We start from the raw sequence: 72,089 nt of genomic DNA, 5'->3' as shown, positions 1-72,089 counted from the left end.
TTTCTAGTTGGTGGGCTATACCGGGGACATCCAAGGATTTTGCAAATGGAGAAAATGAAAGAAACGTGGTCATGAATAAATAATGGACACAACTCCTCACGGTTTCCTCTAGTGCTTATCACTGTCCCCAATGTTGTAAGGTCAGTCTAACAAGCCACGTGTAACCACAGGGGGATCACAATTCAGAGAGGGGAATCACTTTTTATTGAGATGTGTAATTTCCCCCTTAATTCATTAAAAGTTTCTGAAACAAATAAATAAAACATAATCAATACAGATCCAGGCTCTTTCCCTTCCACAGATCTTTAAGAAGTTGTAATTGCTTCCCAGCCCCCAGGAAGCTCTTGTCTCTAAGAATAAAATGTTAGTGTGCGACTCCCTGGCAATTGTTATTATTCTGAGGAATTAATTTACTCTAATTAGTTTTAAGCCCATTAACAGAAATAGAAAGCTGAGCAAGGAACGGGAGTTCTGAGAACAACATTCTCCTCAGCCGGTTGTAAGAACTTTTCCTGTGCTTAACAATTTGGCCACTGAAAATCAAACCTTGTTAAAAACCAAACCAAAACACATATAAATCAGGATATAACTAGTATGATTCCTAAAAGGCACATTAGCTCTTATTCTGTTTTCTGAAAGTAAGAAATCCACTGTAATTATTATTTGCCAGTAGAAGTCTCCAAACTGAGTCCTAAGGGACCCCCCGAAAGCAGAGAAATAACTGAAATTAAGGTCCACACAAGGTGGTTTTGCTCAGGCAAAATCAGTACCTCCCTGGGATGGTTCAAGAGGTCTGGGGAAAGTTCTGTTCTCCCAGGAAGCAGAATGTCCACCCCGAGTCACTGTGGCTAGAAGCCCGCCATGATGGAAAGGAAGTGACTTCTGTCTCCATTCGCCCAGGAGGGGCAATACATCATTGCAGTCCCCCTGGGGGGCATGCACACCTCCTAGCTCGGCCTGGGGGTGGACTATAGGGGTGATTTGGAAGGTTGGAGGCTAGTCTGCTGGGATGGAGAGGTCTCTGGAAGACACTGAGGCAGTCCGGCCCTCAAGGTACACTGGGGGCAGATGGTGGAGGCCGTGGGGTCCAGGCTTGGTTTTGTGGGCAGTGGGGAGACTTTGGAGATTTTGAAGGGAGGAGTGGCCGAATCAGAGCCGTGCCACTTGGTGAACAATGAAGGATGAACTTGAAGAGGAGACACCAATGAATGAAAGGCAGGTTAGGACACTCAGGTAAGAAGTACAGAAGGCCAGAAAGCAGGGCGGTAGAAGGGACGGATTTTGGAAATGTTTCTTAGGTGGGACGGACAGGACAGGATTTAATGAGGGATGGGGTGTAGCTACAGAGACCCTGAGGCTTTGGTCTTAGGCAACTGGGAGCGAGGCCAGCAACTGGGGTTGGGAGGGAGAGAAATTGGCATGTTTCCAGAATCTGAGACAGCAAATTTGGTTTTAGGCAAAACAGCTAACACTGAGTTCAAAAGAGATAGACTTCTGGGGAGGGTCATCTCAATTTCCTCTAAAGCAGACAGTGGTCAAACCCATACACCGTTTGAACCAGGCAGGAAATCCACAAATGAAGCCGACTGAAACCTTGTGTCTTTGTGTTCGGCGAACGTATAAAGGGGCAGCTCCCACTGAACCCCAGTAAGCGGTGGCCGTGCAAGAGTGGGACCAGGGCCGCCAAGGCGTCCAGCGCCTTAAGGAAGGCCAGGGACTGGAAATGTTACATACAGGCTCCTGATTTTTAAATGCCCGCGACTGGTTCAATCTTTTTTTTTTTCTTGGAACCCTAAGTGAGCCATAACCCCAGGCATGTTCGCAGAGCAGCCCGGAGACCGCAAGTCTGGGGTTTGATGAACTCACCTGAATTTTTATGGAGTGGTGAAGAAAGGGAAGAGGCAGCGAAGGGTGGATTGTTGGAGAAATATTTTTCGAGCAGTTGTAATTTTGCTAGCACAGGGTCAGATACTGTGGGGGGTATATCTGTGGCTGCTGCCCTCAGGGAGCTGACGGCTTAGCCGGGATTGCCAGGCCAATGAAACCACCAGGGAAGAATTCAGTGTGCCATATGAGTAGGCTACACATAAGAGTTCAAGAAAGGGAGATACCAGCATCCAACAGATGAATCAAGGGAGGCAGTGTGAAAGCTCTGGGTCTCAAATAGATGAAGGAGGGCTTTCAAGAGGAGGCAGAGGCCACCCAAAGAACTAGAGAATTCTCTTGGAAGGCTGTTTCTAAGTCAGTAACTGTAATTCATAAGGTTTTGTGGTTTCTCCAGGGAGGCAGGCATGAGAGTTGGTAAAAAAAAAAAAAATTATAAGTGTCACCTGGTTCTACACTAAAAGTCACTAACAGACCAGTTTGGGCTATTTATATTATATTATTTTCAAAAGGTTTTCCCGGTTCCAATTGCTGGGCCCTTGCCATCTAGCTTAAGAATTAAAAATAAGTAAATAAATAAAATCCTGCTGGTTTACATTAAGAGATGACCCATTTCTCTAAAATGGGGAGTTAATCCCTGAAGCTGGTGTACCTCATCCAGGGTCGGCTTATGTAGGATGGTCCATGGAGTGTGAAAAGAGGTTAACCGAACAGTGAGATTCTTAGGGCAGGGGAGGTTGGTACAAAAGGGGAGATTTTTCCTGTTTTTTTATAACTGGGCTTTGGGGATGCACCGAATGTCAAATAGTTTTCTCTGACAATACACTCTGTATTTGCTTCTGATGTTTTCTGGTCTTTCTTTTTCTATTCTTCACCGTTTTTTTTTTTTCCAAATCTCTGACATTAACAATGAGGACAGATTTATTTGTTGGGGGATAAAGAAAAGAGTGTCTTTGTCCTCCGTTGGTATCAATCATTTTATTTAAATGAGCTTTTTACTGATAGGCAGAATCAATTTGGAACCACATTTGATTACCTTGTTTCAATAACTGTGGAAGCTACTTCTAGTCTCAGGTGAAGAGAAGTGAGAATATGTGTGTGCATTTCCCCTTCGCCAGGGAGGACATGAGAGCGAAACAGCCTCAGAGAAAACAGCATGTGTTTGTGTGCCTGTTCAGCTTGGGGATGAATGGCATTTCCTGGGGAGGATGCATTTTCAGAGCTGAGATGCACCGTTTTCCACAAACAGGTAGAGATTTGCATCTCCTGCCTTCCCAACCTATTTCCATTATGTTTGGGTGAAAAAAAATCAGAAGATATTTCTCTCACAACAGTATGGGTTCTTTCTCACACTTAGATTTGAGATTACTAGGCTCTTACCTCCGAAAACAGGGGGTGATGGAATAGACCAAGGGCAGGAAGGTCACAGGGCTAGACTCCAGAGGGCACCCTTCCTCCTGGATTGTCACCCTTCCTTCCTGACTGTCAACTGCCTGTCAAATCGTGTGGCACATTGAACCCAAGGTTCTCCTATGAGTCCTTAGAACTAAAATAATATCCCTCCCAAGAGAGGCTGTCTTCTCCATTGTAGTGGGGACTATTTTGGTTGCGCACAGTCAACAGATGCTTGAGAGAGTAGTCCCAAGTCTCATGTCAGAGAAGGCTACAATTCTAATGACATTTAATTTAAGCTTTCTGGCTGACTTTGAAAAGCCAGATTTCAAACATTCTTTGGGGATTAAGTGAACTTTTTCTTTTCAATTTCCTCTTTTAAAGGATTCTGTTTCTTCCTTCAATGATGAAGTAACAAAGCATTAGAGCAATCACAGGATTATTCCTTTGGGTTAACACAAACAGTTAATGTCATACAATTCAGAAAACAGTGCAATTATGTGCATGCCTTGAGTTACAAACAACAGATTAAAGCCATTCTTTAATCTTACCTGGGATTGTAAAGTTTTCTTTCTTCTTTTCTCCAAGACCCAGCAAGGGCTGCTTCCATTACTGAGATGTCCAAATCAGAGAGCATACTCAGTGGCTGGTGTCAGGTGAGGAAGAATCATGGTTGAATTTAACAAGCACACTGGGAATTTATTATATACAAGATACTGTGCTGCCTACTTGGGGTGTAAAGATGCACAAAGTTTATTACCTGTCATCAAGAAGCTAATAGAATAGAGGGATAGACACCTAAACAGGACATTTCATGAGGTGGCAAGTATTAAGCCATAAAATATTATGGGCTCTTAACTCATATTGGAAATTCTGGGGTGGCTTCCTTCAGAAGATGACATCTGATCTAAGTCTTGACAGACCAGGGAGAAGCCCTCAGAAGAGGGGACTTCAGCGTGCACAGGACCACCCGGGAGCAGTATTTGCTGAGTGCTGTCTCATCACCAAACTGTATCCTACAACATGTATTCATTCGCAGAGTTCTTACAACAATCCTTTAAGATGTGTGTCCTTAAGGCTATTTTGTAGATGGAAAACCTAAGGCTTAGAGAAACGAATTTATTTGTCCAGGCTAATATTGCTATTATCTGGGAGAGAGACGATTCAAACTCAAGACCTAGCTGCAAATCTTAGCTGCTTACCCATTGTATTACACTGCCTCTCTGGCTCACAAGATGTAAATTGTGATCATTTCCAAAAAACAGAAAAAATCCCATGAAATCCCTTAATAGGACCCTTGTGTGCACTAATTTGGCTGCGCCAGGAAAGACACTGGTAATATAAAGTGGAAGTATTAGGAAGTTATTGACCATTGCAAATTAATAAGACATTAGGCAGTAAAAGGGTGAAATGATAAGCTATTATAAGAACAGAACTATTGATTTCATACAGTGTTTAAAGTCTGTCCACATAGATGATGAATTGTGAATCATTTTGTTTTCGTAGGGTCAACCTGACCCCACGCTCGCCAGGTCTAGTTGCACTGGTCTTCTTTCCTGTTACTCAAAACACGAAACCTGCTCACACCTGCAGGCACTCGCCGGCACTCGCTCTTCCTGTCTAGACTCTTCTTCCTCTAGATGTTCATCACCGAAGATCTTCATCCAGGCAAGAAGCCTTCCCTGACCCATGACCGAATGTGCCCAATCGCAGTTTACCCACTTACCATATTTTGTTTTCCTCTAGCATTTTTGTTCTCGGAGTCATATTTATTATACGTTTTTGTGTGTCCTGTCAGCCTTCCTCTACTAAGATTTAAGGTCTAAGAGGGTGAGGACTTTTTCACTCCCTGCTGTGGTCCCAGCTCCTAAAAGAGTACCTAGCCCGCATATTTGTTGAATGAGTGCATTTGATGGCTAAGATAACTTTGTGAAGTAGAATAGGCATTTGGTCTTCAATCTTTATGTTATAGAAAATAAAATGGGGCTCTTTGTAGTAATATAACATGTTCAAAGTCAAATAATGAAAATAAATGGGTCAGGAATTGAACCCAAGCTCCTTTCCCAGTCAGCTACTCAGGAAAAATGTTTGAAAACTATTTCTATAATCCTTAGGGTTGTAATTCTTTCATGCCCTACTCAGTGTAACTCACCTAATCACCTGCTTTTAACTCTCAGGGAAATTTCCCTTTTTAAGATACGATGCCAGATGGACTGGGTGGAAACGGGATGGAGTCTGGACTGACCACTGGAGGCCTGGGGCACGGCCGTGATTCTCGCTGTGTGACCTTGGGTTCAGCCCATCTTCTCTCTGGACCTGTAAAGTGAGGGGAGCAAATTCAACGATTGATGGGCAAATGACTCCTAGAAGAATGTTTCAATATTAGTGGTGGGTGTGGTTGGGGCGTGTATATCTGTGTGTGCGTGTGATGTTATTAGGAAGCTACCAGGAACTAACGATACAGTTTTCTGGCTTTTTAAGGCTTGGGCATGAAGTACTCAGGGTACCTCCAGTTGGGTTCATTTGTTCCAAGTGCATTGCTCAGTGAATCCTCATGGGTGGAAAGATGGAGTGAATGATGAAGTTTGCTCAAAGTTCCCTGCTTTAGTGTCTTAGTATCATTTGATTTACTTACAAGCAACGGAAAGTAATTTTAACTCAGCAAAAATAATTTTTTGGAAGGTTTTCAGGGGATGTATAGAATCCAAAGGAGGCTGGGGCGTCCGGCATGAGGATGATGGAACCCGAGAGAAGGGGGGAGCTTGGAGCGAAGGAAGCGCTGGTGCCGGCTCTGTCACTGGGGAACCCTGAGGGTCATCTCACAGCCACATCCGCTTTGCAATGGAACCTGCAACCTGTGCCTTCCTCCTCTCTAGCTTATGCGGGAGTCAGCATCCTGCCTGCGCACGGCAGCCAGTGGCTAGGAAGGAAAACCAAACCACGCCAGCTAGTTTAGTAGAGAGACTTTAATGCAGGGAGCTGGTCAAACCGAAATGGGATGGTTGTGATAGTGGAAGTGAAGACTGAGATGGCATGGATTCAGCACCTGCAGAGGGAAGCTACCGAGCCAGGACCGGGAAACAGGAGGAAAAGTTGGTGTTATCACGGTCTGGAAGCTCGGAGGAGCAGCATGGAGGCACGAGTCCCAGACCTTTGAGGGGAGGGCACCGACCAGCTTCTGCTGGTATCCAGGGGTCAGAACAGGATCCCCACAGGGCTGGGGCTTGACCGCAGGGGAGCGGGTACTGCCTGGCTGGTACCTCTGAGGGGGAGACCAGGGTGCTTCTAGGACTGTGGAAAGAAGCCGGAAAGGAATCATTTGCCGTTGGAATGAACTGCATCTGCCAGAATGAAGAGCAGCGGCTGGCAAAGCAAACGGGGAGGAGAAAGCTGCCGTCCTGCACCCCCTGCCCCCGTTTCCCTACAGGCAGAGCCAGGTAGGAAGCCAGCTGACCCAGGGAGAAATACGGTCCACAGAGCGCCGGGTCCAGTGTTACAAAGCTGGGGAGGGCAGGGCGGCTGGAGCCGAGCCAGTGGCCTACTGCCCTGCAGAGCGCCCCATCGGCAGGCCCTGGGTCAGGGGCTCCCTTCAGGCTTTCTGGGGCGGGGCTAGTGAGCACCCGGCCCTTTCCTGTGTCCCTGAAAGTGGCCTACTGGAATTGTTTCCTAGCACGGCACACGGGGAAGAGAAATACCCCAAGAGGGAATAACAGGCAATATTCAAAGGAATGGATGGTGGGGACATGGGGAAGGGAGATGCCAAATATCCCCTGTGGCCTCTTCCAAAGAGATGTCTTGGTGGAATGCAGATGGATGTTGGTATCATTTTTCCCTTCTGTATAAATATATGGAGTTGACCCTTCTTGTCCTTTTACAGCGCTAAAATTGGTTATTTATGTCAGACCGCAAACTGCAGATGCCCTGTTTACATGGGGATTACAAATCCCCCACATTGAACTTTAATTGGAGCCAAATAAAGAAAACATTTGGGGTTATTTTCTTCCATAGTTTGGAGATTTATATAGGAACTTAGAACCTGTTTGTCTCGGTGGGCAGATAGCTGCTTAAGGGATTTTCATGCTTGTGGCTTCAAAACACAAGGCCCTATGCAGCTCGGTGTTAGTTTTGCAAATCCTTATCACACCGAAATTATTGTTTGTGGAAGGAGGGAGAAAAACAGTTTATAGCAGCGGCCCCCAACTTCCCCCTGTTTCTCTACGTGTAAAGAGATACACACAAACATGTAATAGATCTGTATTTGGAGGAATTCAATGCATGTAATTAGTGCACTGGCAGTTTTGAATTTCTTGAAATTAAGAACATTGATTCTTTGCTGAAATGTTAGTCACTTGCAGATACTTTATTTCTTTTATTCAGGGTTTCCGAAAACAACTTGAGCTTATTTTCTAAGTCAGGCCTTTTCATTATGTTTTATGCTGCTTGACTCAGAAGACTTAGATGGGCAGTTCCTTAAAATTAAAAGCTCTCATGGATTTCTTCAAGGGTGGTTATGAAGAATCACTGACTGGCTAAACTACGGTGGCCAGAAGGAAGGCCAGTTGTCCATCTTGCCCACAAATCTATTACTTGAAAAATACTGAAGAAAAGTTAATTTCAACAGTCCACTTGAAAATACATACACATATCATTAAGATGTGCCATTCCTTTCTCCTCAGCAGTAAACTTGTTAATATATAAGATTTTTTAGACATAGGTGTACACATATGTACATGTATTAAAAATAGAACCATGACATCCATATTAGTCTGAAATATATATTTTCAGATGTCACATACTTCCCAGATCATCACATGCAGGCTGCCTCCCGGTTCACACAGCAGGACTTCTCCGGCTTCATTCAGCTCCGTCCTATTGTTGGAAATTGAGATTGTATTCTTTGTTTTGTGACCAAAAATACTGCCGCAGTGAGGACCTGTGTACACCCACCTTTACACGTATGCGCTCTGCTTCCTGTAAGGTACATACGGGATCACCGGCCTTTGGCAGAAGGACCCAGTTCCGAATCCTATCTCGCATTTCGTTGTCTTGTTCCTCTGGTCTCCTTCAGTCTGGAATAGTTCTTCAGACTTTATTTTCATGGTGATGACACTTTTGAAACAACAGAATACCGGTTATTTTGATGCTTTTTAAATCATATTTTTATTTTTTTCCACAATTTTATTTTGAGAAAGAATCAAAAGAGGTTGTCTGGGCCATGACGTTAGGGAGTAGTGCTCAGATGTGGCCACATATTAGAATCACCTGGAGGTACTTTAAAAAATAAAGCTTTACCAGGATCCCATTCCCAGAGTGTAATTCAGTTGTTCTCAGGTGGGGATTGGGTACCTGCACTTTTTTAATGTTCTTCTGGTAATTTCAATGATACCCTGAGCTGAGAACTACTCCACTAGGTACAGATAAACTCAGTGGGGCCAGGACAGAATGAAAATGCAAAGTCCGAGTTACTAGGGATTTCAAGACAGGGATGGCAGATCATTTTACCAGTTGTGGGGTCCCCAGCATGGGGCCCTGTGTGACTCCATGACATGCATGCCCATGTCCTTTGGATACCGTATTTGGTAAAAGAAAGAAAACCGTGGAAATCAAAGGTATGAAGGAATGGTGCCATAAGAAAGGATGGCAGAGACATGCATAAGGTACCCAGATGCCCCCTTACATTCCCAGCTCTGCTGCCCTTGGATGAGCCACATCGTCAGCCCTGGACGATGGGCGTGGGTAGGAGTGGAGAAGAGCAAGTGTGAGCTCTTCATGCGCCTCTGAAGCCTCACTCTGGGAGGCCTCTGAGCCAGCTGTGTGGGTGTGCACCTCTGTGCTGGACTCGGCTAAGGCACACGGAGCCCTCTTAGGGAGATGTGCAGACAGCTTGCTGGGCTGGCTGGGGCTGGCTGGGTTAGGTTGGCCCCGTCCACACGTCTGGAGGCTGGCTGGCTCCTGGGTGTTCAGCCTTAGTTCTCCTTCACACGGTCCTTCATCCTCTAGCAGGCTGGCCTAGGCTCACCACATGGTGGCAGGATGCCCAGAGACAGTGGGCGCACACACAGCCTCTCTGGGCCTGGGCTCACGACTGGCACACGGTCACTTGCACCCCAGAAGTCACAAAACGAGCCTAGATCGAGAAGGTGCGGACATAGTGTCCACTTCTTGACCTCCTATCTTGGCCTGTGGGAGGTGTTCAATATTTGTGGAATACCCACATGAACAGTGGACTGGTTGCCTAAAAACAGGTTTTGGGAGGTCAGTCCTTGGACTTCTTCTCTGTCTCCCCTCTCTCCCCAGGTAATGTCCTCCCGTACCCCCATTTGTATATACCTCCAGTCCAGGCCTCTTCCCCAAAGTTTCTCCCATAAAACCAACCACCTGCTTGATGTCTCACCAACTCCGTGACGGGCAGCTGGTGCTTGACCCGGGCAAGCTCCTTACGCCCCTCTCCCCGGCGTGTTCTCCTCCCCCGGGTTTTCCTGTTTCAGTCGATGGAAGCTCTGCTGTCCCAGTCGCTCGGCCCATAAAGCTTGGTCTCCGTTCTTTCTCAGCACGTCTGTCAGCCCTACTGTTGTTAATGTCCTGAACACAATTACTTCTCTCCGTCTCTGCCGCTATCACTGGGTCCGTGTCATAATTTGCTTGGTTATTGCAACAGCCCTTCCTCTTGTCTCCTGGCCTCTGCTCTGACCTCTGCAGTCAATCTTTTCAGACAGGCGCGGAGGGCTCTTTTAAATATGGAAGCCATTTTATGTGACTCACCTGATTAAGGCCCTCCAAGACTTTCCACCTTCCTGAAAGTAAAAGCCTGTCTTTAAGAGGGTTTGCAAAGCCCTAGAGGAGCGGTTCTCCTGTTACCACTCGGCCCTCATTTCCTACTTCCCTCCTGCTTGTGTTCTCTTGGCTCCAAGTGCCAGGGCCTCCACGTGGCCTCTAGAACACACCAGTGCCCCCTGCCTTGGGCCTGCCCTTGCATCTGCTCAGACCCCTCTTTCTCCTGGTACCTGCACGCCTCCCTTTCATTTCCTTCCTCTCTATCTGATGTCACCTTCTTATCAGCGAAGGCATCCTAGACTTCTGTGTTTAAATAGCATACCTCACCCTGTTTTGTTTTTTAAATTTCTTCATAGCTCTTTCAACCTTTGATATGTTTTATATTAACCAGCTCATTTGGCTATTTTCTGATTCGTTTCACCAGAATATAAATTCCAGGCAGAGAATTTATTGTTGTTACTTGCTGTCTCTCCAGAGCCTAGAAAAGCTTAGATATGTTGTCTAAATGGAATCGCGATTCTTACCATGGATGGGAGATTGGACAAGATCATCTGCAAGGTTGTTGCAACTCAGTCTAGGAGACCACTGCAAGTAGCAGCCGAGCTGTCTGAGAAGTTCTGTTTGAGATCCACCGGCTTCCAGCAACACAACTGCATTTTGCAGTCTGTTCTCTTCAGGAGGGCCTACGTCTGATGATTTTCCATCTCCCCTCTCCTCCTAATTAACACTTTATCTTCCTTTAGATTTAAGTTTAATGGTCACCGTCTTAAAGTTTCTGCCCAAATTCTCTTTACACAGTTCATAGTACCGTTGGCTACTTTATTACAGCATTTATCACAAATAGTAGCATATTTGCTGGTGTGATTGTTTTTATAGATTTCTTCCCCGCTGGACTGCGTAAGCTCTCTGAGGGCAGGGAATCTGGCTGGTTCTGTTCGTCAGCACAGCCCCAGTCTAGCATGGGGCCTGGTCCGTGTCAGGCACTGAATACCTACCGGGGACTGAGTGCGAGATGGAATGAGTGGGTTTATCTTACCCAGAGTATACTGTCCTCTGATTCTGTACCTTCTACAACCCACTAATTCTAAGGGGGATACTTAAAAATGAATACCGTCTTTGAAACCCTTTTTAGATTTGGTCTCAAAACAAAATGTGAAGGCTGAGATAAAGGGCTGAGGGGAAAGGAGAATCCTAAATCTGATTAATAAAAAGACTGTGTTGCAGAGGCCTTTTGGTAACACATTACACTAGAGGGTTAAAGCTCAGTCAGATATGCGGGATGCAGTTGGCATCCATCCCCGGAGACTGTTCGTAAGGTTGTCAAAAACCAGGACTTCGAGATTTAGTGCCAGAGAGTGTTGCACAGAAGCTCCTATCTTCGCAAACTCTTCCTGGGAGGCAATGTCATCTGTTAGCACCCCAGGAGCAATTAGATTTATTTAAGAAAAACACAATGGTGTTTGTCAAGTAGCTGGAAAGAGTCCATGGGGTACATCGAAATTGATTTGAAAGTAGGTCAGAGCTGTTCTGCCCAATTATGATGTGTAGGCGAGTGAATTCAGTTTCCCAGTGATTCTGCTTAGGAAAATAAGCCTCAGCAGTAGGTAGACAGCTTGTCTCTGGAAGCCTGTGGCTGTGAGACCCCAGAGCGCCATCTCAGCTGGAATCCTGGAGCCCAAGGTGGGAAGGGAGGCTCATCTACCTTCTTCCCCCCAGGTCTTCTCTTTCTCCCGACCTCAGTGTCCCAGGCAGTACAGTGAACCTGAGCACTGGACTCACCTGACCTGAGCTCACCTTCTGACCTTGCCACTTACTAGCTGTGTGATCTTGGGCGGGTGACTTCACCTCTCTGAGCCTGGTTGCCTCACCCATAAAAGAGCAATCCCAATACTAGTAAAGGCCATTTGGGATTTAGTGACACTTAAATAATGGATACACGTGGTTTAGCTGTGTACCTGACACACTGTGGAGAACAGGCATCGTAAATGCTGAGTACTGTCCTCATGTGGAATGTCTCCTCTGAATTACACACGGGCAAGAAGTGGCTGACGTGGATCCTTCCTCACAGTCAGGCCTTCCTGGGGGGGCTTCTCCCAGAAGTCGCATCTAGACTCTGCAGCTGCTCGGGCATTTGATTCATGGTGGAGCGTTTGCCGTTTTATCTGTGGCTGAAAGTTGGTGTTGCTCTGAGAACTCCCCGCTCGTCCCCGCTCCCTGTCTTTTTCTCACCAAAATGAAAATTTAATGTCTGCAGGAAATGTCAGTTATTTCTATATTGATCTTGAGGGACAACTTATATCTGTTTTGGAGACACAGATGTTTGGGCTGGACGTCCCCAGGCAGCAGAAGCAGAGCGGCACGGGCCCCGCGGGCAAAGCCCAGGACGGCTTTAAAGATGGACTTCATCTCCCGCCTCTCTTCTGCCGACACACGTGGTTCGGACCAAGACCCCTTCTTTTCCCAGTGGGATGTTGGGGGAAAACAATCAGCACATTTGATTTAGCGAGGGAAGGGACGAGGGGCGGGTGGGACTCGCACGAGCGCCAGGTGAAATGATGATGGTGATGAAGGGGGGCCCCGGGTGCCTCGCGTCGCACCCCTTCCCCAGGAGAAGGCCGCGCGGGAGCCGGAAGGCAGAGGTGCTTTTTAAAGCCTTTGCTGAATTAATGCTGCAAACATCTCAGGCAAAAGGGGAGAATTAACCCCTGACGTGCGAGTCTGACATATTGGAGATTTGGGCGCACCATGTATTCATGCTTTCATTCATCAGTTCAACAAATATGTGTTGAAGACCTACTAGGTGCCAGCCCCTCTACTAGATGCCTGAAACTACTGTGGGTAACCAGACAAATTTCCTACTTTCTCGGATCGGGAAATAGTACTAATACTACTAATAGTAAGAGGGCGGCTGCCGATTCCGAGGGGTTCTACTGCAGAGACACCCTGCACAACGGGGCAGATTTCCAAAAGGCCGAAGGGCTACTTTCCGCAGGGTGGTAATGGAAGGCGTCACCTTTGGCTGCATCAAGTGAGCCGATTGAACGTAAACCGAGGTTCCGTAGGAAAATTGGCCTCGTGAGTAATTCAGTTTTATGTGACCAGAGATTTTGAATTGTAGAAAATTCTTCCTCTATTTAAGAGCCAAGCCTTCTGGCTGGTCTCTTGCCCTCCTGGAGAGGAGGGAATGTGAATATAACTGCTAATGCTCGACAGCCCTCCTGTCCTAAAAAGGGCCAGATAGTATGAAGGGAAATAAAAATTAAAAATAAGACAGTCAATTCTCCTGGTTAAAGATAAGGGAAGACATGCTGCTCCTCTCTTTTTTTAGAGCATTTACTTCAGGAAAGTTGTAATTGCGAATTCTTTCTCTGCCCTTTGGCATGTAAATCTTTTAAAAAGCCTCTTGCCAGCTTTATACCCCAGGCCGACCTTTCTCAGGGGCCTGAGAGCCAACCCTTAGCAGTGTCAGCATCAAGGGAGAGGGCACCCCTATCTCCCAGTTTCTGCGGGAACCTAGCTTCAGTGGGAACCTTGCTCCAAATTGTGAAACAACCTCCTGTCATAAAGACCGGAGACATTTATTTTTCTTTTGTAGAAGGCCAATGAACTAACATAGCTGGTCACGCCAATTACCAGGTGAGTTTAGGATGAACTGTGTGTGACAGGTGGGGCTGTCCTCTGACTTGAATGTAATGGCTTGTGTCTGCTTGGCAGTACGCAAAGGGGAGATTCCTTTCTGTTTCTCAAACCTCTTAGTGGATCGCCTGTGTTACTCATCGTATTCTGGTTTATTGTTCATTCAATTACAAAATTGTTTTCTTTCTCTTCTACATTTGTGGAAAGGATTTCTAGGTTGGGAGAAGATTTTGTTAATTTTATTTCCCGTCAATAGCAAAGATACTCCCTTTCTAGGCATTTCCCAATTAGATTACAATTCCACCTTTTACTAGAGAGCTTTTCTGAATTCACGGAAGTTTGACATATAGAGGCTCTTAAGCTTTGTTAAAAATTGAGGTATTTACAATAAAATCCACAAATCTTAGAGTGCAGCTTGAAGAATGTTGACACGTGTTGCTGAACCCTTTCTTAAGTGAAATCCTATGTGAGCCCTGATGTGTAAAACCCTGAAAAGTGGACCAATCCCAGCTGAACTTGGGCCATGGATTCTCCAGCCCAGAGTCCTGACTGCACACTCCCTCCCTCTGCACCCACAGTGGGCCAGCAGGGAAGCCTGAGAAGCCCTGCAGACACAGTGCGTGACACCACCGTGTAGATGATCTCTCTGCCCCTCCTGCCTTCAGCACCCCCTGCCACATATCCACCTTGCTCTACGTTCATTAGTTTCCCACTTCAACTGGAACACATTCAGCCAAAACTTCCCCCTGTGTGCCCCTTGCCACGTTATAAAGGCCTTTTGTCCCAATCACAGTTACACCCCACACCAATCTTGTGAAATGGATTTTTGTTATCATTCCCATTTGACAGATGAAGAAGAAACAGAGGTTCAGAGAGGCAGCATGATATGCAGACTATCTGTGCATGTCTTTCTCCCTATAGTCCCCACACTGTACCATGACTGTTGGTCCATTTTTCTCTCTCTCCCAGTGCATCATGCGCGGTCAGGACAGGGGTATATTTCCTCCAGTTTGGTGGCCACCTATGGTAGTGGACATGCCCTAAATATTTCTGGGATGAATAAATGCAGGGAAAAGGCAAAGCAGATATGGGAATCCCGGTCTGTTTGGTCCCAGGGTCTCTGTTCCTTGTGCTGTCCTTTTAAAGGACAACTCTGTAGCTAGTGTCTGAGCTAATGGAGATGCACGGAGTGTGGGAAGGGGAAAATAAGCCATCTTTCTTGCATAAACTAAAGCTTGTGATGTATCATGCATTCTCACTGTCCCGTGTTTGCTATTACTCAGAGGGAATGGGTCCACAGCTCAGTAGAGGTAAAGGATGGTGCAGAGGACATGGCATTGAATTTACCCTGTCAGCCTTTGGAAATCAGGAAGTCACAGGTGCCTTTGCTGGTGTTTAATGCCTTCAAATTGGGGAGGCTGCCATCTACACATAAGGGAGCTTGGTGCACGAGTCGCTCTAGGTGTTAGTGCTGTGAAAGCTTAAAGGGCCAGCCTTGTTCCCAGAAAAGATTCACTGTCCCAATAAAATGGATCTAGATCAATTTGGCTTTCCTGGGAGCTAACATAATAATAGGAAGATTCCGTCTCTCACGGAGTTTCTCCTTGGGGTGAATTATATCAAGTACAGGTTTTGGGCCTGCAGTATAATCCGGGATCCCCCCTCGTCCTTCGAATGACATGGAGAGTGCCCCCAGTCTTGTAGGGCTTCAGCTTCCCTGTCTGTAAAACAGGAGTAACGACACCCGTGTCAGAGGACTGACATGAGGATCAGAGGAGACGGGGCACGTTAAGGGCTCAGCACGGCACCGGGCGCCGATAGCAAACCCGACATGCAGCGTTTTGACTTTTGCCCTCGGGTCCCGAGTGAAGGGGCTTTGCATCTGGCGGGGCTGCTGGGAGCTTCCCTGCCATGAGCAAGGGCATTCCAGTGCAGTCCGTCCTCCATGGGAGGAGAAGCAGGCCAGGGAGGGGTGGGCCAGCATAGAGCAGCCCGTACAGGACCTTCCCCAGGCTTGCCACTGTGCTGGCATGAAGGAGGCACTCAAACATCTGCCCCTTTAAAACCACTTTCAAACCTGTGGGCTTTTCCTTGCAGTCAGAAAGAGGAGAAAGGACATTCTAGATCCATCTCTGATGGGTTTTGTTCTCTGGTGACTCCTCACAGGGTTAGGACCGTGTGGGCTTTCCTCTCATCCGCAGCCCCATGGGAGAGCTCTGCCTTCCAGGGGCAGAGTTCTGTAGTAGAAGGGGTCTATGTGGGTGCAGGGAAACGGGTGCAGGTCCCAGCTCTGCCGCTCAGTGCCGAGGCGAGCGCCGGGGAGACTGTGTCTCTGAACTCCAGCTTCCCTTCCTGCAAAATGATGATGACGACCCTGCCTCACGGCTTCTGGGGTCTGGATAGCCCAGCATGGCCATTTTGAGTCCTTTGCTGTTCTAGAAAGGACTTACACACAGGAAGCCTGGACCAAACCTCTGGCATCTACCTTGACAGTTGTGCCTCCTCCTCACATCCTGATTGTCACCTTTGGGCATCCGACCTTCAGTGCCTGCTCACACCTGCCAGACACTGCACCTTAGCTGGATCTCGTATAGTCCTACCACTGACCCTACGGTAAGAGCAGGCACTATTATTCTTAATCAATACCAATAGCCACTGTTATTATACCCATTGTGCAGATGAGAGAGCTTAAGCGACTTTCCCACTATCACACAGCCAGTGAGAATTGGAATAGATTCAAAACATGTAGGTCTGCTCTAGAGCACACACTTTGTTAGACTGAGCATTTTAGTTTTCTTTCATAATTCTCCTGGGTCCAATTCCAACCAAGTCTAAAGTACCTCCTGGCATAAATTCAGTTTTTACCCTAAATCTAAGGGTATCTATTTCAGAGACAAACCAATTCTAAATATTTACACAAGTGCCCGACCACCTCTGTAGCCTGAGTGCTTAAATACCTCTGCTCAGGGCAAAGTGTGTTGAGTAATTACTTTCCTCTGGAGACCAAATGAAGCTTCTTTTATCTTTTTCCCACTCGCAGGGAAGCCAGTTTTGCTAGTGACACTCGAGAGAACGCCCAGCCCGGGCCTCCTTGGGAAAGCCACCGGACCTTGCTGAGACTCTGATTATCCTACAATGCAGGGATCTCTGTGTCTTCCCTCCCTTTGGGAGAGAAAGTCTTGGAAAGCTCCCTTTTTTCTGTTTCGGAATGGTCCATAGACACAAATCAGACACTCTCCTCCCAGAGTAGGGGATGAAACTGGGCATGTGTGCCAAGGAGAGTGAAAAATGGCTGTTGTTTCCTCCAGGTCGGGGAAGGATGTGTGCTCCTGGGGGCAGCCTGCTACCTCGGGATTAGTCATTCTGCATCGTCTTCTCTCTGCTGCTTTAGTGCTCATTTTTAAAATGTTAGGATTTTTTTTTTCCCTCTCACTTAACTGTAGGAACATTAAATGCACAACTTTATCAAAATGACATAAGATATATGTTTCTGCCAACAGCAACCAGAGAGGATTAGCAACTCAAACAGTAACGGGCAAAAGTTCCTCTGAAAAGATGGGGAGAAGAAGGTTCTGCTGGGCTTCCTGCTCCCGCCCTAGCCGGACGCACGTCCCTACGTGCGGAGTCTCTGAGGCACTTAGGGGCAGAACAGAAAAGTTTTATGTTCTGTCGTTCTGTTCTGCCTCCTTGAGATGAGGACTAGCTGTACACACCTGTCAGTAAACAGACATCTGAAAAATAACCGTTACTTGTCTGATGGCCGATGCCTGAGTGTGGCCGGGGCCCGTGCTTGTTAGACCCTGACCCTCCAATCCGATAAAGAGCCAGAAAGCCAGCATGGAACGGAAATAGGGGGAGAGGGTGTTGGACCCAGGAGATGAGGGTGGGAGAGAAAGGGATGGCTCTGGGGGTTAGCTGCAGTGCACCCGAACAGGATTCTCCATGTACGGATGGCAAGGGGTCTCCTCTGCCAACGCTGATAACAGGAGGCATTCGTGTCAGAGTCAACTGGGAAACTGTGAGGGAGTTGCCAGGGTTCTGGAGGCAGTAACAGAATCACCTTGGTCTTAAAAGGAAAAGCATTCATTTTGAAAAACATGGTGTCATTGTAGCAGGATATAGGAATGACTCTTTTGACTCCTTAAAATCTCTTTCTGGTATATGATTTCCACGTATGGATGTATTTTCTATAAATCTCTCCTGCCTTCCACCCTCGTAACTAGGAGTGCCTTTGACATGGGTGTTCTACGCCCTGTGTCATCTTATTTTCCATCACCACGGAGCATGAGACGGTAGCTAAGACACTGACATCAAGAAGATGCCCAGGGTGCCACAGAATCCCCCGTACATAACGACTAAGAGCGAAAGTGCCTGTCCGAGGAAGGGGACAGAAATGACAGCCTTGCCCCAGTAAGGCCAGTTCGGCGATGGAGAAGAGAGCTCACTCTGCGTGCGGTCTGGTGCCGGCCACGTGGAGCAGCCGCCACCCCTCCTGCCTCGGGACCGGCCAGTGTCCCACTTGCCCAGGGAACCCGGGGCTCCTTCTCTCGAGGACGTCTCACAGGGGTGTCCTCACCCCAGGCCTTGGCGCTCCCTGCTCCTCCTTCCCGGGACCCCTGTTTACAGGCTCTCCTGGTGACTGGTTCCTTCCTGAGGTTCAGGGCTGAGCTCGAATTTTACCTCCCAAGGAAGGACTTCCTTCATCATATTATCTAAAGACCTACACTCCCCTCACTTGTTATCACGTTCATCTCATCTATTTTCTTCCTGATTTTCATCACTTTCTGAAATGATCTTGTCTGTCTACTTGGCTGCTGTTTGTTTATCCCACCTGAGCGCAGGCTGTTTGTGAGAAACAGCATCGCCCACGGCTGCATCCCCACCACCTGCAGAACAGCCAGGTGCGCAGCAGCGACAGAGGCAGGATGCGCTGTGCTCATGAACACAGAGTCCCGGGGGGTCGCCGCTCAAAATCACTGCTTTACAAGACCCCGGATGGCTTCTGTCTTCACTGGCTTAAATGGGGGCAGAGGCAGGGAAAGACCAGCAGGGAGATGGATTATTTAGGAACCCCAGGGAGCAGGCGTGAGAGACAGGGACAGGAAAACACGGAGGGCAGAAAGGCCACTGGGAGGGTGTGTCACTGCTAATCAACTGGCAATGGGCTCTGAGAGCGTTTCTGAGGAGTTTGGTGAAATGCGCCTCAGAGCCATTCATCTGAAAGAGGGAAGGGGAATGAATGGTGCTGCATCAATCAGCAGCCTTGGCCCGTTTTTTGGTCAACAGGTGTCTGTGGGGCATTAGCTCTTCTGCACGCTTGGATTGCACGTAAGTGAGTGTGCCAGGAGGGTCCCCGGAGGGACCCCGAGGGCGGGAGGTAGGAGGTGGGCAGCGGGGCTGAGGTGAAGGACCGTCAGGTCTTTGACGCTGGTTGAACCTGCCTGGGAGAAGTCACTGCAGCCATGGAAGCGGGAAAAAATGGTGAGGCCAAGAGGATTTGCAAAGTGCACAGGAGGTGCCCAAGGTCACTTCCAACTCGAGCCCCTTTGAGAAGTGATCGCTCACTACATTCTTTGTTTTGCCAATCAGCGTTTTACGGTTTCCTTCTCATCCCGCCTGATGGATCAGGCATGACGTGTCTCTCAGGTCCACATCCTAATGCTCACACCCCCAGCACATGCCCGTTTGGTGATTCTGGGCTTGTTTTCCTGTTCGGGCTCTTAGGACATGAACATCCAGCTCCCTCTTCTCTGATCGGATTGGCCAATGGCAGGCACGGGTCATGACTCTGGACCCACTCTTTCTGGGTGCCTGGGGCAGGCAGTGGCATCTAGGCTGACTGTTCCCTGAAGGCTCTCGCATAGGTACAGGTGGGAACCCGGATGTCTCCCTCTCTTTTCACTTTCTCTCCTGGGGCCCCTGCAGAGCTTTGCAGATGGCTAGTTAGCTATTGGAAAATGGTGCATTATGCAGAGGAATGTGCAGAAGTATTGTCAGAACAGATGTGGATTCTAGTCTGGAGGGAAACTGCAAGGATGCAAGATACAATATATTTTGACACTGCAGTTTATTGAGTAAAGTCTTTTTTCTCTCTTTTTTCCCCCAACCTAGATACATGATAAATGAGGTGACTTCTTCCTTCTGGCCCAACAGTGGGCCGTACGATACATGCTGTTTCTTTGGGTGTGTGTTTTGTCAAAATGTTTCCCTGTGAGATTCTCCTGAGTCTCAGATTTTTATTTTCAGAGTATGTTTGTTGATACCCCTAATTCTCTGAAATGTCTGAACTTACCTGGGGGCCTTAGGACCCTGTGAAAGGGAAGATGGACGCTTTATGGGTCTTAGGAGGCGCGGTTGGACTTGTGGAGCTGGGCTCTAATAATATCCTGCGTTCTCCACTCAACAACTGCCATTGCAGCCTCGCGTTCAGGATTGGGTCTGACTGATCTGGGGAAGCCTTGGGACTAGTGGTACGTATGAGGGGCAGCAGTGGTCAGCACCCTGGGGGTAATGTCCAGATGCTTCTCTGTGTTGAAGTCCTTTCCTTTCTAGCCTTAATTTACTTATGCCGACATAAATCTTGGCAATAATCATTTTGCACTCTGACCTGAGCTGGACCAATTGGATTTTCTCAAATTTCCATGTTTTCTCTTTATTCTGAGCCTTTTATTCTGCTCCTCTTCACCTGGCTATTCATCTCATCCACCTGCCCACGTTATTGATTCTCAGACCTGATTCTTCTTATTGCGCCTTTCTTCCATAACTCTTACTCTTTCTTTCTCAGTGACCTTTCCTTTGAGGGGGTATCTGAACCATCTGCATGGAAATCAGAGTCAACTGTAGAAGAAGGCTCTAGCTTTTAATCTGCTATAAAAGTTTAAAGTAATGGAAGCCTCATTTATTCTAGTTCAAGTGTTTGCAAACTTTTACTGTAAAGGGCTAGAGAATAAATATTTCAGGCTTTATGGACCCAGTACTGTCTTTGCCACACACACACACTCACACACACATATGACAAACTATATGTATATATGTGTATTTTTTAGCTTATAAGCTACGGGCTATATTTGGTCCATGGGCTGCAGTTGCTGACCCCTGGGACTTTGGTTACTAGCATTATCAATAACAAAACAGCAAAATGTTGCCCAGGCTCCCCTGAGACTGTGAAGGAGCCCCGCTGAACAATGAAGCTTCATTTTCAGGATCAGTTATCTGGCAGTGTCCTAATAGCTTGGTAGATGTTAGTTGTTTTCATGATGGTTGGGGAAACTGGGAAACTGGAAGAAAGTGTGCTTAATCTTATGTAAGCCTTTGTAAAGATTGCTCTTTGAGCTAGTCTTAAGGGGTCATGTTACATCTGTGATATTAATGGGCATCACCTGGTCAGTATATCTAAGTTTCTATTTTCCATAAAGGTTTCTGTTTTTGTTTTCTTACTCTGGCCTCCAAGAAGCCACAACATTTCAAGCAAGTAGAGAAGGGAAAGTTATCAGCAGCCTAGAAGGTGAAAGGGAGGCTGTTCTTGTTGTAGAGCTGCGGCAGAAATGGTGAGCTGGTCACAGAGTGTCAGCACCGAAGGGTAACGTAGTGACCATTGGGTGGAGAAAATGAAGCCCAATAATTTTTTGCCTTTTTTTTTTTCCAAATGGAGTATCACTGATATAGAGTCTTCTGTTGGTTTCAAATATACAACACAGTGGTTCAACAGTTACCCATATTATTAAATTTTCACTGCTTCGAGTGTGGTTTCTAGCTATCAACGTGGAAAGATGTTACAGAATCATTGACTATATTCTCTGTGCTGTACTACCGCCCTTGACCAACTTATATTGCGCCCCTTTATTCCCTTCACCCTCCCCCTGAATCTGCCCCAACTCCTCTCCTTGGTAACCACCGGTTTCTTCTCAGTGTTTATGAGTCTACTGCTATTTTGTTCCTTCTGTTTTGCTTTGTTTTTATATTCCACAAATATATGAAATCATACGGTATTTGTCTTCCTCCGCCTGGCTTATTTCAGAATACGCTCACTAGCCATCCATGTTGTGGCAAATGGAAGCCCAGGTTTTGATATGAGTACCTGGCTGAGCTGGGACGGAGTCCAGGCCCCACGCATCCCACTCCTGGGTTCTTTATGCCTCACCACATCGCTTCCCCTGGTTGCCTTAAGAAGTCTAGACACTATTATTCAGTCTGGTGGGTGTTCAGTGCATGCCTACAAATGTCCTGCTGGCTCACCGACAAGTGCAACGCACAACATTCACCTCCTCCCACCGCAGTCTCCCCGTGATAGCTGGGCCCAAGGCCAGATGATTCTTGTCCCACATGGAGGTGCTCCACTGCAACTTGTCTTGGCAGAGTGGACACTGCCAAGTCATACGTGCTCTGAGAAGAGTCACAACTGGACTGTGGTTCTGAAATCAAAGAACCTACAGGTGGCTACTCATGGTGCTGGCCTTTTTTCTGTGATAGGCCTGCTCTACCATATTGCAACTTGATTAATAATGTCATTTCCCATAATGCACTCATTAAAGCAAGGCCGGTATTTGACTTTCCGATGGCTTATACCAGATTCACATCACTCTACACATGAATCTTGCATATTACGAGTCATCAAATAACCAAAGCTGCTTTTGGTGAAAAGTTTTGGTGCTTCTCCAAACAAAGTAGCAAGATGCATGGGAGACAGAAAGGAGGCAGAAGATGAAAGTCCTCGGGCTAGGCAATGAGATCGGACACAGGGACAAAGGGTTTGGAGAACACACATGTAGTCAGACTGTGTCATTAAACAAAGTGGGTCCATCGGCTGCTTCAGAGTGGAGGACATGGTGGACAGAATGTTCTCGTCAGAGGAATATTTAAATGGTGTACTTGGAGAACATTCCCATACTTTTCTTTCATGAACTATGTTATTTAGTTGATTCTAGCACCAATGAAGGCTTTTGTTTTTCATGACAGGATGTCCATTTTTGGTATGTCCTACCAAAGTTGCTTGCAGTTACAGAACAAATCATGGCTCTGTTTTCAGAGTAGCTTGCATTCTGTGCAATCCAGCTGTCTTTTAGTTATTTAAATGCCCCTTCATACCCATAATTCCTCTGTATCAAGGCCTATGTACGTTCTTTTCTTTGGTTCTGGACCTCTGCTTCCTGTTACTAGTATGGCTAACTCCTCCTAATGCTTTGCGCCCCTTGGAGGTATCACTTCCTTGAGGAGCCTTCTCTCTATTCCAGAATAGGACTAGGTATCCCCCCTAGGTACTCCCACTGCCCTTATCCCCAGCAGAGCTCCATCACACTGAACTAAAGATGCTTTGCCCAACTGTCTCTCTAATCAAACCAAAAGCAGACATCTGTTTTGGGTTTTCATGGAAATAGCCTGCCGTTTACCTAGTAGGTACTCAATTAATGTTCATTATTTGAATAAACCATAAAGTCCTTCATGCAGTCAATTACTAATGTCATTTACTAAAGACACGTTAAGGAGGTCCAGCAGAAGTTTCTGGCTTTCCAGTTAAGCTGATGCCTCGCCTCCTTTGCCGCCTCACCTCTGCCCTGCACAGCTGAGAAGCTCAATCTCAGAGACTGAAGTGATCAACCCAGCTTTCATTCCCAATAACTGTATCCACATTTTTTTTTTGCAAGTTTATATGCCATGCTGCCAAGAAAGATTTTTAGAACAACTCCCACGAGTTTTAATTTCAATTCATTTGGACTGTGTGAGATGTATACTGTGTTTTATGTTAAATAGAGTTGTTACCACTTATTTGAGCTCTTTGGAAGGAAGATGTTCCCTAAATGCAAAGTAGGCAGAATGGCAGAATTTACATTTTAATGCATTACTTTATCCCTTCAGTAAAAAACTCTCTGGAGGGCAGTGAGCCTCAGACATTAACTGCATTGACATTTGGGCTTTCATAGGTACTGTGGAGCAGGGCTGTTTATTGCCTCTGTGGCAGGTGATGAGTCATCTCATCACCCGCTCTGGGCATGTGGAAGCAGTTAAATTACATCATCCACAAGTCCCTCAGATCACCAGTATTTCCTTGTCATCTACCGTCTTGTGTAATAGTCACCGGCTCTGATCAGCAGTCAGTCAGTAGTTCTTGAGGGCAGATCTGCCTCGATCTTTGCTATAAGTGGGGAAGGCAGATAGAATATGGAGCGTGGTTCTTAGCCATAGCAAAGTTGGAATTTAACTTTACAGAGTATGAGCTAGGATATTCCTTTGGCAAATATTTATCAAACATCTATTATGTTCCAGGCAAAGTTTTAGGAGCTAGTGTGAAGGGGGGAATGAGAAAGAATTCTTACCTTCATGGAGCTTACATTACAGTAAAGAAAGCCAGAACATAAGTAAACAAAAACATTAAAAAGTTAATTTCTCATAGCGTTAAGTGCTAAGAAGCAGCAAATAAAACAGGATGACATTAATGGGAGGTGAGTGGTGGAGGAAGGGAGAAGTGTTGTTTTAGACTGGGTGGTTCAGGGTGCCTTGACAAAGAAGTCTGTGAGCTGTGCCTTGAGTCACAATAAGGAGCCAGCCATTCAGAGATTTAGAGGAACAGATTCCCGGCAAGGGGAATGGTAAGGACCAATCACTGATTCAGAGAGGAGCTTGGCATGTTTGGAAAACAAATAAGGGCAACTGTGGCTAGAGCAGAGGAAGGGTGGAGGAGTGGTGAGACAGAATGCCTGAATGCCACGGGCGTGAGACGATCCAGACAGAGGGTCCGGGGTGCATGGCACAGCCTGTAAGTTCTGCTAGGGTCTAGAAAAATAAGACTTCTTGAGAGCTGGAGCAATCATTAAAGACATTAAGAAGGTGATGGGGATTGTACTAGGCTTTGTAAAATGGTTTGAATTAATGGGAGAGGGAAATAGAAAAGCACTAATGGACAAAGGAGTATCACTATCAAATGCCTAGAGACCTGTTAGCTTTGCTGTCTACAGTGTTCCCATATTTTCCCTTGTTACTTGCTAGACCAAGATGCACTCAATTATTGTAGCTTTGTGGAGATGGGTAATATATGTATTAATTTTAAACATATGGTATGGAATTCAAGGTAGAAAAGGAACAGAATGAAACACATTCTTTTCACGCCAACCGAAGGGCATGCTAACGAGTGCTGAGTGACGCATCCTGGTTTCAGTGCTTCTCCCTCCTCATCCTGTATTTCTTGAGCCTTTCCTTCCCATTTTTATTAAGTATTTGGAATTTTATTTTACCTTGAGCACTAATGGTAAGCCTCCTTAAGTGTTTTTATTTTTAAAGGGTATATTGTCCCTCTTAAATTGGCGGTATTAGGTTGTCTTTAAACAGCATCCAGATGGTCAGGAGTTACACGTGGGCAAGGTAGTGTAATCAGAACGAAACGTCCTTCATTTTCAAGTGTCTAGGCATTCATTGGTTAATTGCTGATCAGCATAAGTTCTTTAAAAAGAAACAGTGAGACCTAATAAAAATATTCTTGTATCATGTATCAGATGATGTGACTTCAAAATGTGCCTGCCTCCTTAACTAACGTCATGACATTGCACAGATCACCCGGCTTCTTTTGGCTCTACTTTCACATGGTGAGAAGGCGGTCCCTTCCATCTTTAATATTCTATGGTTTTAGCTGAAAACCTATATTTTTGCTCCATGGATATTCTCTTTATCTTGTATATGGAAATTCACTAGCTCAATGTAGTCAGGTAGGTATATTCCTATTGGAGAAATAAAGGCTTAAATAAGAGTTCACAATTTTTTTTTATGTAAGTATCTAAGAGCAACATTCAAGCTCTATTTGTTCAAATTTGATGCTACAGCAAGTTGTATTATTTCATTAGTTTATTCGGTCATTCACATGACCGAACTGAGTGTAATTTGCAAAGTCGTTGCTATGTAAATATCTATCGATATGTTGACTATGGATGCTAATTCATGTGAAACAATTTGGGGGAAGACCATGCGTTATAAAGCTATGTTCCTGATCTTTAGAAATGGCAGGGAGCTCATCACTCAAAACGAGGCGGTTTGCCGAGTGCAGTGTGAGAAGCAAACCAGTCCTTCCGTTTCGTTTGGTCTTCTCCCCGGAGAACCGGTGTTACAAAGCGGCACAGAGTGAGCAGTTCCCTGAAGCGCAATGTCTTGATTCCAGAGACCCAAGCTCCTCTGCTAAAATGATCAGATCGAGTGCTCATTCGTTATATCGACAAGAATTAGGAATTCTGAGGTTTTTGTAATAGAGAGACACAGCTCTCTGTCTCTCATGAGATATGTATACTGTACAAATGCCAACAAAAGAGAGAAAATCATAAGGACCAAGAAGGAGAGTCATGTTCAGAGAAAGAAAAGGTGATTTCAGTTTGTAGAGGATCTGAGAAGGCTTTAGGAGGGATTCATGAAGGTGGCGTTTGAGTTGGGTCTTGAAGGATGCAGTACCATTTACGTTCTAAAAATAAATAATTCCACTTCTAGAGAACGGTTTAATTTGATGAATTTCCATGAATGGAAATGTAAAAAAAAAAATGCAGTAGTTCTCTGGTCCTACCTGTACATACAGGCCAAGAGCCCTTGGTGGAAGAGAAAGCAGTCCTACATTATTTACCACCATGTGTCACAGGAATAAAAAATATATGAGTTGCAAAAATTTGACGGTTCAGATTTCTCATCACTAAAGCAAATTGGTTTCCAACCAGGATCCTACCAGTTAGGGGGGTCACTTTGCATTTTTCCTCCCTACTGTGTTGCCCAAGCAACTGTCTCCCGACGGACGATGCCATTAGAGAAGCACTTCCAAAAGCATTTTCTGCAAACGTTAGTGATTCAAGATGCTCTGGAAGAAAGAGAAAAAAGTCTACAGACAAATTACTCTGGGCAATGATAAAGACCGTAGTCCCTCACAGACAGTTATAATGCCTATTTGTTTCCCTAAATGTTTAGAGAAGTCCCTCAGGAAAGGAGCCTGTTTAACATGGGTAAACCTTATGTTTTCCTATCCAATTTTATTAAAGGACCAGTTTTTCAATTTCAAAATACTTCTGTTGAGGTAAAGTTTACATGCAGTGTAATGCACAGATGTGATGTGTATAATTTAATAAGTTTTGATAAATTTGTGTAATCACCAACCAAATCAAGATGTAGAACATTTCTAATACCACCCCAAATTTCTTCTCACCCGGTTCTAGTCAATACCTACTCCACTGAAAACTACTGCTTTCTGTTATCATAGATTATTTTGCCTGTCCTTACATTTTATATGAATGGAAGTTTACAGTATGAAATCTTTTGCTTCTGTATTATTTCGCTCAACGTTCAATTTGAAGATTTATCTAGATTGTTGTGTCATTCATTTTTATTGCTCGAGAAGTGTTCCATTATATGGATATACCACAATTTGGTTATTTTCCTTCTGATGAACATTTGCCCTGCTTGAGTTTTGGATATTATGAATAAAGGAGTTTTGAATATTATTGTGGAACTCCTCTTTTTGTGGATGTAGGGTTTCACTGAACTTAAAGAAGTTGATTGGTGTATGTCCAATTTGACATTTTCTTTAGCAATGTATGAAAGGCTTAGTTGTTTCTTACCTAACCCAGATCTGATATTGTCAGTCTTTTCAAGCTTTTCCATTCTTGTGAGTATAAGACAATACATTGCTGTACTTTTCATTTTCTTTTACCCCAAAATTAATGCTCTTGAGCAATCTTCTCACTGGTCATTTGGATATTTGGATATTTTATTTTATGATGTGTGTTCTAAGTTTTAAATTGGGCTTTCATTAATGATTTGTAGTAGTTCATTATGTGTTCTGGATTCAAATATATACGTATATATTTGAATATATGCATTCTGCCAGTCTGTGGTCCTCTCTAAGAAATTTTTGGGTCCTTTTTCTAGGAAATCTCTCTAAGAAATCTTTACCTATCTCAGCATCACAAAGATACTTCTGATTTTTTAATATGACATTTTCCCATATTTTCTTCTAGGGACTTTTTACTACTAATTCTTATGTGTAGGTCTTTCATCCTCTCAAATTAGTTTTTGTGCTTAGTGTGAGGTAGAGATTAAGCTTTATTTTTCTCCCTATACTTGTATTTAGTTGTTTCACATAATTTCTTGAAAAAATTTTCCTTCCCATGTTAAAGTGCATTGGATCCTTTGACAAAAATCCTTTGACTGTAGTTTATACATGGGTCTATTTCTGGATTATCTATTTTACTCCTATCTGTTTGATAATGACAATAACACTATCTTGTTAACTCTTGTTAGTAGTTAGAAGGTCTTGAATAAAGTTACTAGGTCTTGGATAAAGAACCCAGCTGTTTCTTCTTTTTTAGTCTCAGGTTTTTTTGTTGTGTTTTTTTGCTATTCCAGATTTTTTTTCTTTTCCACATGTTTTAGAATCAATTTGTCAATTTTTGTTTTTAAAGTCTGCTGTAAAGTTGATGGGGGTTGTACTGAGTCTATAGATTAATTATTTGGAATAATTGATATCTTAACCACACTGAAATGCCAGTCCATGAATATGGCACACTGCTTCACGGATTTGGATCTTTCCATTTTCTCCCAGCAGGGTTTTAGAGCTTTCAGTATAGAGCCCTGCATGGTTTTGCTCAATTTCACCCTAAGTATTTCATGTTCTTTTAAATGACACTTAAAAATTTTTGTTTTCAGTATATAGAAATACAATTGATTTTTGTATATTGACCTGTTTCCTGAAGCCTTGCTTAATTCACTTATTAGTTTCAGTGCTTGATTTGTAGCTTTCTTAGTATATTCTATTCATGCTATCTGTTGAATTTCAATAGACAGTTCAACCTATTCCTTTTCCATCCTAATATTCTGTATTTCTTTTATTGCCCACAGCACTGTCTAGCCCTTCAGAATAGTGTTATAAATAGTGAGATCAGACATCCTTGCCTTGCCTAATCATAGGGTAGAAATAGTCACTATTAAATACGACGTTCTCTATAGACATTTCATTGATGATCCTTATCAGATTGACCAGTTTCTTTTCTTATTCATAGTTTCCTGAGTGTTTTTTTAAATCAAGAATGGACCTTGAATTTTGTTAGATTTTTTTTATATCTATTGAGATGATTATATGATTTTTCTACTTTATGTTGTTTTTGAGGTAATTTGCATTGATTTAGTTTTCAAATGTTAAATTCATCTGCATTTTAGTCAAAACCAACTGGATTGAAGTATATTATTCTTTTTATCCTTGCTAGATTTGATTTGCTATTATTTTCTTCAGTATTTTTGGGTCTATGTTCATGATTGTATGTATGTGTGATGTTATTTTCTTATTGATGTCTATGTTTTCATTTGGTATCAGGCTGGCCTTATAAAACACATTGAAAAGTGATTCCTCCTCTTCTACTTTCTGAAAGGTTTTGTGTGAAATAGGTATCAATACTCCCTTAAATGTTAGAATTCAACAGTAAAATCGTATAGTCCTAGAATTTTCTTTGTGGGAGGTTTTTTTGTGACAATAAACTCAATTTCTTCATTAAAGGGTTATTTATATATTATATTTCTTGTTGACTCACATTTGGAAAGTTGTGTTTTAAAGGAATTTGTCCATTTCATTTAAGTTGTCACATTTATTGGCATACAACTGTAATATTTCCTTGATATCTTTTTAACATCTGTAGGACTGTTTTGATGTGACCCGCTCCCCTTCTGATATCATTATGTTTTCTTGAATTTTCTTGAGTGGTCTTCTTAGACTTTTAAATAAATTTTTCCTGTATTTTTGTTTTCTATTTCACTGGCTTTTTGTTTTCTTTCCTAGTTCATTGATTTCTTCTTCCATTTTTAGTTTTTCCTTTCTTCTACCTAATTTGAGTATAATTTGACTGCTAACTTGGCTTCTGTCCCATACAAGTCCTTAAACATATACATTTTCATTTAAGCACTGCTTTATCCCACAGATTTTTGATGTGCTGTGTATTTTATCATCATTTAGTTCAAAATTATTATTATTTTCCTTGTGCTTTCTTCTTTGACCCACAGGATATTTAGAAGTATGTTGTTTAATTTCTAAACAGTTTGGAGGGGTTGTTCTATATATCGTGTGGGTATGGGTTTTTAATAAAATTCTGTGATCAGGGAAAATGTCTATAAATTTAACTTAAAAATATTTTGGAATTTGTTATGGCCACTTATCATCTATCTTTGTTAATTTTCTATCTGTCATTTTTATATATAGTCTCCATAAATATGAAATAGATCAAGGTGGCTGATAGTGTTGTTCAAGTCTTCTATATCTTTGTTCTTTCAACTAAGGTAAGGGGGTTTAAAATCTCCAAATTTAATTATTGGTTTGTCTATTTCTCTATGTAGTTTTACTAATTTTTGTTTCATGTATTTTGAAGCTCTTTTATTAGGTGCATGCATACTTAATTGTGATATCTTCATGATGAACTTGCTCTAATCATGACATGTACCTCTTTGTCTCTCAGAATACTTTTTTTTCTTGAATTTTGTCTTAGTAGTTCTATTCCATATTTCTTACATTAAAAATTAAAATATATGGGTGATTATATAAAATCCAAAACGACATTATTTTTGCATGTGGGCTTACTTATAGAATCTAATACTACATGATTTATTTTGTTACTCAAACTGTTCCAGATTTGCCCACTGGGATATCTCTCAGTCAGTAGCAGTAGTTTTTACCATGTGTGGGGAAAATTGAAGTTCCTATGGCCAGTATCCTCCCACGAACCTAAACTACCTACTGCTAGGCTACTGCTTCCACACCTGTAGGCGAGGGTGAGCTATTACTGATATAAAGAGCTCTGTCCAGTGCTCTGTGTGGAGGCAGAGATGAAGGAGGATTGCATTCAGACTGTTGGATGCAGACGTAATTATAGTGCTTGGCCTATTGCTGGGAGAAATCAGCCAGGTAATAAGCCCTTTTATCTCAAGAACATCCCATTGTCATTCCTTGGTCTCACTGAATCCATAGTGAACTTGCCTGGGGCTGAAATTCATTGGCAAGATACCAGGCATCCCTGCCTCCCCTCCTGGTATGTGTTGCTGGTTCTCTGCTTTGAGTACCATCTCTTGGGGGCAAAGCCTGACCCTGCTTTGCAGGTTCTCAGACAGTTCTGCCTGGAGCTAGGCCATCTCCAAACCCTAACCCAGAAAGTGATCTTTAATCCTTTATTACCCTTTAATCATTCTATTTCAGATTTCTAATGCTATTTTCCCTCATCTTTATGCTTTTAACCTACATTGGTTATAGTGGTGTATTTTAATACTTAAAGTATGGCTCATGTATGATAACATATAATTGTCTTGCTTTTTATATGTCTGAATTTATGCCTTATAGTTACCGTATTTGGTCCATTTATATTTAAAGTAACTATTGATATGGTTGGGTTAAGCCTGCCATATTTCTATTATCTATTTTGTTTAATTCCTTTTTTGTCTTCTTTTGGGTTATTGGAATATTTTAAAGTATATTATTTTAGTTCTTCCCTTGGCTTTTAGATCTAGCCCGACCAATTGGTGTTTTTCAGAAGTGATCACATCCTTAACTATCATTGTTCATTTATAAATATATTATAGTACTTTATATAAAATGTATGAACTTTGAGACAATATAATTTTTTATTCCATTATTTTATACTATCGTTGCCATGTATTTTACAATTATAAGTATTATGAACACCACAATACAATGTTACATTTTTCCTTTAAACATCAGTTGCTGTTTAAAGAAATTTTAAAAAATTTAAAAATCATGTTTTTTTATGTATCCATGTATTTACCAATTTTTATGGATCTGAGTTTCTGTGTTTGTTTCTTTTCAAATGGAGGAGCTTCATATTAGCAGTTTTCATAGTATAGTTCTGCTGGTAACACATTTTTTAAGTTTTTGTATATCTGAAAATATCTTATATTCACTTTTGAAATATTTTTTCTAGAACTAGAATTATAAGTTGATATTTATTTAATATTCGCACTTGCATTTTTAGGATCATTTTTTCTTCTGGTTTCCATTGTTCCTGATGATAATTAAGCTGTCATGCATTTGTATTGTTCTTTTGCATGTAAGATATCATTTTTCTTGGTATTGTTTCAATATTTTCTTTGTATATTTTTCAGAAATTTAACTATGAAGTATATCCATTGCTGTACTTTTTGAAACTCTAATGATATTTTCCACCAAACTAGGGTACTTTTTGGCCACTCATTAATATTTTTTTCACTCTTATTCACACTTTTATCTTGTTCTGAGACTTCGGTTATATTTAATTGGACTGCTTCACATTATTCACACAGGTCATGAGCCAGTTCATTTTCTTCCCCAAACTTTTCCTGTCTTCAGCTTGGATACTTTTTATCTATCTGTCTTCAAGTTAACTAATCCTTTCTTCTGTCATCTTCAATTTATTGATAATCCATCTAGTGACTTTTTCAGTTCTGATGTTGTATGTTTAAGTTTTAGGATTTCTATTTGGTTCTTTCTTTAAAGTTTCCTTTTTCTTGCCCATGATTTCCCATTCATTCCTTGGTCTTCATTATGCCAATCACCCTCCCACCATTTAAAATTATTTAATATCTTTAAAGTTTTGTTAAATCCAGCAACTGGATAATATTAGGGTCTATTTTTATGGATGTTTCCCTTGACTATGCCATCCAGTTTTATGCTTTTCCTGGTACAGTTATTTTAACGGACAGGGTGGACGATGATTCTCTCATAGAGACATGTATTCTGGTTTAGTCCTCTGTGGAATGTTGATTTTTGTCCTAGTAAGTAGGCTGGTCATCTTGAACTTGTGGTGTCTTCATTTTACTCTCTTACAGAGTGTCTATTTCACTTTGTTAGGAAAATCGCTTAGTTCTCACGACAGTATTTACTCCTGAAGCATGGCCCTTCTGAAGTTTCAGTGGAAAACTCCAGTCACAAATCCCACGACTGTCTAACTGGATGGGGTCTGTTTCTGCCTCCTCTATAGTAGGTAGTGGCTAAAATATCTCCTAAGTTTTTTGAAGCTTCTGCCTGTTGCTTTCCACTGAGCTTCTTATAGTGTCTCCACAGGGACAGGACAAGCATCAGCCAAGAATTAAATAAGTTCCCATGCATAATTGTGGCTCCCTGCTCTGTGGCATTCTCCTTTCTAGGTTTTCTAGCTTCTCTGACAGTCCTGAACTTTGTTCTTTAACCCTTCAATTCAGAAAGACTGACTTTTCTGCTTGAAATTCAGATGTCTTGATGGAGAGTGACCTCCATGGAGTAGATACAGAAATACGGCTCTGACCCTGTTTGGACCCAGTTTTTCAAGGGTCAGATCCGTTTCAGTTCTGCCTGCTTTTGCTCATTCTCCAGGGTCTTTAAATATTAAATAATTATGCTTAAAATTATTTGCTCACAGTTTGTAGTTGTTAACTGTGAAAGGGTTAGTTCCATGTAAAATACACTGCTATTACTAGAACCAGAATTTCCAGTGGGTCATTAAAAAAAAAAAAATTGTAACAACTATTCTATCCCATGGAATTAGTGTTTCTTTCCAAACTACCACTTGGTTACTTCAGAGGGTGTGGGGTTTGACTACTCATATGTTTGCCACCTAAGCAGTGCTCCAAATTCTTATTATTTTCTCCCTCCACTCATATTTTTAGAAATGTCAGAATCTTCTGTGGGAAACTATTGGACCTATTCTGAAGGCATAAATGTGCATGCAAATCAGAGTTGCAGACACAAATACCGAGCTATTAGTGTCTTTTGGAACCTGTTCAGGTTGTTTATGCCCAGGTTACCCCTTGGAAATGAGAATAAGCTTTGAGGGAATTTGTGGATGGAGAACTTTACAGAAACATAGTCTAATAATTATGAAACATATGTCTTCCCCCGCTTCTCATGGAAATCCTTTCTCCCCCCTTCCTGTCCTCAACATAACTACTTAAGTTAATTTAGGTAAAGTCTACTCAGGTAAATTGAAGTAGAGAGGTGAGATAAATCATATAGGTATTTCAGAAATAGAAAAGTGCTATTTAGGGGAAAACAAAGCACACAATTTGGCCTGGATAGCTAGAGAGACTTTTTTTTATACCACTTACATTCTTCAGAGAACCACTTATTCATTTTTTACTTTGTCACACTTTTTTTTTTTTTTGGTCGTAAGTATTCCTGGGATTGGGACACCAGGTCAAATTGTCTAGGCCCCACGGACTTTTATGGATCCCGGAAGGTGAACCATAGAGAGATTCCGAAAGATCATCCTACCCTGCAGTCTTGTTTAGGCTCAAATGCTGAAAACTTTGATCAAGGCCACTGCATCGGTCAGTGGGAGAGGGAGGCTGAGTATTTCTAGCCCATGGCTCTGCCCTTTAGCTCATGGAATAACGTCAAACAAATGTTTTTATGGTTCCACTGGGATTCGGTTATTCAGGAACGTTCTTGCTGTCGCACACTGAGCCTGAGTATAGTGGGTGCTCTTTATAGGAGGTATTTGGGCCCAGACTGGGTGAAACGCCCCCTTGCAGGGATTTCTTTCTGCAGACCCACGCACGATTCTGCGGAGAGTTGAATTCATGTGTAAGTCGCCGTGCTGTGGAAGAGTGTCAGCTCAAAGATACCAAGTCAAGTCAGTTATAATCCTTCCAGGTTCCTTTGTGTAGTTCAACAATGTAACGTTTCATTTCCCTTATTTATTTACCACTGACAGTTCCTAGATTAATATTTACTTTGGGGAGTTTTCAGAAATGCTTCTTTATGGGACTTTCAGTCTGGGAGCTGCCGTGAAGTGGGGAGGGTACACAGAGAATCAGAGAACAGGCGGAGCTTTTTTCACATAGCAAGCGAGAGAGGTAAGGTACGTAATTTGGTGAAATCGAAGTATTATCTGTATATGTCATAAAAGGTCAATTTTAGGCGAATACTTAGAAGGCTGAAATCTGTTCTCCGCAAACTATTCCTTTGTCCTTATTTGCTGTATTCTGTTTGTAGTAGCCTGGGTATCCCATCTGCTGTTCACGCCTTTCATTTCATTCATTCAACATTCAACAAATATTTATTGAGTACTCCTGTGTGTTTGACACTGTTGTAGACACTGAGGACGGAGCAGTGGGCGAAGCGAATTCCCTCTCCTCAGGGAGCTTGCATTCTAATGGGGGAGCAGAAAAGTAAAGCAAGAAAATATGGTTGAATGGTTTAAAGGCTGAATAAGTGAACAAATACATCACTTCTTTCAGTATGCATCCTGGTAGGGAGGGGTTTTCAGAGCATGGCAAATGACCCATTTGCTAGGAATTGGAATCCCATAGCTGGAACACATCCCCCTTCCCCTCCCATGCCCAAAATGTGATCAAATCATCACCAGAATCCATAAACTTAAAGGGTCTATGAAAGAGAAAGCCTTTCAATTTGGGTAGTGACAGAACACTTCTCTTCACATTTATTTCAAGCCAAATAGTTTTCTTTACATTTGGTATTTGTAACAAGCTCTTATTTTCTTCTGATAACCCATTAACTTAAAAGTAGTTCTTATGAAGCAATAGTGACTTTTCCATTATTGAGTATCTGTTTCAAAGTCATTTTAATCTTCCGAGCAGTATTTGTTGTGTGAAGTTTTCTGCAGCCAAGAATAATTTATTTGCAAATGTAGCAATAGCATACAATCAGCCAAACAAGATTGAGTTTTGTCTCCAAATAATATTCCACTGAAAGTTTAAATGTTTCTAGTCTATGCTTCATTAGAATCTGAATAGGTGTGTGCAGCTACTCGAAATGTCTTCTGACAGTAAAATATTATTTAGGAAACAGAACCCTGGAAATATAAGCCCTCCTTTGAGAATGTTGTTGCATCCAAATATCCTACTCAAGGCAAATCCTATTTGGAAGACATCACTGCTTAAATGAAGGAACATAAGTCAGATCGTTGCTATAGTACGATATACTAAAGAACTCATTAATGTGGCAAATAAAGGTATAAAGATGCAGATTATGTTCTCTTACCATAATTATTGCACATCTTCTCTTCACTCTACTTTAGCAGTGTTACTCAAAAAAGGTTGTAACAGGCTTTAAAAGGTTAAGGGAAATTTGTCAGTGAGTTATGAGATCATAAACTCTGTCCCAACACTTGCAAGACTAACCTAAACAAGACCAGGGTGTTCGCCTGTTAATGTGTCATAACACCTGTGAGTTTGCCGGTTTGGTATGGCCAGTGCCTCAAGAACTGTGATGGGATTGTCTTTGATTTTACTCATTGTAGAATATAGAGAAGCTGTCACAGTAAACCTGTAACAAGTCAAAAACTGGAAGCAACAGTGTCCCTAATTTGGATGCTAAATGCATTTATGTGGGGGCCTTGAGTTATTTAGTCTCTAGAACTTTGATACATCTCATGGGTTTTGACGATGATAACCAGTTATCACTGTTAGCCAGCTCATATATTCACTGTTGTTTCTTATGATGATATGTTTGTACCAAACTAGCCACATCCTCTTCTCTGGTTCTGCTTCTCACCATCACGTGTGGCTACAGTAAGAAATGAAGACTCTCTTTTTTCAAAAGCTATTTGAACTCTTGATGGAGGGAAGAAAAACCAGGTCCACATCTTCGAATATTATAAGTGTAAGGTCTAAAGATCTAAGTTAAGGTGGGAATAGAGTTGTAGACACTGAGAAGTGACTGTTGGTTTCATGGGGGAGGGGCTGGATGAGGGGGTGAAGTAGGTGAAGGGGCTAAAGAGGCACAAAATCTCAGTCATATACAAATAAGGCACAGGGATGAAAGTAGAGAATAGAGAATATAGTCACTTGATCTGTAACATCATTACATGTTGAGAGATAGTAACTACACCAATTGGGGCGAACATTTAATAATGTGATCAACGGTCAAATCACTGTGTTGTATACTTAAAAACCAATATACTACTGTATATCAACTATACCTCAATAAAAAAATAAACAATGCCTAGCAAAATGTCTGGCCCTTGGTAAACAACCAGTAAATATTTACTGACCTTAAAAAAATTAAGATGAGGAGAGTTTGAGGAAGAGCAGCTCATGGTGTGGTATTGGAAAAGATACAAGTAAATTTATCCTTATTTATTTTATGTGATTGCTGATTTCTGGCCATCAAGCACCGTCTGTATGTCTTAGAAAGATCTGTTCCCTTCATGACAGCGAGAACAGCACACGAATGAGGGAGCCTCACGGAGATCTTTGCCCGGGCTTCGTCACTGACGCGTCACTGGAACAAATACGGTCATGTCTATCTTCATGGTTTTCTTGGCGTCACATAAGTATTTAGTAAGCATGCGTTCATTCTGCGACTGTCATTTTTTTCTTCCTTAGACCTGGGTCCCGACCTAAAACAGCCAGATTTTCTCATTTCCATCAGTGAGTATTTTCTATTAATCCCTCATCCAACATGTAGATAATGTTTATCCAGTGCTCGTCACGTCCGAGGCTCTGGGTCATCCTTGGAGGACCCCATAGCCAGCAGCCAGGAGGCTGCTTTCAAGGACTCAGGACAGAGAAGACAGTGAATCCTGACAGCGATGTGAGGAGGCCGTGAGAGTGTGTCAAGGTGGCTCGGTGGACACACACGGCAGGGTGCCTGGGGACGCCTGAAGATACTGGGGAAGGCCTCCTGGCCACGCGAGCGGACACGCGGGGACCTGGAAGATGGCCAGTCTCCCTCAGCTCCCTCCCCAACTGCCTTTTTCTTATGAAAGCCTTCAAATATGTACCATTTCAACACATTCGACTGACTAGAGGGTGATTCCCAGCTTGGCTGTCCTTACTTGCTGCATTTAACCTCTGTTAAGCACCCAGCGTATGTGCAGCACCGTCCTAGGCACTGAGAACTGTGATGAATGAGACAGACATGGCCCTGCTCTTGGGGAAGGTGTATTCTAGTGAGGAAGCTGGTCATCAGTGTCTCATGACTCAAGTGCCCATCTCATCGTGACTGTGCTGGCCGCGATGCACGAGAGCTACAAGGTGCTCTGGGACCGGGTGATAGGGGACCTGCCTACTTGGGGGTCCAAGAAGTTCCCTGGGAAGCTGAACTTTCAACTGACATCTGAGGTGTGATTTGGAATTTTTCAGACAAAAAACTGGGGAGGAAGGTGAGTGGGGAGGTTGCTTTCCTGCACAGCGGGGGGCAGCTCCAGCAACAGAGTGAAGGCCGGGGGGTGTGAGGCGGAGCTCAGAGAAGGTGAGGCGCACCAGAGAGACTCACAGCAAGGCCAGATCACGGGGAGCCTTGTGGGCCCTTGTAAAGGTGCTGGACAAAGACGCTGAGGCTTTCAATGGTCAGGCTGGGGATGGGAGAGACAGGACGGCTCGTCCACCTGCCTGTTTAGTGATTTGTCACATAAAAATTCCTCTGGGGACTTTTGCAGCTGGTCTGTGTTCCTAAGGAATATAAGATTAAATGAATCTTTATTTATTTGGATTCATCCTATATGAATGAATATAGGGGGCTATATCCTTCATCCTCCGGCCAGCTGTTCTAAGGTATTCAACACTCAGCAGAAGACAACCACTGAGGCAGACATATTTGGGAAGCATCGCAGAAACTCTATTATTTACTCATTGTTTTTATCTGCCACTTATTCTCCAGTTTTGAGAATATCTGCTTTCATTTAGAAAGTGCTTAGAGCTGCTTTCCTAACAGAGGAAACTGAAATCCTCTATGTTCTTGCTTTTTGCTTTAAGCAAACTGCATGTATATACTCTGCATTGCACATCCGGTCTCCAACACTAAAGGCCTTCTCTGGACAATGGCTGCGTAATCGGGCGCCATGGAACTGGGCACAGTAGTTTCTCATGCTACCCAGTGTTGCTTCCCCTCCAGCTTTTTATTGTCAAATGCTACATAACTTTAGCTAAGGTATATTTGAGGGTGCAGATTTATCACACAGGCTGTGGTTATGGGAGAAGGCCTTACTTAAACAATGAGTCAGTCTCAGCTTGGTTGCTGCAACAGTTTAGTCGGTATTCCTGATTCCATGTCCTCTGATGCCTCCCATGAGCTAGGCTGGACCAGCCCTGGACAGACTCATGCAGTTGAATGGATCAATGAGCCCTTTACGTACCCTTCTTCTTCCTTTCATTTCTTATTTCCTAGCAGGCATAAAGTCCCTCTAAGCTTCCTTCTGAGAATCCCAAAAGCATCACTGGTCCCAGGCACTGGGAATTGCTGCTTCCCTTCTTTCTTCCCCTAAACCTTACTTGTAGGGTCTCAATCTCTACATCTTAGCAACATTAAGCAATATGTCATTGTGAGCTAAGGTGTTAAGGGCTGATTATAATTTATAATGCCACCTGCTCAGAAAACATTTGCATTTTTTAGAGATTTCACCAAGCTGTGAGTCCTGTGGTGATATCAAACACTGCGACAAGAACATAACGGAGGCGACGCGGAGCAGAAGAAATTTCCCCAATGTCTTTTATGTAAGAGCACCATTGAACACTTGGGGAGTGTTTTAAAGTTTGCAAAGTATTTTTACATTGGTATTTAATTCTTTTAACAAGCTTGTAGGTGGGCAAATGAGAGGACTGACGTAAGAATATTTACTTGATTCCATCCACAGGGCATCACAATAGGATATGTATTATCATACCTTCATGGAATTTAGACTATGGTGAGTACCATGTGATAAGAATATTGTATTTATTTGCTTATATGTTGGCCCTTGAAACAAAAAGACACATGGAACAAAATTGGTGTGATAACATCATGAAGAGAAATCATAAGCCAGAAGGAGATGTGGTGTATGCTAATTCAAAGGATCAGGATTATTATGATGATGAAGTATAAAATTGAGTTATCAGCTTCCTGGAAGCCAAATCAAAAAGGGAAATGTGGTGGCTGGGCCCCTGGCGATACTTTCTTTCAGTTTTGCCTGTGCTCCCACCACCTTCAGAAGTCCCTGGCTTCACCCACCTGGGCATGCCCGACTTCTTCCTCACAGCCCTTCTCTCGGGAGTTTCTCTAACTCCTGCCTCACTCTATCCAATATGTCTGTGTGAGATTGAACCTCAGTGTGAACATGCTTAAAGTTCACTCCCACGAGGTATTTTTGGACCAAGGGGAGCCACAACCCGGCTTCCCAGCCGAGTGTTATATGTATCAACAACCAGCCTACCTGGGCCTCAGCTCCACCTTAGCTGGGATCCTATGACAAAATGAAACGGAAATGGATTTCAACATTCCATTTCTTGTAACCACCTCTGGTAACAGCCTTTAAACAGCATTTCAGTGAGGAATGTTCAATGAGGCTAATCTGGAACAAGCCCATAGCCTTTTGGCTTTTTAACTTGATCTAAGGAATGGCTTTTCAATTGTTAGGAGAGCAAACGGATAGTTCTGAAACCATGCTTACTTTTAGGAGATTGGAAAAATCGATTCTGCATCTTATTTCTACCATGTGGTCATAAATTGATGTGCTAACCATGGAAGAGCAAAGGAAACTTCCCTTTCTTGTTGAAATTCCTAGGGATCACTTTGTTGAGAAATTCTTAGCAGTGACTTTCTTAATAGGCGATCTCATTTCCTGCAGCCTTGCTCTGATTGAATGTGGTACATCCGAGAACAGGGAGAGGTTAATGGAGGACGGCCATGGTTCATTCTTAGTGGGCAGCTGTGATGGATTGAATGCCACTGGCTGCACTGCACTAGGTTTTCTGGCAAATCTTGTTTCTGACAATACACTGTGTGGAGTGTTGATTATGCTAACCTCTAGTTGTAAATTCACGTCTGGAGCGGAGACTTGCCACAAGGCCCATTTGTCAAGCACAGGCTGAATCCAAGGTTATAATTGGCATTAACGAATCCTCAGTAAAAACAACAGGATTGGAATACCAGTTAAAGACTGGCCCAGGTCAGTGCCTCCATCCGTCATCACCGTCGGGACGGGAAGCTGACAGCTGAGCGGGGAATGAGGGGAGTTGCCGCTGGGATACTTCCCTTGTGGATGGGCAGCTGTTCACAGTCCTCTTTATGAACTGTGTTTGACTGAATGGGTGACCTTTTTTGGCAAGACTGAGTACTCTCATCCCTTAATATTCTCCTATGGGAAATCCATTCAAAAGGTAATTTAAAGGCTTACAAAGAGGAAACAAATAAATCACACCATAGGCTAAGAGAAGAGTGTAAACTTAATTCCAAAACCTTGGATTTCTCAATCACAATTTGGCAGATATTTTGTGTGCACATTTGGGAAGCAAAATCAGACCTCTCTCTATTTCTCCACTCAAGGATCAATGTCGAAAATATTGAAGGGGCTGTTTTCCCTTCCATGGGATTCCATTTTTTGGGTACCATCTGTGTTTTAGTTCCAGGGCATCGAGGAGGGGACACTCTCTTTTTCTTTGGCTTTCACTTTCTCTCCTCTTGGTGGTACTCTCATCCATGAAGTGGCCAGCAGTTGTTTCTACCCGGGAGAAGCCTCAGCCCCAGGTTTCTCTGGCTCCCTTAGTTCCAGCCCCCCACTCCTACACAAAAGGAATGAGACAAGACAGTTGGGTCCTTACTAATCCTGCAAGAAGTACCTTCCCCTTGCATTGTCCCACCTTCTTAGAAGGGCCAGGAGGAACCAGATAGAAAGCCAGAAGAATGTAGGCCTTTGACCTCTCAAGTTGTTGCAAAAGACATGCCCGCAACCCCATGCAATCTAGTGCAGTGTACAGGGCGAGGGGCCCCAACCACGTCTGCGGTAAGGTTTTAGTTTGCCCGGCCTTGACACTGCACTGACTTTCTCTGAGAACCCCTACCATTTTGAGTCCTAGTTACCTTTGAATTTCTATATCTCAAAATTTCTGAAATCTCCCAAGTACATAAAATTTCATTATGAATATTGGCTACATGCTAAGAACCTGCCAAGTGTTCTCTGATTTCTTAGTCCAACTTCATTATGCTTCCCTGGCTTTGCATTTCTGAGGGATCCTTACTTTTTACACTTTGTATAATTCAGTATCCTCCTTGAAATAGGTTTCTGCAGAAGATATAGTTTATAGGCCCAAAGAGGCTCCCATTCCTAAATCCCAAAACCTTTCTTTCTTCATTTTGGAATGGACGTGTAAGATTTTTATTGTGTCATTGGAAGGATGCCTGGGGTGTCAGAAACCATGTGTTCAAGCATGTGGTACTTCATTGGCTGATAGGAGCAATCAATATCCTTCAGAAAGGCCATTTAATCATGCATTCCTTCATCCAATGATTTAAAAACATTTGACATATGTGCCAAGCATTGTGCTAAGTGCAGATGATGCCATGGTGACAGAAACAAGTCCCCTTAACCTCAGGCAGTGTACATACTAGGTTAATAATAAGTCACACCAAAGGCTAAGAAAAGACAGGGGAATAGGCACAATACCTGATCTCTTAAAGAATTTCAGAGAGTATGTGATTATATGTTAAATTCACAGATAAGCTAAGTGTGTGCATTAGAGCACTGCTACACTCAAATTATCCCTGCTTTCTTGACTCGTAGCCAAGTTAGTTACGAAAAACCATCTCCTCACCATCAAGCCAGAATGTGCAGAGCCCTAAGTTATTTTTGCACACAAAAAATGTTGCTGTGTTTGCAGGTTCATTAGGGTATTGGGCATAGAATATGTATATGATGTACTTTAAGTGTTGCTAGTAGAATTTATAGTCTGACTAATAATTGCTGCATTTACATGCCTACTGTGTAACACTGTGCTAGACAAGGTACAAACCCTTCTTGTAAGTTTCAGAACAGTTCTGTGAGATAGATGTCACTATCCAGATTTCACCCATGAGGCCTTAAGAGGTTAAGTAACTTATTTTTCAGTAACGACATAGTAAATGGCACAACTTGAATTTAAATCTATGACTCCCAGATTCCAAAACCTGTGTTCTTGCTTCTGGATTCCCTTTTTCTCAACATCTTGACGCCCATCACCTTGGTGCACCCTGTGAGTATGGCTGAATGTATGCGTGGTCTGCCGCCTCTGACTTCCCATGATAAACTGTGTAGATTCCCAAGATTCCTTTGTGTTCTAAATTCATCTGACATGTTAAAAAAATGTTAGTAAGAGACAATGTCATCAGCAGGGCCATCTTATTATGAAAGGAATTTGAAATAGCTCTTTTCTTCAATCTCTCCACACATATACCCACACATATGGGGAGAGAAAACTGTTAAAATACTTGTAAATACTTCATTTAACCTTCCATATTTCCATTAGTTACAAACGAGCTTACTGCAGTATGTCAAAAGGTTGGCTCAAAACCTATCTTATCAATGTTGTGGTTAATCCATTGGCATATTTTTTCCTCTGTGATTTTTTTTTAAAGTTTCTCCTGCTTTTATAAAGTTTTCTTAAACAATTTATAAATTCTTTTTTCTCTTTAGCAAAAAATATCATTAAATGTCATTGCCTTAATATACAGCACAAAACCTGAACTAAGTAACCCATCTCAAAATAAATCACCAATAAAACATGAATATTAAACACTATCTTTAATAAAAAAGGCTCGTTACATACTAGTTAGCATTAGCCACTGAACCAGTTTTCATTCCATCATCGATTTTGTTTGGTCTTTAATAGCACTAGTTGAGATACACTTCATTGTTAAGACCAAATAAACGGAGAGATTATTCATTCATTTCAGCAGCTCAAATGAACAATGTAGATATTGTGTGATAATTTAGTTTTGCCTAGTTGATTAGATCTCATTAACCTCCCGCCATCCCTAAAGTGACATAATTTAAAAGGTTAAGAGCGATTCGTGATTTCATTAAGGAGTCATCTTTCACCTGTTCGTCCTTCTCTCTGGCATACTGTGGGTCCACTTTACTTAAGAAACTTACCCTTATTATACTGGCCTACATATGTGATGGATTTGTAGTTGTTGGGGTTTTAAAAACCTTAGTAAAGTAATTCTGTGTGGGAATTGAGACAGTAAGTAAATGGGTATTGCTTTTGAGGTTGGAAATTTGCAGTATTTATTTGCCATAATAAATTACACAGATGAGCAGTAGAATGTTTCACTAATGAGGAGAACTAGTAAATTAGAAGAAACACAAATCCATGAATGTAGGGAGCTTGTTTTCAGTCAGGAATCCTCCTCATTTCCCACCATCCATGAATCCTGATATTTCCACCTCATAATCCCTCCCTTTAGATTGAAGACAAAATCTCTTGTAGCAAAGATTGGCACCCTCTCCAAATTGTGTCTCATAGTGTGGAAAACCCAGTGGACTAGAAACATGACCCCTGGTCAGCAACCTGTTTCTGCTGTTTCCCTGTGTCATCTCAAGGAAAGTCTCTGTACACTTCAGAACGTCTATGTCCTTATTGCTAAAGCTAGGACGATAATTCCAGCCTCACAGGCCTGTTTAGGAAGATCAGGTGGGAGCATTTGGAAAGCACTCTGAAATCACAGAGGGCCATCTAAGTAGGAGGGGTCACGGTGCTGAGGCCAGATTGCTTGGCTGCTTTTCCATGGACTTGAACTTCTGAGTGTCCTTCCTTCCCAACTCCTGGGCAGGAGAAGGAAGTACAAATGCTTAATGTCACAGTAACCACTGGATATGGTGAAGACAAACAAGTAAAGTTTATGAGAATCTAAAAGGCAGGAGGAAGACCTTTCTGATCATCAGAAATCCTTTCTGATCTTGAATGAGCCTCCTTCACCCTTCCCAGAGTATCTGAATGAATGGGACTCTGAGCTCTGAAGTCACACAGACCTGAGCTGGAGTCTCAGCTCTGCCATTCAACGGCTGTGAAAGCACTTCATCTTTACAGCCTCAGTTTCCCCTTCTGTAAATTGAGGTTAGTTGCACCTGCTCACTGCGCCATGAGAATTAAGTTAGATAGACATTGCAAGCTTGCACTCATTGTCTGGCCTGTATCAAATTCTCAGTCGCTGTTTGCTGGCATCATCATGCCACACATGTTCATTTCATCCACAATAAGTGGATCCACTGAGCATGCTCTGGGCTCAAATCTCATCAGCCAAGATACTCCTTTCCAGGAAATTCTCAGCCCAGATTGTGGGAGAATTTGGGGTTCTCCCTGCTTAGGCTGCTGCCACAAGTTGAAATCTTTGCCTTCCTTTCTAAAGCAGAGAAATCTTCTGCAGAAGAGTTGTCAGTTCTGTGCTAGTGGTCCCCACATATCTGATTCCTTCTGAGCATGGCAGTTTGATCTACGTTGTGTGTGTGCATGTGTGTAAGAGAGATTAAGGATAAAAACGAGGCTGAGTGATGACTCACAAGAAAATGAGATACAAATAAGTGAATACACTTGTTTCCAGTCTCTGTGGCTGGGCTTCAAAGTGCCCCGATCAACTCTGCCTTCCTAATTTCACCAGATGCTGACTCCCTGCTCACTACTGTAAGGGCGGCAACTTCCGCCTTCTTCCCTTCTAGGTTCTTCAGCTGGTCTAATAACTAAATCGACATAAGACAGATAAACAGGCAAAAGAACACATTTACTAGGTGAGATTCCTTATCTTACTCTTCTTGAGATCTCTCCTTGGTACATAGCAGGAGCTTAAAGATCATTTACTGAATAAATGTTGATGCGCATCCTCAGTGAATACTGAGTGAATGCTAAGCAACAGCACTTACATTTAGATGATTTGACATAGTTTCTTCAAGTACATTAATGGCATTAATCGCACTACAAGTTCAGTTTGCATTGTTTTTTTTCATGCATTTACATGTTACAGAAAACATATTTCAGAAAAAGTTACAGACACAGACTTTAGTCTTTAGTGCATGCTATTATATGATTCATAATGTTAGCTGCGGAGATTTTTTGTTTTCCCTATTTTTTAAATTGAAGATGAGGGGTGGGGGGAGGGAGATACACATCTTGTATTTCAGAAAATATTGGTCCAAAGATACAGCTCATGTTACCAACTGGTTTTATTGAAAAGGTTACGTTGAGGAGATGGACAGGAAGTTACATTATCAGGAGAGGAAACAGGAGTTCATATCAAGTATGGGGGCATGTGTATTTATTTCTAAGAAGGTTATATTGAAAATCAACTTGTCTGTACATATGTCTGTACTTGTAAAAAAACATGAGACTCCAAGACAGGCGATGGCAGCTTCTCACCCTGAGCTAAGGAGAATGGGTAGGGGTCTGGGGCTTCAAAGGGAAGGAAGACAATTCACAGGAAGAGAAGAGCAAGTGGTTGGTAAACAGATGCATTCTCTGTCATGCAGAGAAGTTGTTCTGATAAAAAAAAAAAAGGTTATCTCTGGTAATAGCCCTCTTCCTGGTACAGGCCCCCTATCTAAACATTTTTTTAAGCAGCTCAGGAAGAGGTTAAGATTTTTTTTAAGAATTAAAGGAAAAGGCTTCTCTGGGTCTGCTGGATTGGGGTTGCCTTCAGCTCAGAGCGGTGCGTCTCGGGGTGACATCCCATGCCCCCCCCATACCACCGGCGTTTCTCCACTGCCCTCCCACCCAGTCCCCCTGCTCTCATGGGATTCCAGCCTCAGAGCCTGTGGGGGGCTCTGCCTCCTGCCCAGAAGCGCCGTCCTTGCCTCTTACCTGCCTGGTGAGCTTCCAGGCATCTTCAGGAGTCAGATCAAATACCGCCCTTTGATAAAATCCTTTCTAAAGCCTTTCAGACGGATAGTCTCTTCCTCACATAAATTTTCTGGCACCATATAAATAAAAATAAAATCTAAAATATTAGAGACTTCACTCTTAAGAAGCTACTGGATGCTAAGCACTCTTCAGGCCGTGTCCGATTTGAATCACACATAAACTTGCGAAGCAGCTTCTACAATCATGTCTGTTTTATGAATGAGGAAAATAACGGTCAGAAAAGTGAAGTGATTTGTCCACGGTCACAAATAGAGTAAGGAGAGTTCAGTGTGTGTCCAAAGGTGGTGTTCTTCTTACCCACAAGGGTCCTGTCTCTTTATGGCCTAATAATCCTGCCTCAAATCCTGTGGACAGTCACCCTTGGGCATGAAGAGTGGGTGGGCGTTAACCGAGGAGAGCAGAGGAGGGAAGGGCATCCACTCAAGGAAGAGCATGTGCGAGGGACTCAAGGAAGAAGGCAGAACGGTGAGACCGTGGACCTCAGCGAGGATCACCGGGGCCACAGTTGCTGAGAATAAGGGAAAATCCAGAGAGGGTGGGAGGGTCAGGCCCTTCAGAGCCCCGTGGTCTAGCTCCAGGTCTTCGGTCTGTATCCCGAGGACCGTGAGAAGCCACTGAAGAGTGTAGGCAAGGGTCATAAATAGTTCAGCGTTCGAGAAGATCAATCGCCTGCATTATCGAGAACGGTTTAGCAGGGAGCCGGTCTGAATGCATTAAGATAATTAAGAATTCATTGCACTGGGTGGTAGATAATGGTGGTTTGGTATAGAGGGGTTCTGTTGGTGGTGGTTGTGGGAGAAATAGATGGACTTGAAAATTATATTCGGGAGGTAAATGGACAGATTTGGTGCTAGCTTGGATATGAGTTGTGTAGAAAGAAGGGGCTATCAAGGATGACCCCCAAGTGCTTAGCTTGCTGCCTGGATAAGTCATGGTACTATTGTCTCAGATTAGGAACATGGGAAAAGAACAAGAATCAGAGGAGAATATCATGGTTTCATTCTTGGATCCATGGACTGTGTTTGAATGGCTTATAGATGAAGGGTGATGGTGGAGGGCGGTGCTAAATCTGATGGGCAGGCTTCGTGTTCACTAATCTGATTATCATTATTGACAATGTTTTTATTTTTCCTGTTCTATATTTTAACTGACCATGGGTTACTCACTGACATGGAGGAGCTCAGGATAAATTGTCACCTTATGGCATCTTAATGACTCCTAAGACTGCTCTTTGAATGGAATCTCTCCCTTCTTACCTTTTTTTAGCTAAAAATACACAGCGACTCTTAGTTAAAAGATGGGAAACATTTGCATCAAAATAGTAAAATCTCTTTTTTCCCCACTGGCTCTACTAGGGGAACATCTGTATTTAGAAAATGATTATCTTTTCTATAGACTTAATTTTTTTTAGAAGTTTTAGATTTTTAGAAATACTGAAGAGATAGTACAAGGTGTTCCATACATGTACACACACACACACACACACACACACATACACGTTTCCTTTATTATTAACATCTTACATTAGTGTGGAACATTTGTAAGAATTAGCTAACCAATACTGCCACGTTATTACTGTTATTGTTGTTATTCAAATCCATACTTTCTTCATGTGTCCTTAGTTTTTACCTAATGCCCTTTTTCTTTTCTAGGATCCCATCTAACTTACCATATGACATTTAGGTGTCCTGTCTTCTTAGGTTCCTCTTGGTGGGGAGAGTTTCTCAATTTTTCTGGTTTTGAGAGCCTTACCAGTTTTGAAGCGTACTGGTCAGGTGTACCCTAAAATGCCTCTGTATTGAGACTTAGTGTTTTCCTCATGGTTAGACTGGGACTGCAGATCCGAGGAGGAAGGGCATGGAGGTGAAGTCCTATTCTCATCATACTGTATCAACAGTACATCCTGTAAATAAATATTTGTCACTGTTGAGAGTAAGATTTGTAAGGTTTCTCAACTATAAAAAGTTGTTTCTCCCCTTTCTAAACTGTCCTTTGAAAGAGAGTTCCTGTATGCACTTAAGCCTACACTTAAGGAATGGGGAGTTGTTTGGAATTCTTCTGCATGGGAAATTGATTGATTGATTGATTAATTGGTTAAATCACTTATTTATATCATTGGACTCTTGGAAATGTATTTCATACTTCAAGGTAAAACCCAGTGCTGCTTTATTTATTTTGTGGCTTAAATAGTTTCAGCTTTAACTCTTAGGAACTCTTTAAATTGATTTCTGTGTTCCTTTGACATACCTCCATCATTGCGGGTGTTTGTTAAAAAACATTTTTTCCCACTTCCTTGCTTTCTGGCACTAAAACTCATTTTGTATAATTCCTGCTATGGTCCTAGAATCAGCCATTTTCTGAGAAGTTCTGGTTCATTTTATTGGAGAATGGAATTAGAAATTAAGGTCTGGATGCTAGATGGGCTGGTTGCTTTTGGGTGTTATTCCTTTTAGGTCCCCTTAGCTGACAGAGCAAAGAAATATATGTGTATATACTAACTTATGTATATACACTTATCTGTAGATATTTCTGCATATCATCATCTGTATTTCTATTAAGCTAAACAAGATTTATTGATGTTCAACTCTAATCCATCACTACATAGATCATTCTAGCTTCTCCCCTTGTTTATCTGCAAATCCCACTCCAACAGAGAGAAACTTCACTCCCATAATCTGCCAACCATTTATTTAATTGTTCAGTTCAGCGCCTAGCAGGGCAGAATTGTTATCTACCCTCCCACAGAGTGAGTAACAACTTGATCCCCTGGAGTGCAGTGCCTAGTGCAGCCCCTCTTGTCTCTGGCATTATAACCTTGACTCATCCCCCACGTGACAGGTCCGCCCCTTTTCTCCCCACCCCCTTCAGAGAGGCTGTTTCATACACAGGCGACACAGTTGGGTCCTCTGGTTACAGCCTGCGTTCCTTCCTGGGATCCTGACTTCCTAGCTGACTTTATTCTCATTTGCTTACGTTAAGGTTCACTCTTTCTGCTGTAAGGTTCTGTAGGTTTGGACAGGTGCACAGTGTCGCATATTCACCATTACAGTGTCACACAGGGTAATTTCACAGCCTTCAAATTCCCCCCACACAGAATGTTTTCATTTCCTCAAAAGAAGATGAACGCTTCTAGTAAGTGACAGGAGCAAAGCAAGCCCTCCGTGAACTTGGACTCTGAAGCTCCAAAAATAAGCCCAAGTAACCAACATTAGAAAAAGAAAACCCCATAAATAATGAAACTGCCGCCACAAACCCTTATCATGAACCCAGAATATTTTTGAGCTGCGGTGCAGTTCGGTTCGAATGCCAAGAGGAGACCTAGGTTGATAGCATCTGCCTGACTTTTGGGCAAACAACTGTTTTCAGGAAAAGGCTTGGAAAGGCAATAGAAAAGCTGCCCTTGTGCAGGCAGTGGGGACGTGTGAAGTAGGGGACTAGGGGACGAGCATTTCCCCTGAGGCTCATTTCCCGAGACAGAGGTTTCCAAGAGGTGGGAATGGCTGTACCGTTTCTATTTTCTCCACCTCAGCTCCCAAGCCTGGCAGCCAGGCTCGGCAGTGGCGCCAGACCCACCTTGTCACTCCTGGTCAACGCTAGTTGAGCAGCGATGCAGAAGCAGTGACCCGCTGAGCAGAAGGTTCCTGAGGTGTGGCGCTTTATCACCTGCCCCCACCTGCCCCAGGGGGAGCCGCTGCTCTGGAGGGAGAGGAAGGAGAGGCTTTCTTCTGCCCCCAGGACCAGACACCTCCCTCCTGACACCCACGGAAGCTTTAATGCTGTCAGAACAGGTGGAAGGCACGACGCCGTGACCACATCACCTCTGCGATATGTGGACACGCTTTTCTTTATCGAGGTCAGCAGCATCGGGCCCCTGTAGTCCAGGTATGCTTGCAATCAACTTGTTTGCTTTTAATTCATCTCTCTCAGTCCTGAAACTCATGTTCTTCCCCTTCTGCCATTTAGAGATAAGGGAAGTCCACACACAGCAGATGCAAGTGTACAGAAATTATCAATGCTTTGAGAGCGAATCAGCCTCTCTCTCCATTGACCAACTAAAACACATCACCTGCTCAGAACTGGGGAGTGGGGTGTGCTCTCGCCAAGGGCCCGATGGTTTTGTCAATAATTTATTCTGGCAGTGCAGCAATAGCTGGGCTCTAAGAAAAGAGATCGAGCTTCCTGCTGCTCGTTTTACTATTATAGCCCTTTTAAATCTTATTCTTAGCTGCTATTAGTTTTAAAGCCCCTAAAATGGAACAGGCTTGTTAGACTATCTTTAGTCAATATCTCCCTTCTCATTCTGAAACTATTTAGTGCTGTTATCTCAGGCCAAGAATAGGGGAAGGAGAGGGGACTGGTTTTCTTGTATGACGCAGCGGGTGCTGTCACTGATCCCGCTCTTCAAACCCTCTTGAGAAGAAGCTCTAAATGCTGTCAGTCTTCCACTTCTGAGCAACCCAATAAATACGAGATGAAGATCACCGAGCTCGCACTGCCTGTTTGCAATTCAAATGTAAGCCTGACTTCCTCTGAGTTTTTCAGAGTCCTGAGTTCCTACATTTAGCTCGAGAGGAATTATGAATGTTAACACTGGAAAAGTAACTCATAAGGTGTTAAGGCTGAAGGGCTTTTAATATCAAGCTCAATCCCTCTGCTCTTAAGATAACGAAACAGACATTCAGAAAGGTTAAGTGATTTGCCCTAGGTCATAGAGCTGGTAAGAGGCAGACAAGGGACCAGACAGTGCGCTGTGGATGATTCTGTATATTTAACTTGATATGTCACTATCTGTGTGAGCCCAGGCACCAGGAGAGGCCCAGCAACACTGTAATTTTCTATTTGCTTATTTGTAGTGAAGCCTCAGTTTCTATATCTGAAAGTTGGGGTAAAAATGTCTGCCTCTACAGGGTGCTTGTGATGCACGGGAGAAGTGTGTGACACGGCTGAGCATGTTTGCATGTGTGTGTGTGAGTGTAGGGGTGGCAGTAATTTTGCAGCTTCATCAACCTCAAAGCATTCGTACTTCACATGTCAAAAGCTCATAGCCCAGCATACTGCAATTATTTTCAGATTACGTTCATGTGTTTTTTTCTCAAAGCACTTCACTTGCAGAGATTGCAATCTGTCTACACATATGCCAAAACGAGAAGGCTATTACTAGCTTGGAAGAAGGCAATGCCATCTAATGAGAGTTTCTTTTACGTGGATATTATGAACTAAGATGCTAAGAAAAGCTTGCTGTGGGAGACGTCCTGACTTTATTCTCAGCCCATCCAGTCTTCTTTCGATTTTCCTGCAGCGGGACGCTTCATGTCTGTGATTTTTCAATGGTTTCATTCCACTTGTGGTTAGGTTGAGCTCTTTTATTCCAAAGCCTCAGGTGCCTCAAAAAATGAGTCTGCAGTCAAAGGAGTCATTCAGCTAGGAAACAGACAAGAGCATGACTTCCCTCAACTCCCTGAGCTTGAGCAGAGAAGCTGTATCTTACTCACCTTTGCACCCCCAGGGCCTAGCAAGAATGCAGTAATTGTTGAAGTAAGTAAACTGATCTATCTTTACCTCATACCTAAATGAAATCAATTCCAGATGGATAATTTTGCAGCTTCAAATATAAAAACAAAACAAATATGCTAGAAAAAAATATTGGCAGAACATTTATACAAATTTGAAGTAACATCATAGGCAGAAACCACAAATGAAGGTCGATAGTTTCTATCAGGTAAAATAATTCTTGTATGGAAAAAGCCAGCACAAAGTTTAAAGGGAAACTTTAAATTGGAATGAGATTTGGAACTTGCACAGCATAGGTTAATACTCATTATGCATAAAGAACCCTTGCAAATCAGTAAAAGATATCCCAATAGGAAAAAATGAGCTAAGGACGCAGATAGGCAGTTCACTAAAGAAGAATTGTAAGTGCTTTTAGAACATGTTTAAAATGTTATCACTTTAAATCTTATCAGTAAACAAAATTGCTTTTCAGAGAACAAGGAGCTACTATTTGTAGCTATTAAATTGACCTAGATTTTGAGAACATAATAATGCCCAACATTGACAGGGTGATACTTGCATGTACTGTGGGTAGGGGTGTTTGGGTAACCTATTTTGCATTATGTACTCAGTACCTTAAAATGTTTTCCTTTAGATCCAGCAATTACACTTTTGAGAAGCATTTGGGGGAGAATACAGAGATGTATATGCAAGAAATCTAAAGCATACTTTATAGTATAAAAATATTAAGACCAGCCAAAATAGCCCCAAACAGGGATTGGTTAAAAAATTATGATATATTAGAATGTATTGGAATCTTAAAATTATGATATATTGGATTGATTAATAGATTTTATGCCACCATTACTTATGAGGATATAGAAGTATAATGATTGATATGGAAATATATTTATGATCTATTACTATATGAAAAACACCTTCCTATATGTTTATCTTTATATGATGAAACATGAATTGCAAAGATCTCACAGCTAGAGCACCAGATACTCCAAAAGATAGTTATTTACCTAGAAGGTAGTTATCTCTGGATGGTGGTGGGGTTAGTAGTGTATGCATAAGGAAATATGCATACACTCTAATTTTTTCTAGGCTGACTCTATGTAAAGATTTATTTAACAAGGAAATAATAAAGACTAAAAACAAAAGAGTAACACAAAATTAGTACACGGATATTCTTAGAATCATATTGAGTCTTTTATGGAATTATCTTTGCTTTTAAAAGGTCAAATGTTGCTTTGAAAGGGCCAGTCTTGGAATGTGGCAAGCTTTAGTCGGGCTCCCTAGAAGCTGACTCCGAGACGAGGATCTCGTACAAGTTGTCAATCTGGGAAACATTGGTAGGGCAATGGGGAAGTAAGGGAGGGAGGCCCTGTGAAGGTCACTGCTGTGCCTGAGTGGAGCTTCATCCTACTAAGGAACTTGGGGAGGCTCTGAGGAACGCGTACTTCAGGGTTGATCACTTAAGAGAAAAGGCTGCTGGGATATTTATCCACTAACTACTCTCACTCACTGGTGAGAGTGGTTCCTGGGTGTTGCAGATCCCCAGAATTTTATGTCCTCTTTACTGCCAGGCGAAGTGATGCAGATCCTGGCAGTTGGAAGTGGCCTGGCATGCACAGGTGTTCTCGGGGCGGAGAACACCTGGCTGGGCCGGCAGCAGCCTTGGCTACACTGGAGGTAGAAATCTGTCAATTAATAGGTGAAGACGCTTTGGGTCACTGAGCCAGCCTCAAACACGAGGTCCTCTAACTTGCTTCCAGGGCTTTTTCAACTTATGGCACTAAAAGTCATGAGGACCACCTTTGTTTTGGTCACATCTGATAGTGACGGATACCCAAGCATGCTCCGTTGAAGACAGGATCCAGGATGCTTGTGGCCTCGTTCCTTCTGCCAGCCACCAGCCTACCTAAGGAGAGGCCCCAGACCAGTGGTCTTTAAGTGTAGTGAAGCCAGGCCACGCTTGTTTCTACTGAGAGTTTACAAGGAAGACCAATACGTACAACAAATGGATAAGCCGTTGCTCAGACTGAAGGAGACAAAGCGGCCTTCTGTCCTCAATATAGAAGAACCTCCGAAAGGATGTCAGCGATTTGAAAACCCCCATTTCCCTTGTGTTACGGCTCGGGAAAGGGGATTAGGTAAGGATTCCAGGGAGGCTCAGGCTGACAGTGGTTTTTACAGAAGAAAGTCATGCAGGAGGAGATGCCTTTAAAATGCATGTGATGCCCATTGCAAAGTGACAGATTTGGGGGAGAAAACCACCATTTCTTTGCTTTTCCTGCTAATTGCTCTTCTGTTAGATGTTCAGCCAGAACAAAGAGGTCCAGACTTCCCCAAGAAGACCAAAGGGTGATAATTGTTTTGAAAGTGATCATCCTAATCTCGGGATCCTTAATTAAGATGAAGATCCTTAATCTTCAAAATTCAAGTTTACAATAGCGCAGCACAGTGCAACTGTTTGCACATAACCTTAATGTATTTTTAAAAAGCATTTTTTTCTTTCTGGGTAATTTGTTTAAGTGTTAAAATAATGAATGCATGAATAAGAAACTGCCCAGGGTTCCTGTGCAGTTCTTTGAACTGGGTCACTTACAGAAGAGTCACTCTCTCTTTGTAACCCAGTTTAAAGCTCCTCCTATCCTCTGTCCATCCCTAGGGGTGGAGGATGTGTGTGTGAGGCAGTATGGTTAAATATGTGACCTATATTTAAAGTCTTGTCAAAATTGAGCTATTTTCATAATTTAAACCCTTCTCTTGAAATATGCAGATAATTACAGATTAAATGAACATCTACTTTAATCTCAAGTTCTAAGGCTTGATTTAACTGACTATTTACATCAACACATTGATTCACACAGACTGTTGTTAGAAGCATGAATACAAGGGGCATAGTGGCAAATACATAGATGTTGGAACGAGACAAATGCAGGTTCGAATCTCATGACCACAAATAGCTGTGTGATGCTGGGCAAGCGTTACTACTGTTTTGAGAAAAATGCTCACTGATTAAAAATCAGATAGAATATTGGCAGGTATTGTGACCAGCACATAGTGCGTGCTTAAAAAATGGGAGCTGATAATCCTTACTTAACAAGTATGGGCCTAGATTTTGAAAAAGAAAATCAATTCTAGCAATGGAAGGCGATGGGGTCTTAAACGTCAAAATTCCATAAGGCAAATTTATTTCAAGCACATGTCACATGATACACCAGTAAGAAAGCCAGTATGTTGACGAAAAAGTCTGCCTTTTGAGAGGGGGTATAAAAATTGATGGGTTACGTAGCTAGCATTGTGTGTGTGTGTGTGTGTGTGTGTGTGTGTGTGTGTGTGTTTCAAGAGAGATTGTTGTTCCAAACATCATGTCCCTATGACTTGTTACAAGGACATGTGTGGCAGGGTACGAAGTACCAGTCAGAGGACAGATATCACATCCAGGAGGTAAATAGGAATGCACCTGTGTGTCTGACGTTCGCATAGCAAGGTTCCTCCCCAAGACCAGTGCCTAAAAGTTCACACTAACATAGAAGAATGAAACAAAGGCAACAGGGGCCCAAGTCAGAGTGACAGCAACACTGTAAACATTTTCTGTGACTGTTATTTTAATGTATTACTTCAGGATTACATATACATTTTGTGACTAAAAGCAGTCATATATATGTTTTACTGAAGATTATTTTTTAAACAGATTTTTTTTGGTATTCTAAATTACATTTTAAGTTAACTTTAAAGAAGTATACACACATTAAAATATTTACATTTTGCGCATGACAGTTTGATGAATTTTGGCACATGTCTATGTAGGGGAGGAAAATGTTTCCTTTTTTCTCAGTTCTTTGGCTGGTCTAATAACTAAATGGATATAAGACAGATTAACCAGAGAAAAACAAATTTAATTTTGTATGCATGAGAACTCACAAAAATATGAGACTCAATGAAGTGACCAAAGTAGGAGGCTTTTATATCTTTTAGACAAACAACAAATTTACGAAGAACTGACAAGACAAAAAAGTTTGGGCTTAGGGTAACAAACTTGGTGAAGAAGTAACAAGGTTTGTTTACACACCCTTCTTGGCCCTGAATTCCCTGTCCCTGGTGGTAAGGACGCCTCTCCCCTCCAGGGGCAAGGGGGGCGCCCTTCACATGGGGAGTGTATGTACTGCTCTCAGGGGGACAGCAGAGGGTCAGAGGGTCCTTCATGCACCAGCTGTTCCTTAAATGACTTTAATTCCAAATAATCAATACCCCAAAGTGGAATATTTTGGGATGGCATGCTCTGAACCCCATCATTTAACCCTCATCAGCACCAGCCTGATCACACTGTAGGAGACTTTCACCACCTCCAAAAGCTTCCTGCTTGGCAGTCAGTCCCCTCACCTAGTGTCCCAGGCTATCACCGATGTGATTTCTACCAGTGAGCATAATTAGTGATGTTAAAAAGGAAAGCCACAGGCCCAAGAGCGGGTGCTGGGCCAGGTCACCAAACCGGGGCTTAGAGCCCAGTCCGACTGTGGTTCCAGCCTCCCCCGGGGGTGCTGTCTTATCAGGGCGCTCCCAGCCAACACCCGCACACAGCAGGGTGCAAGGCAGGCCCTGTCCTGTGAGAAGCAGGACTTTCTGACGAGCAGCTTTGGCTCAAGGGATCCCTATAGGCCTGGCCAAAATCTCAGAACTCTGATGCTACCTGAGATGCTTCTTACCCAGTCCTTTTTCCTCTCTTCTCTCCTTTGCAAGAGCCAGATCTGCATTACCATCTGGCTTCCTCTTCGTAGCCCTTGCATTTTTCTCTGCATTTTCTTCCTTCTTGTATCCCTTGCATTTGCCATTCATGGGTACCTGGGCTGTTTCCTGCTAGTGACTATAATAAATAAAATTGCTGTGAACATTTATGTAAAAGTTTATGTGTTTTCACTTATCTTGGATAAATAACTGGGAGTATAGTTGCTGAGTTAAATGGTAAGTGTGTATTTAACTTTAAAAGACACTTTCCAAGGTGGTTGTACTATTTTGTATTCTACAAGTAATATATGAGAAGTCACATCTTCACCAATACTTGGTATTGCCAAGTCATTTTAATTTCAGTTTTTAGTGGGTACATATTGATATTTCATTGTCATTTGAATTTGAATATCCCTGATGTCTAGAGATGTTGAGCAGCTTTTCAATTGCGTTTGGCCATTTCTGTATTTATTTTTTGGTAAAGTATGGGTTAAACTTTCATTGGACTGTTTGTTTTCTTATTCTAGAGTGGTAAGAGTGCTTTATGTATGCTGAATACAAATCCTTTGTCAGTATAGGTATTGCAAATGTTTTCTCCTAGTTCTTGGCTTACATTTTCATTTTCTTACTCATGTCTTTTGAAAAACAGCTGCTTTAATTTGGAATAACTCCAATGCATCAGCTTCTATTTTTATTTTGTGGTTAGTGCTTTTTTTTGGTTTTTCTAAGAAATTCTTGCCTGTCACAAAGTTGTGAAGATTTTCTTCTATTTTTTGTTAGATATTTTGTATTATAGCTTTTATATTTAGTTCTGTTACTCAGTTACTTTTGTTACTTTTATTCCTCTAGAGTATGTGGTGGGGGTTGAGGTTAACATTATTTTCACATGGCTATACCTTTGTTCCCTTACCACTTGTTAAAGAGACAATCCGTTCCACACTGATTTACTTTGATAGGATTGTTAAGAATCAGTTGACTCTATCTGTGTATTTCTGGACTTCTTAATTCTATTCCATTGCTCTAGGTGTCACTTCTTACTCTTATACCACACTGTTTATTACCAGAGCTTTATAGTAAGTCTGGAAATAAGGTAATAACATCCTCCAACTTTGTTCTGCCTTTTGCCCCCAAAATATTCTAGATTCTTTGCATTTTCATATGAATTTTTTAATCATGTTGTCTATTTATATACAGAAAGACTGCTGGGATTATGATCATAATTGTGGTGATCAATATGGGGAGAATTAACATCCTAATAAATGAGGTTTTTAGATCATGCGCTGACTGTTTTCCAATGTCTACAAAGATATATTTCATACACTTTGGGAGGGCTGGCAAGGCCCCAGTTACTACATCACGGCCGAAGGGGAAAGACGACAGCTCTAACTGTAAGTGGAATTCCAAACAGGCCATTGCTAGTGATTTTTCTCTAACTGCAAAGAATTAGTCTAGTTTTAGTTTTGATCCCCCACACCCTGCTCCTCACACATATAAGGGAATAGAAAAAATGCCAGAAAAATGAAATTAAGGCAGGCAGCCAAAGTTCATCAGTAAAGGGGCAGGTGAGATAAAAGAAAAAGACTGGAGACCAAAATTTGAGTCCTGGCTTCATTTCAAATTGGTATGATTTGGGCCAAGCTACTTAATTTATTCTACTTTTAAGTTCTTTATTAGAAAACTCTACATTTTCCACAGGGACACTTTAAGTGCCCTGTGAAATAATGCATGTGAAAGAGCTCTCTAAACTCTAAGGTACAAACACACTTAAGAATTACTTATATTATTCTTTGGTAAAATAAAATCCCATCCTCTCGGGCTACTATAGCTTCCTCTTCATGTCTCCAATTGCTTGGATATTTGTCTTAAGATTCTTTTCTGCTTTTCTGTTACTTCGTAGTTTGCAGTAAGAGAGGGAGGCCTCTGAGCACAGAGCCGGAAAGAAACCCTCTCCAGAGCATTTACCTCGTGGGGAAGAATTTCCCCCTCTTTATGGGATTATTCCTGGGAAATAATATATTTTGGGCCCTTAGTCAATCAAAAGAGCAATAGCAGGCAAATCTTAGTTTTATTTAGAGGTGAAAAAGAGGGTTTTCATCTTATAAGATTTCCTAATTTTGAAATATTTTCGTGTATATTTTAAAAGTTTAAAATTAGACTTAAAATTTTTGCTTATAGAAGAATGTTGTGACTGAATACAATGATGGCAGAAATTGTTCTGGCTTTGGTAGCTTCTCATCTCCAGGAGACCTGAACCCACGACTTTCCAGAAATGCTTACTTATGAGATAAAAAGCTAATCTTGTCTTGTTCTATTGAAGAAAACAGAACCTATAGATACTCTGCTTTTCCTGATTAGTTCTATATGGTCTAAAGCCTGGAAGGCAAACTCCCTTCCTTCTAATCCTAAATCACAACCATAGCTAAATATGTTGTTAACACCTCCTCTTTGTGCTTTGTGACACCAGGAAATTATTCAACTTCTCTAGGCCTCAGTTCCTCATCAATGAAATGGGCTAATATGAGTACCATCACACGGAGTTGATGTAGAATTAGATGCATAAATATCATGAAGCTCTTAGAAGAGCTCCTTGAATGTGATAAGCGCATAGGGATTCAATACGCATTATTATCAGAAATACCTTATGGGTCTTGTGCTACTCTTTTAGTATACATGGTACAAAATTTATTGTAGTACTAAATTCACTGACAGGAACTTTTCTAGTTTTTGGAGAGTCTGAATTGGGTGAGCGGGAATCCTGACGTTCCCAAGTCAGCTTTGTTTCAGAACCAGCGAACTCCTGGAACTCACACTGAAAATCTGGAACACATCAGTTATTTAGAGACTATCTAGGATACCTTAAGGTAACTCTTGGAGCCTGCATCTTAGGATTGAAAGCATGCTCTTAAGTTTCAGACATTCCAGCTCTTTCATAGGTGGGAAATAAGAATGCCTGTGCATCTCTGGGCATGTCCTGTTCATCACGGTCTTGGCAGGTAGTTTGTGGAAGGAGACGGACAGGGTCCTTCCCTCCCAACGGTGGGTCTGCTGTGATCCCCTAGCACTTATAAATACCTCCAGTCAATATTTCCCTCTCTGAGTTGCTGTTGTTTGTTTTACTAAATCTGGCTTCCCTGTTACTTTGAAATCTTTGTAGAAAGAGTCATTTGGGCCCTGAGCACCTAGCAGAGTTCCTGGCACTTAAGTAGTACTTAATAAATGTGAGATTAATGTTAAATCAATTCCTGCTTTTGCATTTCAGTCTTATTCTTACGTCTCTTTATGTTGGCTAATTATTTAACAAAATGGTTCAAAGAAACAAAACCACCGGAAGGTAGTAGTCATTCCCACACTTTGCAGAGAACCAAAGCCCTTCAGTGTTGTGTGTGCTCGACAGTGTTTGCTCTGAAGAGAGAGCTGGGATTTGTGCCGACCTGATGTCATTAACTTAACAATGCATATTGAGCCATGGGTGTGACTCTGATGAAAACTTCTGCTCTTGACCATTGCTAAATATATTCTCCATACAGCAGCCAAGGCAATCTTAAAAATGCAAGTCTGATCATATATCTTCTTTGCTTGAAACTCTTTAATGGTTTCCCATTGGGCTTAAAGTCAAATGCACATCATCGTGGCCTCTAGGGACCCCGTTCCTTACCCCTTGCTGACCTCCCACCTGCACTTGGAGCCATCCACACCCCCTCATTCTCTGGGCTCCAATTGCTCTCTACTTTCTTTCAGGTCCTCAAGAAACCTTTACAGCTTTAAAGACTTAACACAAAGTTTTTTCTCTGCGGGACTGCCTTCCCCACTGGTTCTCACATGCTTGGTCTTTCCTCTTTTCAGGTCCTCCCTGAGAACCACACTGGGGAAGAGACCTTCCTTTACTGGCATCAAAACACCCTGTGTTTGTGCTTCTTACCACTTCATCACTGTTGGTTACTTAGGCACTTACTGATGAGCCTCTTTTTGGTTTGTATTCTTGCTGGTAGATAAGTGTTAGGAGGTATTGGACTAAACAAATATTCCCAATTAAATATAAATATATAAGTTCATAAAGTATAAAACTTTGTAAGTTTTATATCTTTTATGTTTGTCTATTATATTCCCATTGCCAACCACAGTGTTGGATCAGTAAATATTTATTGAAATAATTATGCATCAAATTAAAAAAATGTAGTTTGCATCATTTTCCTTGTCTCAGCAAGCAGGGAGGCGAATGTTTGGAGGTGACATGTACCATAACAAAAGCAAGTTGGTGGATATGACTGACCGCATGTTCAGGTCTGTAGACTCACCATGTTAAGAGGGCTTCTCATTTTGGTTTAGCCGTAAGAGCATTATGTCTGTGAGGAAGGAACGCATCAGCTCAAAAAGAAGTTATCAAAAGACAAGTTAACTAGCTTTTGAGAAACCTTATTCTACCAGCTCTGAAGAGGTCCTCATGTGCATAGAAAGGACAGCCAGTTCCAAGAAGGATATTTTGGAATAATTAAGTATAATCCTTGTGCCTAGTGCTTTCAAATGGACTACAGAGGAAAGAAACTTGCAGTGATAACATTCTTCTGAGGTAATTTTTTGATGCAATGGGCATTTTAAATCACTTTCAAATCATTTCAGTAATTCATAAAGAGGGGCCAGGAGTTATTAATATATTTTCAGAGTTGAAAAGCATATGCACATAAATTAGAAGAAATCTCTCTCTTCTGTAGACCTCAACTATAAAATGTTCTATGCACAAAAATCAATCAAAATTAGTCTCAAACTCAGGGTATGCACATCTCCTACTAGGACGATGACATCCAAGCCGCGTCATGGTGGCTGTTCAGATGAAATCGGGCTGCCTGCGGGTTAGGTGTTTGGTACACAGGGTGAGGCCTTCTAGATTTTTCCATGTATTCATTTATTTGCTTGAGAAAGGGAGGCAGTGCAAAGCATCTAAGCTCTTCTCAGCACAGAGATAATTTTGTATTTCTCCCTTATGACAAAAACTTGGAAAATTGTAGCTTTGGAAAGCTTACTTTTACCAAGAGGGCAATTGCTGAAGTGTGATGAGTTTAAGTCAATGTCCAAACCTCGATGCTTCGCCTTCCCTCTTATGCCCAGTGTAACAAAACAGCGTCCTTGGGGAAAGTGGAAGAGAAGCGAAGCATTTTGAAAGGGGATCTGTCAGTTAGTAGCAAAATGTCTTTTTGCTCTCAAACTAATATTGTTAATGGGCCATCAAAATTACAGTATTGACTTGCACAAGCTGTGTACTTAAATTTATTCGGACTGTGTCTTCCAGAAGGTGATGTTTCTATTGGCTTCTAGAGCATAATTTCAGAGGAACGTATACTATCTAAATGGAATTCATGTTGCCTAGTTCTGGATTCCCATTAATATGTAACTTCTCTTCCCCACCTAGTCTCTTTGAAAGTAAGTCTGTGCTTTCAAAGACGCTTGAATGGTTTTCTTAAATTTTTTGATCACTGACAGATCTCACTCCTGGTCAACTACTAACAGCTCTTCTGCTATATTGACTCATTAAAAGGAGATAATAATGGTCTGTGTGGAAACTGGGGCTTGAAACCCGGAGGACTTGCTTTTAATTTCAGTTGTTAAGCTAAGTTAGTGGCGAGGCTTTGGTCAGTTTATTTCAGCCCCTGAGTCCCCATTTTTGCATCTATCAGATGAGCCTTACAACACCGGCTTTTGGAGTGACTGGAGAATTAACTGCGATAATGCATAAAAGTGTTTGTCCCAGTGCTTGGCATGTAGGCAGCACCCAACAGATGCCAGTTAAGGGTTTCAGTACCAGTGACCCCGGCTGCCTTAACTGAGTAGCCCTGCATCACAAGCGTCCAGCTGGGTTATACACATGAGTACATTCTCATAACTAGAAAGGAGAAAAATAAAACAAGAAGCACACTTTTTTCCCCTTCATTTTTCAGATTTTCTAGATTACGGTACAATTATTCCAAACTCTAATACCTCCTTGTTTTCTTCTTACAATGACAAAAAAATCAATGAGGCAAAATTTCCTGACTAATATTGTTCTTTCAGCATTATTCACAGCAATATGTGCAAAATCAAGTAGAGGAAATTTCACTGTGGAACCTGGTGGGAAGGGTATATCCTTGGTGTGAACTAGCCAGGTGTGAATCATCCTCTTTGTGCTGACCTATCTCCCAGGTCATGATTCATGTAGACAAAGCTGTTGCGCCCTGATGGGTTCTGATATGTGGCAACTGCAGGCAGGAAATGCCCAATGCAGGTAGCTTGAGGAATATTCAGGAAAACTATTTCCCGATTAAAAATACAATGAGACATTGCATCCTAAATCCAATCCAGCGTGTAACCGGAGTAAATGCAACAGAAGAATAAAATGTATTTTATTCATAAGGAACTGAGACTGCACATAAAAGAATCTTTAAAAGATCCAAATGGTTAAAAATGGTTTATATTTCCCTTTGGGAAAGGAAGTAGTCAAAGGGATAGGGCTGATGAACTGAGCTTATTAAGTTGGCTTTTGGCAGCGATGAAAACGGTATTGACAAAAAGGCAGTGGGTGTATATTTCACGCACACTTGCAGGGGCAATGAACATAAAGATCTGCTCCAGTAAAAGCTGAGATGTTTTATATTCTGACATACGGACTCTGGTGGCATGCTTATCATTCAGGGTAGAGCTCAGCTTTGAGAAACCAAGTAATTTCATGAATAAACGCCTTTAATCATTGGTGGGCTTGGTTTCCTCTTGAGACGACTCTGCATTACTGGAGAAAAAATTCAGAAGGATGGGTGGATAGCACTTGCTTTAGTTGATGTAAGGAGGGAAACTCCAGACCCTGTAGCCCAATATCAAGGAATCTGTGAGCACTGTGACAGAATGCATGATGATGCGGTCCTGGGTAGGTCATCCCCAAATATGCCTCTTTGGCTTATTATTTTGAATTAAATTTCTTAAGAAGCAGCCAATGCAAGAAGAATACTCTAACCCCCTTTTGTCTCCCTGAAAGCAGAAAATAAATTTCCCATGTGAAGGGTTCTCTCCCTGTACCAGGAGGCGGACATCCTTATCATTTGAGAGAGAGAATGTAGGGCCAAGAAGGATGTATAAACAAGCCTTGCTAGTCCTTACCAACCTACTGCATCAGGCCCAAACTTCTTTGTCTCCTCAATCCCTCACAAATTTATTGTTTCTTTGTTTAAAAGATATAAAAGCTGCCTACTTTGTTCACTTCTTTGAGTCTCATATTTTTATGAGTTCTCATACATAAGAAATTTCATTGGTTTTTCTCTGGTTAATCTGTCTTATGTCAATTTAATTATTAGACCTCACAAAGAACATAGAAAGAAAAAAGGGAAGTTTGTTGATCCCTACAATGCCCTTGTAAATGAGTTTCTTTTACCTCATTCCCGAAACCCTCTTTTCCAAGATTTTTTCATAGAACATGCACTAGGCTAGATTGTGAGTCATACTATTCTTTATGAATCCCATTTGACTTAGATATAACAAATTGCGTGGAATTGCTGCCTTTGTTAGCAAAATAAGCTCATATCCTGAGAGTTTTAGCAAGAAGGGCAATTCTTGTGTGTGGGAGGAGATGCTGGAAGGCATATATCTATGGCTCAGTTCCTGAGATTTGCATTCCTTTGCTTTATCTTCTTTAATATGGGTGGTGCCACCATGCTGGCCCTTTTGAAAACATGCACATTCCTATACTGCTTTAGCTAAACATTGAAAGTAATCCTGCCTTTGCTTCCCAGCAGCCCAGTGGAGCCTTGACAGGAATTAAATAATATTTGCCAAACGTTTGGGGATAATGTAAAATGGTATATACTGCCTCAGTTTCTCCATCTGTAAGGTGGAGTAGTAAAAATACCTACCCCACAGGGTTGCTGAGAATGTCCAATCTTTAGAACAGTGCCTGACATCTAATAGGTTTTTGGCAAATGTTAGCACTATTAGTATTACAATGAGATTGATGGACCTAGAATTTCGATAATCTGTGTTTTAGTCAGGATCTAAATAGGAACACAGAGAATTCATCTCAAATGTTTACAAGAGCTGAAAGCCAAAGCAGGCATAGGATACACAGGTGAGGGGTTTGCAGAGGGTCTGACATCTCACGGTGAGATTCTAGAGACAAACACCTGCAGGCAGCCCCGTGAGACACAGAGAGCAGCCCAAGGACAAGGTCGCCTGGTAGAAGTGTGGACCTCGGAAGAGGTTCTGGAACGAACTGGTGTCACAGAAGAGATTTAGCCATGCTTGGGAAGATATTTAAGGTCCAGAAAGGAGAGAAATACCTTTCCTGCACCCTCCAATCTCTCACTGTTGTTCCAATCCAGCCAGAAGCCAAGTGACATGGTAGCCTGATAAACAAAACTTCCAGGGGTCAGCTGTTCTCTATCTTCCGTTACAGACAGGGTCAGGCTACAGTCAAGGGAAGGACCAGAGGGCACCTGGCCCAGGAAAAGCACAAGAGGACTTACAAGGGAGGGCTTGCCCTCAGATGCAGAGGCTCTCCATCAACAGCTGCAGATTTTCCTCCACCGTGGGAGCCATTCAAAAACCCACCACTCGGGGGCACCCTTTTGCGTCTCAGCAATGTCTTAGCCAACTCTGTGTGCTCAACTTCTCGGCTCAGTGGCTTCTAAATTCTAAAAAAAAGTGTTGCTGAACTGGTCCTCTTGAAGACCATTGCCAGACCCCAATGGGGCAGTGTACATGAAAACATATTTTAAACTGGACAACACAGAAATTGCCCTGAATGCACACCAGGCTCCTAAGCATCTACTGATGAGCTCTGACATTATGTCCTCTGCACCCTGGCATTCCCAGCACTGGTCTTCCAACTAGAAACCACTTCCCTCTATCACTCTCAGCCATAGAATGGACTTCAAAAGGGCAGGGAGTATCCTGGTAGAATTTGACTTCTTAGATAGAATGGTCTTTTAGCAATCTAATGATTAGTGAGAGAAAGACTGTAGTCTTCAAAGTTAAACAGAGTTGTGGTAAATGAGGGGAAAAGGACTAAATGAGACATAATTTTCATGTGCACACATTTTCACTGAGGGAGCAAACTTCGCTGGTGACTTTGATATAATCTCTCGATTTACAGGAAATGGCTTTAGGAGCTGACATAAATGAGGTCTGTCCAAACAAGCTGGCCAACCTGGTGGCTTCTGGGCTCTGTTTCCCTAGTAGAAAGGCTAACCTGCTCCAAGGAGGAGACCTAATGCTCAGATTTAGATCTAAGGTCCAGTAAATGCAGAATGCATTGTGGAAGCTGTGTGCAGTGACTGTTGCGTGCATTTGGGGCTGTTCTTATCTTTTTTATTTTCAACCCTTATTTCTAGTCTGTCCAATAAACGAATGGTTCTGCACCCGGCTCCCGTTTCTTGCGTGCTGAAAGTGGAAGGAAGAGGTGGAGTCTTAGCTCTATGATGCATGATTGGGGGATTGGTGCAGTGGTGTGCTGGCCAGTGTTTAACAATTGGCTCCCCAACTATAATTCCAACGTGAATGTTGGTTGATATTTGCATTTATGTTAATGAGTATGATCAAAGAAAACAAGAAAGACGTATGTCAGAATGTCACTGGTTTGCCAACAACACGGGCAAATTGATTCAGGTAATCATTTCAAATACTGGAAGTATATTTCATTTTTGAGGCTATTCATAGTATAGGTCACAGCACAAGTTGAAATATCAACATCTTTGGCATTTCCCTCCACTGAGTGTAGTCTGGACAGTAAAAAAGAAACAAACAGAAAAACATAACCAGGCCCTGATCTGTAGCGTTAGCTGGTTCCTGTGGCGTAATGTGGTTACCATAGCCAGTTTCAAGGCGCAGACTGACTGAATGTGGAGTTGGGGAGAGAAGTACAGTACACACTGCTCCATAGTACTTCCACAGTACAGACGCCAGAAAGGTAAATAACGCAGGAGCAGAGATGACAGTAAGTGCACTAAAACAATCAGGAAATGATAAGATTGAGCATTATGTTTGTAACAGCTTTATTGAGGTATAATTGACATATAAAAATTGTATATACTTAAGATGTGTGACCTGATGTTTTGATATACAGAATACATTGTGAAATAACCACCACCATCAGGCTGATGAACGTTTCCATCCCTTCTGCTCACCATTTTCGGTGCCCTCCATCCCTTGTGGAGATTCTGCCTAGCATTCCATGTCCAACGTGCTGTTCTTTATTTAGCACTTTTCATGGACATGTAGATTATTTCCAGAATTTCTCTCTTGTCAATGATATTTGAGACTTCTCCTTGGTGCATATGTGTGAAGGTGTGCCATTTCCAGAAAGAACTGGTATGATTGCTGCACAAAAACCAAAAAGAAAACAAGAAGTGGACTTTATGACATTCGGGTAAATTAGTTGTGAAAAGATCTGAAGAGAGTGAAACTAAAATATTCATAATTCTTCACTTTAGATAAAGGGAAGCTCTTCTTCCTGCTTAGATACATCCATATGCATAAATATAGATTTAGGAATGAGTATAGAGGTTATTAATTAGTCAAGAGAGGATTAAACATGCAGTTATAACCTTGTAAATTTATCTTTCAAGATCAAAGAAAACAAATCATAAGCCATGCAATAAAAACTACAATTAAAAAAAAAAAGGAAACAGAGATGTATTAAATTCAGACCCAAACAATAAGGTGATGGATGGTAAAGGATGACTAAAAAGCAGTATGGGTAAATGATATATATTTCTCCTACTCATAGTTAGAATCTCAGAAACGAATAAAAAGCAAATTCACCATGTTAATTTTTTAGGTGCCATAATATTATGCAGGAAACTTGTCCTTAATTTTTAATGAAAAAGAATGATACAGCAACTTACTTTGAAATGATACAGAAAAAGATTTAAAACTACATGACAAAATCTTAATCATCGTTGAATCTATGATGTAAAGACATTTGTTGTGTCATTCTTTATATCCTTCAGTGTTTTTGAAAATTTTCATAGTAAAGTTAGAAAAATAAACTTAATAAAAGATTGTCCCTTCGAAACCCCATTTAACTCCTTTCAGTTACTTTGCTGAAATTTTTTCAGTCTTACTGTTTCTGCAATTTATAACACTGTCTCCTCAAGTGAATAAATAACTGTAAGCTGCCTCTAGATGAAAAGCAGATTTAGTTCTTTCCTTTCATCTTTCTGCAAGATAGAAAAATAAAAACTCTTAGTGGGGAACAGGTCACTCCATTAGTGGTAGAAAGTAGATTAGTGGTCTGTTTCCTAGGGGAGGGGGTGTGGAGCGACGTGGCCAGGGAGAAGTGGCGAGGGCACGTTGACGGGAGCGGGGCCTCCTCTGGGATGGTGCAGGCTTCTAACGATCTGGTGATGGTCGTACAACTTTGAATAGACTAGAACCATTGAAATGTAGACTTTAAATGGCTGAATTCTTTGATATGTGGATTGTATCTCAATAAAACTAAAATCGTTAGCTCATTTGAATTTATTAAACTAAATAAAGCAAATTGAACAATGCTACTTACATGAAACACATGTAAATTGAAAGTAAGGCTAAAAAATGAAAGGCTAAGCAAAGATAAACAACATGTGCCTCAATGCTGTGGAAGGCAAGGGGATTCTGCCTCAAGCCTGGGCTCTGTCCCAGCACTATTAGCAGAGCTTAGCTCTTAGCTAAGCCACCGTCTAGGCCTCTCGCTTTCCTTATCTGTGACAAAGGTCTCATAGTCCCTGCCTACTTCAAATGTTTCCTTAACTATAAAATCATATAGTTAAAAGTGCTTTGATAAACTGTACAATGCTATATATAGTGTATTATAATACTTATGGCCAGGGTGTTACAGCTCTCAGTTGAAAAATAGACACTTTGATATGGCTTTCAGAAGACAAGTTCCCTGGTGTTCACTGGTACCCCTACCTGCTAAAAGCTGGGGGCTGCCCCTGAGAATTTCTTCAAGGTTTTTCAATTTTCTTTCTTTTTTAATTGAAGACATTTGAAATATAACATTGTAAGTTTAAGCTGTTCAGCATTTTGCTTTAATACATTTAAAATTTGTAATATGACTTGATATAGTGATATTACATTGCATAATTATAGCACTACATTATTGCCTACATCGGTTATAATGTACATTAGATCTCTCTGGCTTATTTACTGCCCATTGCAAGTTTGTGCCCTTAAACACCATCACTCTGCTTTTGCTTGTTTGTTTCTTTTTTGGTATCATTAATCTACAATTACATGAGCAACATTATGTTTACTAGACTCCCCTCTTCACCAAGTCCCCCCCAACAAACCCCATTACAGTCACTGTCCATCAGCATAGTAAGATGCTATAGAATCATTACTTGTCTTCTCTGTAAACACCATCACTCTTATCCCTCCTACTCCCATACCCTGGTAACCCCCATTTCTTCTCTGTTTTTTTTTTACAGGTTTAACTTCTTTAGATTTCTTGTATAAATGGTATCAGGCAGTACTTGTCTTTCCCTGACTTATCTTGCTTAGCAAAATGTGTTCCATCCATGTTGTCACAGATGGGAGGATATCTTTGTTTCTTTTGGCTTCATGATATTCGATTGTGTATATGCACATCTTTTTTATCCATTCATCCTTTGATGGGCATTTGAGTTTTTCCCATATCCTGCCTATTGTGAATAATGCTGTGATAAACATGAAGTGTGTATATGTTGTCAAAATGCTGTTTTCATTTCCTTTGGGTACACACACAGAAGTAGAATTGCTAAATCATATGGTAGTTCTATTTTTAATTTTTTGAGGAACCCTCATATTGTTTTCCATAGTGGTTGGACTGATTGACATGCCATTCCCACCAATTTTACTTCTACCTTTATGAATTAGATGCCTTTTGTTTCTTTGTCTTGCCTAATTTCTCTAGCTTATGTGGTTGTCATAAAGTTTACATAAAACATGTCACAGACAAAACAGTCTTTTTTCTGCTGATAGTTTATGTTCATTCACCTATAAAGTTTTTATCCTTTTACTCTTCCTCTTGTTTATTGAAGTGTGGTTGATGCACAATCTTTCATTAATTTCAAGTATACAACACAGTGGTTCACAGTTACCCACATTATTAAATCCTTACCTCAACTAGTGCAGTTACTTTCTGTCAACATAGAAAGACGTTACAGAATCATTGGCTATATTCTCCATGCTTTACTATCACTCCTGTGACCAACATATTATTATTGAGAATTTTTGTGCCCCTGTATTCCCTCTTTCTCCCCATCAACTCATCCTAATCTCTCCCCTATGGTAACTACCAGTCACTCCTCAGCATCTGAGTCTACTGCTATTTTGTTCATATTGTTTTGTTTTATTTTGATTTCCAATTTCAAAAATAAGTTAAATCATATGGCATTTGTCTTTCCCCACCTGGCTTATTTCACTTAGCATAATACCCCTAGGCCCATTCATGTTGACACACGTGACAGGATTCTTTCTTTTTTTATGGCTGAATAATATTCCATTGTGTATATGTACCACATATTCTTTGTTCATTCATCTATTGATAGACACATAGGTTGCTTCCATATCTTGGCTATTGTAAATAATGTGGCTATAAACATGGGGGCACATATATCTTTTAAAAGCAGGAATTTGATTTCCTTGGGTAAATTCCTAGAAGTAGAATTACCTGGTCATATGGAATTTCTATTTTTAGTTTTCGGAGGAACCTCCATACTGCTTTCTTCCATAGCTACACAAATTGACATTCCCACCAGTAAGGTAGGAAGGTTCCTTTTTCTCTGCATCCTCACCGACACTTGCTATTTCTTGTCTTTTGGATCGTGGCAACTATGACAGTTGAATTTCATTTGTTTTTCTTTTGCTAGTTTCTTTATTATGAGTTTGAACTGTTTAACTGGGATCGCTCTTGTTTCTTGAAGTAGGCCTGTGTTGTTATATGCTTCCCTCTTAGAACCAATTTTGTGGTATCCCATATATTTTGAAGTATTTTATTTTTGCTTTCATTTGTCTTCTGGTTTTGTTTGAACTCTTCTTTGATTTGTTCATTGATCCACTGATTATTTAGAAACATGTTATTTAGCCTCCTTGTGTTTGTGGATTTTTTGTTGTTGTTTTCCACGTAATTTATTTTCAGCTTCTTATCATTGTGATATGAAAAGATGCTTGATATAATTCCAATGTTTTAAAATTTATTGAGGTTCTTATTGCATTCTAAATGTGATCAATTCTGGAGAATGTTCCATGTGCATTTTAGAAAAATGTATGTCCTGATGCTCTTGGGTAGAGTGTTCTGTGTATTAGTTAAGTCCACCTGATCTAGTATGTTGTTCAGTGTCTCTGCTTCCTTATTTATTTCCTTATTTATTTTCTGTCTGGTAGATCTATCCGTTGATGTAAGTGGTGTGTTAAAGTCCCCTAATATGATTGAGTCGCAGTCTATTTCCTTCTTTAGTTCTGTTAGTATTTGTTTTACATATTTATGTGCTCCTATGTTGGGTGCATGGATATTTAGAATGGTTATATCCTCTTGTTGGACTGAGCCCTTTATCATTATGTAATGTCCTTCTTTGTCTCTTGTTACTTTCTTTGTTTTGAAGTCTATTTTGTCTGATACAAGTACTGCTACTCCTGCTTTTTCCTCCCTATTATTTGCACGAAATATCTTTTTCCATCCCTTCACTTTCAGTCTATGTATGTCTTTAAATCTGAGATGAATCTCTTGTAGGCAGCATATAGATGGATCTTGTTTCTTTATCCATTCTGCCACTCTATGTCTTTTGATTGGTGCATTCAGTCCATTACATTTAAGGTAATTATTGATAGTATGTACTTATTGCCATTTTATTGTTTTCTGGTTGTTTTTGTAGTTCCTCTCTTATCCTTTCTTCCTCTTGTTATTTGATGGTTTTCTTTAGTGTTGTGTTTGTTCTTTTTTTTTTTTTTTTACTTTTTTTGTGTATCTCATAGGCTTTAGGTTTGTGGTTATCATGAGGTTCAGAGTTTCCAAATACATAACAGTCTATGTTCGGTTGCTCTATGGCTCCACAACATGTTTCATTTCAGATACTGTATTCTTCAGCTCTAAGTGTCCTTTTTCAAATCTTCCATTTCCTTGTTGAACTCCTCCCTGAGATCATTAAAGCTTTTCTACAGATTGGTGAGCATATTTATAAATGTTGCTTTGAAACCTTTATCAAGAAGATTGGTGATCTCCATTTAATTTAGACCTCTTTCTGGTGTCTTATCCCATTCTTTTGTTTGCAGTGTATTCCTCTGCCTCCTCATTTTGTCTGGGTTTATGGGTTTCTTTCTTTGTATTAGGTGGGTTTGCTCTGTTTCATGGTCTAGAGTAATGACTTTATGAAGAAGGTATCCTTCGGTTCCTAGAAGCTCAAGACTCTCTGCTCACCTGTGCCTGGTTCTCCTTTGCAGTGGATCCGCAGTTGCTGTTGCTGGGCTGTGGGCAGGGCCACCTTTCTGCCTTTCTGCCAGCAGTGGCCATCTCAGTCCACCGTGACTAGCAGCTTGCCTTAGCCAGCTCTTTGTGAGCTGTGCCACAGTGCTTCTGCTGGGATTGTTGTGGGTGGAGCTGCCTTCTGCCTGCCGTGCAGTGATGGTGACCTGCTGGGCTGACAGGG

This window comes from Manis pentadactyla, chromosome 13 (assembly GCF_030020395.1).
Source record: "Manis pentadactyla isolate mManPen7 chromosome 13, mManPen7.hap1, whole genome shotgun sequence".
In the NCBI taxonomy this organism is placed as follows: Eukaryota; Metazoa; Chordata; class Mammalia; order Pholidota; family Manidae; genus Manis; species Manis pentadactyla.
This window is presented reverse-complemented; position numbering follows the sequence as displayed.